Source organism: Rhinolophus ferrumequinum, chromosome 9, assembly GCF_004115265.2.
Source record: "Rhinolophus ferrumequinum isolate MPI-CBG mRhiFer1 chromosome 9, mRhiFer1_v1.p, whole genome shotgun sequence".
NCBI classification, from domain to species: Eukaryota; Metazoa; Chordata; class Mammalia; order Chiroptera; family Rhinolophidae; genus Rhinolophus; species Rhinolophus ferrumequinum.
In genome coordinates, this window is record NC_046292.1 from 43,778,169 (window position 1) to 43,850,257 (window position 72,089).

Genomic DNA, 72,089 nt, shown 5'->3' on the forward strand with positions numbered 1-72,089 from the left:
ATTTCATCTTTCCCACCAAATCATAAAATGGAAATCTCACTCAATGTCCATGTACCTTGTTAAGTTGCCGATAAGTATATTTGGAACAAGATAAAGGATATATAAACCGATACATAAGCAAATACAGAAATTAGAAAAGAAAAAAGGCTAATTTCCTTTTCTCCTATGTCATAAACCAGATTTGTAGTCGGTGACTTACAGCAGTAGTTGCCTTCTGATGAGAACAAAATGGATTCTGTCAGCAGCTATCCCAACCCAGTGGTTGGTTCTACCTGCTCAGTGGTGAGCGCTCCCTTTCTGAGAGTCTGAGAGGGCTGGTGGGCTTCCCACCTGAAGCTGTGGGAGGGGATTCAGGGAGGGACCTGGGAGGGCTCACGTGGCCACAGGGTGTCAGTATTGCTGCACTGGAGCAAGGCCTCTGGAACTCGTCTTTGGCAGCAGAAAATGCTTCCTGCTTTCCTCAACAAAAAAATTCTTAGGTGAACCAGGATGAAATAGCATTCATTCGATTTTTTTTTTCTTTCTTGCACTCCAAAGAGAAGGGATAAGAACTTTCTTTGATATATATGTTCCCAGCTGCCGTGAGGGTTAACTTCAAGGCAATGGAGGAATCAATGATTTTTAAAATTAATTTTCTTTACCGGGAAACTGTCTTGATGGAATTGTCTATCTAGCACCACACCGACAGAGCCTGCTGAGACAGCCAAGGGCTTTGGCCAAACCCTGGGCTTTGGAGCCTGACAGACTTGGGTTTGCATCTGGGTATTGTTACCTCCACCACCTACCCTTACTAGCTGTGTGGCCACAAACAACTTGAAACTTTCTGTGTCTCAGTTTCCTTGACTTCAAAATGCAACTTACAATAACCTATTTCAGCGGAATGTTGTGAGAATTAAATTGGGTAACGCATGTAGAACAGAAGCTCATAATAGTTGCTCAGTAAATGAGGATATTATTGATAAAATGTGAGCTGGGGGTAGTTATTTGGTAATTCAAAATATATCTTGCACATTCTTTCAGTGTCCACCGAAACTAGGCAACTCAGCAGTGGGTGTGTGCGCGTGTGTGTGTGTGTGTGTGGGATGAACTACAGTGTGCTTGTGAGAGACCCTCTCAGGTAACATGCACAGGAAGCACAGTGCTTCTAATATAGCACATGAGACAGTTTCTGAATCTGTATCCTAACATCTCTTTTCCTGCCTGACAGTTCAATAACTGTCGTCTAGTGATAGTCAGCATTCTGAGATGCTCACTCGTGACAAACAGCACAACACAGACCAAGGAGCAGCCTCTCCTTAGGATCAGAGCTCACCAACCCTTTGCTCTAGCATTGTTTGCACCAACTGTCTGATATTCTCAGGCTGGAGATGGCCTAGTCAAAGGGACATGGGCTTTGGAGAAAATGTAGGTAGGAATTCCAGCTCCCAGACTTACTAGCTCTGTGACCTTGGTGATCATTTACCCCTTCAGAGTTTCACTTTTCATCATTTGTCAAAATGGGGATAATAACACTTAATTATGAATGGTTTTGATTAAAGATTAGATAAGACAGTACAAGTGAAAGCATGGAAGACAAAGAAAACTGAAGTCCCTGGTAATTCTCTGTCCTGCCCCCTTAGACATATGCTATTAGGACGGCCCAACCTGAGGCAGACAGTTACCTCCCTAGACCTGTGGGATCTCTTGGAACCATCTTGCTCCAGAGACATGTAGAGGAGGAGAAACACAAGTTCCGTTTTAAACATATTAAATTGGCGGTGTCTTTAAGATAGGTAGGTGGAGCTGTTTACTGGACAGCTGGATATATGGGTGTATAGTTTTGGAAGAACTCTGGGTGGAGATTTGGAAGTCTCCTGAATGGGTCAAATTGCAGTTAAGTGAATAACTTTCTGCCTGGTCATCCCGGTCCCGCTGCCCTCCTTCAACTCAATTTAATACGTGCTAATTGCTAGACCTTGTTTACTTTCAAAGAGCCTTAGGATAGATGGAGATACTGTCTTTCCACTTGGCTCAACCATTCTTTCTGGGAACCCTCATATTACTTCCCAGGTATCACTGAATATGAAATCCACCTGGAACTATGAAATTCTGTGCCCTAAGCTGTGGCTTCCTGCCTCACCAAAGTCAGAGGTTTGAGACTGAATATTCTCTAGGTGGACCTAGGATATGATATTCTTATAGAACTTAGCGGAGTGCTGACAGACGATGCATAACGATGTCCTGTTTTTCAGAATTAAAAACGGAGGCCCAGCACATCTAAGCAATTCTTCCCATCCCTGTAGAGCTCAGAGCCACCACCTCAAGCTGCCTCCTTATTTATAAGGCAATGGGTTATGAACCAGATGGTAGTTCAAATACTTAAGAGACCCAGGACTGAAACCCCGCTCTTCTCCCGAGCCAGCTGTTCTAAGACTTGACGGAAAACTCTTCACACACACAGAGTCCTTCATTACTATGGGTTGTTGTGACACAGGCTATGATTTGTCACAGGATAAAAACAAACAAACAAAAAAAAAACTAAACAAAAATCTGGCTTTCAAATATGAAATGATGAACCAATGAAATATAGTTTTCCTAAAGGTAAGAATCAAATGGATTAAAAATATGGTGGGCATCCTATATGCTCTTCCAGTCTTGGCTAATATTTCCCAGTGTGATTATGGAATATGAGTCCTTTGGGATGCTTAGTTAGGAAAAGAAAAAAGAAAAAAAAATTGGAAAAAGCACAATGTGGGCTCTCTCTTAAAACATTCACAATGGAAATTAGCATATTAAAAGCTCTAGTTCTAAATAAATATGCTCAAAGTTTGTACTTAGTTCAACTCCATATTTCCAAATCATAACTGACCTTGGGATGTAAAATATCTGCTAACATCTCATAAAATAAGAGTTTGATGAATTATCTTACTTTGAATTTCTGACATGAATACTATTCTGGTACTTTACTGGTTTTCATCTTTAATCTTTACAACCAGCCAGTAAAACAGACATTGGTTAAAATCATTTTATGATAAGGAAATCAGGGCTCAGAAAGGTAAAGGAATTTTCCCAGGCTCACGTAGTCAATATGCCCTGCTTTTCACTTTACATTTATAATTTTTTCACACATCTGCCATATGTTCATTCATAATGTTCTCAATGGCTGCAATTGGATTCTCACCGTTCCTGGCTGAGATACCGTCCTTCTCTCTTAAGATATAGGTCAGGAATCATCTCAGTTGTTCTAAGTGTTTCTCTCCCATGCTCCCATATCATTCTCTTTACCTCTATCTTAAAATTGCCCACTTTATTTCACAAGTGTCTATTTATGTACCTCCTCTTCCCAATAATTTATAAACTCCTTCAGAGCAGCTGCTATATGTTCATTCTTCTTGGTACACATATTCACAAGCTCAGTGCTTATCTTACAGTATTTTCTAGTTATTAAAACTCTTGGCATAGAGGTTCAATGTTTCTCTGTTGCACTGAATTGAACTGAACCGAACTGAAGCCAGTTTTCTCCACCTTCAAAGCCTCAAGCATTTTCCATTATACCTCACTGTCTCCCATTCCAGCTGTAAAAGTTCTATTACGTTTTGGTCCAAATAAGCAATGGACTTATTTTTGCTCCCATGGTAATGCCGTGGAGAATTATAGGGAGCAAATTTGGGAGGAGAATAGACACCTGAACTCAAATTTATGTTACATTAAATATTACATTAGCAATCTATATATAAATCCCTTACTACAGGGCCAGGAACAAGAAAAGCTCTCAGCAAATATTAGCTATTATTTAAACTATTACAATTTCAAAGAATGGGTTCAGTCACTGTCGATAATACCTTTGTTTCATGCCTTGAGTTAAAGATTAGAGGGTAAAGGGAGTCAAATACAAGGTGACAGAAGGAGACTAGACTTTAGGTGGTGAGCACACAATAGAATACGCAGATATTGTATTATAAAGTTGTGCACCTGAAATTGATAGAATGTTATTAAACAATGTTACCCAATCAATTTAATTCAAAGATTAGATTCCAGCATTTTTTTGTTGGTGAATACCTTGGCTGGGTAAATCCAACCTGAAAGTTAAGATTCTAGTGCTCAGCAAATAGGTAAGTCAGAAACCACTGGTGTGGCATTCTGACATGAACAGGCTTCTTTTCTCTGTGTGGGCTACTGACCCACACTGGACACTGTAGTTTGCAATGGGAGGGTTATTAGGACTCAGAAGATTCTACCTGGAAGTTAAGCTAAATTTCCTTCTCTTCCTACCTTGCCACCCATGGCCAGCACAATCTTTTCACGAGAAGAACAGGAGTCTGAAGCATAAGCTTGCCCAAATTTTTTGCAGCTTTGCTGTTATAATTCTTTAAGAATAAATGTATAGGGTTTTACTGTTTTGTGCTTTTATGTATCCCTTTTCCTTGTATTGAAGGCTTTGAGTCCTGCTTTTTTCTCCCTCTGCTCCTCTCCATATCTGACCCTAAATCTTGAGGTTATTATTTATAAATAGGCCCCAAGTTCCTCTCTGGCATGTTCACAACCTCACACTCTGTGAGAAATTGGAAGAGGCTTTTGACTTGTCTTCCTGCCCCTGATATTGTTAAAATAAATCATGCCGATCCCATGCCTCAAAATCTCCCATGAGAAATCAGAACTATTCAACTTGACAAGCAAAATTCTTTATACTCTCTCCCAAACATTTCTATAACCAGATCTCCTATCACTTACCTCCTTCTCCCTACCCAGGTACTCAGGTGCTCATCGAATTTCTTACCATTTCCCAATCTGTGCTTCTGCACATTCCCGCTGCAAGGAATTCTCCTCTATACCTTTGGAATTTCCCACTCTTCCCTCAAACATCCCCTCTTCTGTGCAGCCTCTCTATTTTTTTTTTCCTTGTGCATTTGATTATTTTTTTAATTTATTTTTTAAATTTATTGGGGTGACAATTGTTAGTAAAATTACATAGATTTCAGGTGTGCAATTCTGTATCACATCATCTATAAATTACATTGTGTGTTCACCAACCAGAGTCAGTTTTCCTTCCATCACCACATATTTGATCCCCTTTACCCTCATCTCCCACCCCCCAACCCCCTTACCCTCTGGTAACCACTAAATTACGTTCCCCAGATTAATTTTCAAACCCCGTGGCCATCTTGTGGTTACTGATTGTTTTCTAATCCCCTCACCTTCCCCTTTACCCCCACCCTCCCATCCTGTGCAGCCTCTCTTTCTCCTCAAAGGCAGCGTACCTAACTGTTCCTCTGGGCTTCTACTGCACATAGCGTCCTCTCTTTTCTTTAACTGGTGATGTATGAAGGACCTTCTGTTGGAGGAAAAGAGGGGTCAAAATATCTACTTGTCATGTGACACTCTCTGTCCTCCTCTGTGGCTGGAATGTAAAATGTGGGCTGGGTAGACCTTTTGCCAGGGAGTGCCAAAGACTGACAGGGCCAAATGGGACCAGCTGGGTACCCTGACGATGTGAAAAAGGAGAAACTAGTTACTCGGGATTGATTCTGGGCTCAGTCTTAGAGTTCTCCTGTCAAGTTTGCTTTACTTCACTTATTCCACTTGGGATCTATTTCAGCTCTCTAGAGTAGACAGGGATTCAGATGAAAACCATGGCAGAGATAACCAGGGTGCATATGGTTGGTATCTTTTATGCTATATTTTCTCAGGAGCTTTAAGCGACTGAGCAGGGATTTGGGATCCTGGCTCTATCACAACCACACATTACAACACCCAGCATGTTGAATGATATTTGTTTCTGTGTCTTTCTTTCCTGTTAGACTATGAGCTCTTTATATCCAGAATCTGGAGCATATTGGCCCTTGTTCCAGTCCTGTGCTGGGCCTTGTAGCTTTCTCAGCAAACCAGAGCAGAGCTAGAGTGACGGCTCACTGTGTGGACTTTGGAGATAGCTTAGGTTCAAATCTCACTTGTAGCATTGAATGGGATGTACATCAGGCAGGTTATGTAAGCTTTCTATGTCTCAGTCTCTTCACGCATTTAGTGAGAATAACAATAGTCTCTCCTACATTGTTGCTGCAATGATCCAGTGAGCTAATGTGCGTGGAAAATTTACATAATTTTTATTCTCCTAGGGCATAGTAGTATCTTATCAGCATATAGTAGGCATTTAATAAGTGTAAACAAATAGTAAAACATTGCATGGGAAGTTTTTCAAGGCACTGTGAAAATTGGCTTGAGGCAGGGTAGCATTTTATTAAGATAAAGAGCGGGGGTTGGGAGTCAGAATGATGAGTTTGAATGATTGCTCTGCTTTTGTTAACATGGACAAGTCATTTAATGTCTCAGTATCAATAATATCTTATTTAATCCCAGAGGTATGTGTTATTTTCACCTTCCATTTTATTTTACTTGTGTCCCTGAATAGTGCCTGACACCCTGTTCTCCAGTCAGAGAGCCACTTCCTTATGAACTGAAGCTTTGTGACAGGGATGACAAAGCAGGGAGCAGAAGTGAGCCAATGAAAATTTCCAATGACCATGAGCTCTGAGAACTCCTGAATGCTACCTTCTAAGTGGATATACTTCGTGTATTATGACCCATTATTTTTTTAATTTGGTCATTGGTTTTATGAAAATAGAAAACAGGAAAGGCTTATGTATCTTACTTATCTTTGCCATTTCAGGTATTTCGGGCACCGTTTAGCAAAGTTGTTAATTTCAGAATATTTTGAGAAAAGGCCTTTTGATTTAGTTAATACATCTGAATTTTGAGAAATAAAAAAATAAATGTAGTTATTTTAATTTCATCCATATCCAGAAATTTTAACAATCTGAAGTAGAGAATCTGGGATCTATTTTGGTGAAGAGATGAAACAATTAAGACTAATTGGGGCCTGGAGGTGGGGGCAGGCAGTTTTGGCATTAAGGCATTAAGGTTTATTGAGTGCTTATTTTATGCCTGGTCTTTTCATTATCTGTCATCCTAATGACCACCCTGTTAGGCATTGTTAGGTCCATTTTATAGATTAGGAAACTGGCACAAAATCACAGATCTGAAGAGTAGCACTTCCAGAATTTGAAACCCAATTCATGCTTTTTAGAGTATATGTGGGGACAGAGCCAGGAGTGCAGTTTCCAGGTTCTCGGCCTCAGGTGGAAAGGTGCTGGCTCAGGTAGTAAATGGCCATCAACTGTGATTGGATGGCCATCAGCTGTGGTTAGTTGGCCGTCAGCTGTAACCAGTGAGCCATTGGCCACTAATATAACTGCCGCGGCTGCGCTGGGGAGTGGAGTTGAGGAGAGTCGGTTGGTTGACAGAAAAGCGGACAGCAGGTCTCACGTCATGTGAATCCAGACTCCAGTGAGACTATAGTGGTATGGCTCCCCTATCTATGGCTCCGTGGGTGTTCCTTTTTGGCCTAGCCACATCCTGCGTTCTTATGTGGGGAGCGGGAGCAGAGACCCCGCCTGTCACCCTGCATGACAGTATACCACACTGGTTTATGAAGCAGCAACAATGACTCTCAGACAGGGCCTGGCACATAGGAGGGGTTCAATAAACATTTCTGGCATGATGGATGGATGGATGGATGGATGGATGGATGGATGGATGGATACCGCCCGCAAATTCCTTGCAAGGTAAAAATGTGTTAAAAGTCACAGGAAGTGAGATGAGGTTTAGGGAGTTTAGGGAGGCAGAAAGCAGTTCAGCCTGTAGGTTAAGAGCCACGTGACTGAGAGGAAGATGGTACCAAGTTCAGTAAGTGCAGAATGAACCCACAGACATCTATAAAAAAAGGAACAAGCGTTTCAGACACCTCCCCTCCAGCCCCATTTGCTGAGTTGACAAGTTAATTACTCAGCTATCAGGAGATAACTTGGTAGCGGTAACATGTGTAACTATGTAATTATCAGGGGTTCCAGTAGTCGCTGTGTAATTATCAAGTAGTTTTCATGAAACAACATGTGTTTGCTTGTAAATACACAATTAAGCAGTGTCGCCACCATTAACTATAAAACAAAAGCAGCATCTGGCACTTAAGGTACCAGCTGTGGGTCCCTACAATTTAACTTGTCTTTAAATAGGACTAACTTTTAAAAAGGCTCCAAGTCACAGAAACTCACAGAAGCACATTTGATACCACCATTCGATTTCTTTTGCCTGAAATGACACTTTTCTATTTTCCTTTCATACCTTTAAAAATCTACTCTATTCTTTAAGGTCAAGATCAAATGCTCACTCTTTTCTTTGTATTTTGCAGATTTCTTTAAACAAGATGGAATTTCCACCTTCCTAAAGTCCCTAATGTTCTTTGCAACTCTTATGACTTTTAATATATTCTGTCTAGCTGGGAATGGTGGCCATATCCATCCATTAATCATGCCACAAATATACATTGGTCCCCTGTTATGTGGCAGGCCCTGGGTTAGGTAACGGGAATACAGTCATTGACAAAATGGATATGCCTCTGCCACCAAAATTTACAGTATAGGAGGAAAGACATGTATATACAAATAATTGCCAGTATGATAAATCTTGGAAAAAATTAAGTGAAATCTAGTGCTATGGGTGTTAATTCTCATTTAGTTTAAGTTACTTGAGGGTGGTGGTCCTACGTTCTATTTCTGCATTTATTTCATAGTTATTTATTTAGCACATACTTTGTGTTATTTGGTGTGTTGTGTGCAAAGGATTTTACAATAAACAAGACAGACATTATCCATGCTTATACTCTACACTCCCAAGTTATCTAGCTCAGGACCTAGAGCATATCAAGTACTCAGTATAAATGTATTACTGCCAATGATACTAGATAACAGCCCTAATATAAAATAATTATCATCCTTATCTTTATATTGTCCAGGAAAATCTTATGACATGTATTGTATTAATATTATTATAGATAAAAATTAATATAGAGTATAGATATTATTACTGGTCATATAATATATTGACCAGAAGTAAAAACTTAGATTTATAATTTGATGATATATTTTCTTAAAATTCCCTGCTTATTATAAAAGTCAAGGAAACTTGGAAAATCCACAAAAATACAAAATAATCACACAAAGTTCTCTCATTCAGAGGGACCTATTAAGATTTACTTCTTCCCTGATATTTTTAACTCATTTTTACCAATGATGAAAATTTATGTCCTGCTTTTTTCCACTTAGTATTAGAACATAAGAATTTCTGTATATTATTAAAAAATCATTTCAATTTATTTTTAAATTAAAGTTTATCGGGGTGACAATTGTTAGTAAAGTTACATAGATTCAGTGTACAATTCTGTAATACATCATCTATATATCATTTCAATTTTTAATGACTTTTGTATTCTATCATAGATGTACCATAGTTCTTAACATTTTCTTAATGCCTGAATATATCATTCATTCATTCATTCATTCAACCTGTATGTATTTAGTGACTACTTTTTTTTTAGCTCTGTTTTGGGCATTGGAAATATATTAAAAGTTAAAACTGAGAAGAACCCATAAGGAGTTTATATTCTGGAAGATAGGTAATTAAAAAAACAGTAACTATAAACTATGGCAGACAATATGAGAAAAATATAGGGTGAGAGGATCAAGTACTGGGAGAGGTGCTCTTTTCCATAGAGTAGTCAAAGAGACTGTCACTGATTAGGGGAGAGTTGAGTAAGACCTGAAAGAGATGGAGTTCATATGCCAGAGTTTGGGGCAACAGAGCCAAAAGCAAGTGCAAAGGACCTGAGGTAGGAGTGGCTTGTGCAAATGGTAGCAAGGAGGCCAGTGTGTCCGAAAGAGAGTCAGCAAAGGGAAAGAGTAGTAGGTGAGATCAGAAGAGAGAGTGGTGGTGTCTTGTAGGCCACTGAATGTTTGGCTCAAATAGGGAGCCAAAATGCTTACATTTTAACAGATCACCCTGGTTGTCATGTTGAGAATAGAGTGTAGGAAAGAAGAGTGAAAAAGAAGTCCAGTTAGAAGGCTACAGCAATGATGCATAACTATTTTTCTAGCCTTTGAATTAGAAATAACTTTAAAAAAGCTTTATTATAAAAATTTTAGTAAAGAGTTATACAGGAGTAAAAAACAAAAAAAAAAAAAATCAGTGTAATGAACTCCCATATTCAACTTCAACATGAACAATACATGGTTGATTTTGGTTCATCTATATACTTACCCATTACCACCCCACATCTTGGTGGATTTTTTCAAAAACAAATTCCAGACATACACTTTTATCTTTAAATAAGGAAAACTTTCTAGGCTAATAAAAAGCAGTGATGAAATCCCAAAGGAAGATCTTACAGAATTTCCATAGACTAGAATTAAAGATTCTGGACACAAAATACTATAGTTGGAAAGTATTTACGTTAAATATTCACAAAATGTATATTGTCATGTGCAAAGAAGTCACAGAAATGGATAAGAAAAATCACGAATACCTCAGCATACATTTGAGCAAAGCAACTGCAGACCTTTTTTTTTTTTTAAAAAAAAAAAGGATAGAAAAATCACACTCAAATCTTTAATCATGCAAAAAAATCAAACAAAAACAAGCTAAAATAGTAAGATACACTGCCACCACTCCATAACATGCTTTCCTTCCGCAAAATAAAGGGTATACGGTGGGGGTGCATGTATGCACATTCCCAGTGAACAAATTGACTCCATGTAGCAAAGCAAGGCCTTTGGAATTATATTCCCTGTGACGCAGTAATCCTATTCCTTCATTCCAGCATTATTTGAATGCAGAAAAATTGGAACCAACTTTGGTACCCAACCACGAGCTAGAATATTGCTGATTTCACTCAATTGAAAACTACTTTGAGGTCCTTTAGACTTACAGTTGAATCACATACATGAACATGAATTCTGTCCTGTCTAATGTTGTTCTGTGCTTCATCTACACTAGATCTGTCTTCCCCATCAGTCCCATCTCTTGCATGTGATGGTACCTTCCCTGGAGCCAGCTGACTGTTTAATACTTGTCTAGATCTGCCAAAGCCCTGTTTGGAAATTGATCCATGCTTGCTGGTTCCTCTCCTTGTTCTCCAAATATTACCCAGTCAGCAGGTAATCTTTTGTCAGAATTAAAGCAGATAGTCCGTGGGGAATGTGCATATCTGCCCTGACACCTTGCATTAGTGTTCACCATCCATCTAGTCAGGAAAGCCACAAAGCTTGTTACCTCTCAGGGGTCCCCTTCCCCCATCCAATCCATCAACAATTCCTAGTGATTGTGCCTCCTAAAATTTCTCCAATCTGCTTACTTGGAGAAAGTTACTACCTAACTCTATTTCATCGTAATTTTTTTTTCTAGATTACCTTCTAACTGGGTGTACCTACCTGCACACATCTATCTCTTCAATCCATTCTCTATAATACATCTGGGAAAAGCCTTTAAATGTAAATCCAAATTTGTTGTTCCCCTGCTCAAAACTGTTCATTGTCCTTCTGATGCTCTTGGATAAAAGTCCTGGTCTTAACCCAACCTGTGGCATGCCTTCACCTTTCTCTCCCATCCCATCCCCCTTGTAGTCTAAGCTGGCACTAACCATTGTACATTTCTTTCAGTCTCTTTTCCTGGCAAGGTTCCAGTCCACCATAGGAGCCATGCATATATTAAAACACTTTCCGTCATCTAGTGTAAAGGAAAATGCTACTGCTTTCCCTTATCTCCTAGGAGCCTTTTCTGACAATTCTTTCCTCCTTCTCTTCTGTGTGCTTTCGCGCCACATAGCACCTTCAGCTCCTTTGTGGAGGATTGCCCTCTGGTTACTGTGGCCACTTTGTTGGCAGAAAGTGCCTGTGAGTTTAAGCTCCCCTCCCACCAATGGCTCTAAATGTAAGTTTGAAAGACCAGCAAACTTGTCAGAGATCCAGAAAACTGAGGCAGCAGAGCCCCTGAAGGGTCTGGCTGAAGCTACTCTCTGCATAGCTGTGCCAGAGATCACAGTGTTGCTTGACTCTCTCCCTTCTCTGTACTACTGTCCCAGCCCTTACCCATATCTCTGTGATAAATCTTTAGTGCAGGATGTCTCAGATCCTGTCTGTGGGGAGCCCCTTCTAAGACATTGAACAGCTTATACTCCTTCTTTAGAGCTCAGGTCAAATGTCACTTCTTAGGAATTCCTGACTATCCAAAGTTCTCCCTTCCTCCATTCCAACGATGAAAACCTGTTCTTCATAGCATGTCCCAATAAACATTTTATATGTGTTGGTGAGCGTCTTTGACCATCAACCACATAAGGCAAGGACTATGTGTCTTTGCTTATCATTTTGTCCCCAGTATTTGGCATAGTAGCTCAAACCATTCAATAAAGATCTATCGAATGAATAAAAGTTGGCACACTATAAGTGTGATGAAGGTAAGTATAATGACAGATGAAAACATTGCATTATTTAAACTATTTTTAGTGAGTAGCTCCTATATACCAGGCACTGAAGTAGTAAATTAAGTTTTCATATTCTCCTAGCCATTGCAGGCACTCAATAAATATTTATGAAATGAATGAATGAATACATGATGTGTGAATGAGTTGTACAATGGAAAACTACAAGATAGTTGGAAAAGTAAAAACATAGGTATGGAATTTTTTTTTAGAAACCCAGGATTTGTTAACATATCCCAGAGGTTGTTTAGCTGGTCTTAAAGTTACCTTAACAAGGGAAGAGTTTATTCTCTTTGAATTTCATCCAGATGGGCTATTGCCAATGTTATCTGAACATATTTAGCTGAAACTAAGGTAGCTATAAGAAGCTAAAGCTCATTATAGCCCACTATTTTGTACCTTCACCCTTACTTCTGAGGTTTTCCTTGGCACACTCTCCTTTTACAACCACTTAGAATTGAAAACAGCTGAAGTTTCATAATTTTATAGCCAGTTTGTTTTTAAAGGATGGAGGGAGGTCCTCAGTTTGACAAACCTTAACTTGTAAGATCCTACTCCCATATTTTAGGGTGTTCTGATGCTGAGGGTAAAATAAGCATCTTAAAATATAAGGTGAAGTTTTTCCTGAGTACAGACTAGTTTTGCATTTATCGGTTCTTACTCCATTTTCTGCCCCTCTCCCGAAGTTATAAGAATGAGTCTTTACCTTATAACAATAACAATATTATAGCCCCAATTCTAAGAAATTTTCGTTGGTTTTCAATGAAGGGCTTAACACGTTTACTGTACTGAGATGAAACTGGACTGAACTAAAGGTGTCGAGGATAAATTCCAAGGCAACTCTTGTTGAAACTTTTGTCTGGAATGTCAGATATTATGCTGAGAAAAGAAGGCATTCTAGCTGAATAATTAGCAGTTGCTTTGATTTGTGTTCTATTTTGAATTTCTTAATATTACTCAGATTATGTTTCACCATGTATACTTCAATCATAACATCAGCAAAAATTGTTGGGAATATACCAAATGTAACACATCATCGTGTTAACCTACACACAGAAAAAAACCAAAAAAACCTCTAAAATTTCATAGAACACATATTGTATCAAATCCACCATACTCCTGTTTTTAGCCATCCCCTCACTAACTTCAACCAAAGGAGGCTCGACAGAATTGGGTACTTCCTTTGGAATTGTGCGTAGGTTTCTGAGAAGTATTGTACTATAATGGCTACATGCATGGATTCTGTGGGTTCAAATCCTACTTCTTTACTATTTACTGTCTTGAGTTCAGAGGCAAATTGCTTAATCTCTAATTATTTTTGTGTCCTTGGGATAGTCATCTACCTTTTTTGGTCCCACGTTTCCTCATCTGAAAGCTGATGATTATAACAGTAACGACCTCAAAACATTTTTTTGTAAGGATTAAGTAAATTTAATATATGTAAAGAACTTAGAATAGTGCCTGCAATAATAAGCACTATATAAAAATGTTTTAAAACTAATAAAAAATATTTGTTGTCTCTTTTTTTCACTGACCTTTGTGTGACTATAGAGAAATCCCTTAATGTCCTTAAGTTTTACTTTTCTTATCTGTAAAATGGGCCTAATGACAAAGTCTCCCCACAGTGTTTAGTAAAGATTGAATGATGTCTTGCCAACCACAAAGCATGTGGCCTTGTACAGATCAAGCGTTTAAAAATATTTACTGGATAAGTGATTGAGGGAGTTGAGTGAAAGAACAATTAATTTCTATGCCACCCCCATATCATATTCCCTGATTCATTTCACAGAAGTTATTCAGTATTTTTCGAGGTGTCAGATATTGTAGGAGATCCTAGATGATAAACAATTGACAGTCTATCGTGGAGATTTAGAAGCTGATGTGAGAAATAGATGTTAATGAAATAAGTAAGCCATCCATTCTAATTGTGACACGTGATACAAACCCTATAAACTAGGATGTGCAACTATTAGATTCATTAGGTGCATTTCTCTCACTTTACAGATAAAGAAATAGGGACAAAGAGTCGGGACAGTTGGGACTGGATCAAGTTCAGAGTGTTAATTTTTTTTTTAATTAAGACACTATTTTAGAGTAGTTTAAAGTGCACAACAAAATAAAGGTACGTAGATTCCCATGGGCCCCCCGCCCTCACCTGTGCATAGCCTCCCCCATTGCCAACATCCCCCAGCAGAGTGGTGCTTTATATTTATTCCAACTGATGCCTGTACATTGGCATAGCATACTCACCAAAAGTCCATAGTTTACATTAGAGTTCGCCCTTGGTGTTGTATGTTCTATGGATTTGGACAAATGTATCAAGACATATACCCACCATTATAATACCATTCAAATATTTTTACTGCCCGAAAGATCTTCTGTGTTCTACCTATTCATCCATCCCTTCCCCACCCCTGCAACTCCTGGCAACTGCTGATTTTTTTTTTTTTTTACTGTCTTTATAGTGTTGCCTTTTTCAGAATGTCCTATAGTTAGAATCATAAGTATGTGGCCTTTTCAGATTGGCTTCTTTCACTGTAATATGTATTTAAGATTCTTTCATGTCTTTTCGTGGTTTGATAACTCATTTCTTTTTAGTGCTGAGTAATATTCTATTGTCTGGGTATACCACAATTTATCCATTTACCTACTGAAGGACATTGATGAATGTGAATTTTTTACATAGAACTCCATTTTGGATGAAATTGATTGATGGCTACTTGTGATGCCTTCCAAGACAGAATTAAATTCTGTTTTTCAGATCAAAGTGTGGGGCTTAGCAACAGATAAAAAGGTAGGGGGGATCGTACCTCAAATAAAAAATATTTATGGTTTCCATGTGTTGACTACCTTCCACACACCAAACATTTTATATCCATCACTTAACTCAATCCTTACAACTGTGAATGAGTATTATTGCAAACTAAGGCTTAAGGGGACTCTGAGCAAGATTTCTTCAAGATCACATGGCCAGCAAGTGCAGCAGCCTGCTTGATAGAATTCACGCCCTTTCTAACACAGCAAACTATTTCTACTTGAGAATAATTTGGGCTTAAATCTTAGCCTCAGAATGTGCAATCTTGTGGATCTTTAGGTTTCAGAATCAGCTCCTGAATTGTTGGCTGAGGAAGACTGTATATACTTAAATATACATCTTATTGCTTTCTCCCATCGAGCACAGAGCTTATTTTTGTTCCTTCACGTGAAACGTATGCTTGACATGTTGGGATAAAAGGAAAGGGGAGGGGAGAATGAGGATTAGGATATCAGAGAGGTTCATAGAGAAATTGGGATGTGAATAGAGGATCTTTTTGGTTTTTGAAATTCCTTAATTTTTCCAGCCAGTTCCAAATTAGTAGACAATGGGGACTAAACTTGAGGGAAATTCCCAAAATAATCATTAATCAACAGTATCCTCTTGAGGAGGCCATTCTCTTCTAATTTTCAGAGACCATATTTCCAAAGGGATAAACAATAATGTGGGATACTCAGTGTCAGGGAGAGTGTTGTGCTGGTCGCTCAGCTTTGGAAGTCTCCGAAGAAAGCAAAAGAGAAGCTTTATTCTGAAGAGAACCACAGCTCAACAACGTAAAAGGGGCAGAGATAAATAATACCTCTATTTATTGAGTCATCGGCCAAGCACTATGCTAAGTGAGAATTTATATGCGGATTTGCTCACTTTATTTTCTCAATAACTCATTATATACCCATTTATAGATGAGGAAACTGAAGTACAGAGAGGGTAATGTGAATTGTCCAAGAAAGTTGACATTCAGCTCATAAAGGTGGAGCTAAGAGTCAAATCTAGATTTGAGTGACTCCAAATCCAGCCTTTTTTCCATTGGAGCATATTCAGTAAATACTTGGTTAAGACGGAAGGAAGGAAGGAAGGAAGGAAGGAAACAAGGAAGGAAGGAAGGAAGGAAAGAAAGAAGAAGGAAGGATGAAAGGGGGTAAGAAGGAAGGCAGAGAGACAAATTTGACCCTCTTGTAGGTTGTGTTTTATTTGTCCTAAGGTCTGGTTTCATTTTTGCCCTACATTTCATATTGATCAGCTGTTCCATTAACAAACACAAATATAAAATGCTCCTAGAGTGTTTGACTTATTTAGTGACTTCATTGTTAAAAGGACACTGGGGGCAAGGGGAAGCAAGAGTGTAGTTTTCTAAGATCCATTACTATGTGAAACTGTCTTTTCCCACATCTCTCTTGAAATATCACCACCCATTCAGCGTCATGCTATCACAGCAGCAATGGAGCAGCTCTCTACAAGATACATAGAAAATCCATCATTCTCCACTACGGTAGAGGATTTTAAGATACAAAGCCAAAAGGAAGAAGTGTCATTGTGGTAACTTGAAGCTCACGAAAGAAAATGCATATACGTCTAATGATAATATTTACAAACATTTCACACATAAACATTTAAAATGACCATGCCGGCTTTTAAATAGAAGAATGTGGCAGAATTTGTTCTCCCTGTTAATCACACTTGTTTGAGCATGAAAAAGAAAAAAAAAATCCCAGAAGCAATACTCACTATAATTATTTTTGAGAGGCATTCAGATTCTTTCTTCAGCTAACTCTAGGAATGCTAGAATTGACAGAGTACACATAATAGTAATCATTTTCGTACTGTAAATGACTTACCATGTATGCCTCATTCCTACAATACATAATTATCATGCACATCATAATAAAAACTTTCAATTATCTAATTTCAACCTTAAATCTTTCTCATGTATCTGTACTCTGTCAATTCTAGTATTCCCAGAATTAGCTGGAGAAAGAAGTGGTCGTAGGGAGAAGAGCCAGGGAAGGGAGAGGAGGTGGTGGTTTCCATTTCTCTTCCTGTTGCTTTTTCTGCTGTTGGATAGAATCAATCATTTTTCCACTCACTTGTCTCCTAACAGATATGAAGCTGAATTCAGACCCCACCCTCCCCACCAGTGCATGTGCTATCTCACAGAATTCCCATGTGACACTGAGGCTAAAAGACTCTGTTCCATGCCTTGGACAAGAAAATTCTTATTTTAGTGGGTAGGTGGTATCGTGTAGATCAGTGGTTCTCAAACATTAGCATGTATCAGAATCACTTGAAGGGCTTGTTAAAACACAAGCTGATGAACCAGAATTTCTGATTCATTATATCTGGGGTGGGCCCAAGCTGTTATGTTCCTACAAGTTCCTACATGGTGCTCATACTGGTGGTCTGGGGATGTAGAGATTAACTAAAATCACAAGCTGTAATGTTGGCCAGACCTGGGTTACTATCCCAGCATTTCCACTTGCATGGTCCTGGGAAAATGACTCTATGCCTCCACACTGCAGCCTGTTCAGCTATGAAATGGGTCCAGCTCACAGCATTATTGTGTAGATTCAAAAAGACAATGCATGCAAATTTCTCATCACTGTGCTTGGAGTTTGGTAAGCATTTTGTAAATGTTAGCACATTTTTAATAAGATTTTGTTGCCTTTCCTGACAAAAGATTGCGTACAAATTATTTTTGGCAGCTACCAGCTAGAGAGAAAGAACCAAATCTAGGGAGCAACAGGGCTGAGTACCAGATAGGACTTACATTTAGGTCACATTGAGTAATCCGATTTCATTGCACACTGGCGCTATGCAGGCTGAGAATCATCTGAGAGACATGCTAAAAAATATATATTCTGGGTCCTGCTCCCAGAAATTATGATTTGATAGACCCAAGACAGGCTCTGGGACCTGTATTTTTAAAAGAGCTTTCCAGAGCATTCGAATGTACTTTCATACGTGAATATCACTGGTGTTCGTCATGGGATTACTTTCCTGATACTCAGCTTCCAAGGCATTGTTCTCAGCCTTAGAAATACCTGGGGAGCCTTCAGAAATCTCAGTGGCGAGGCTGTACCCCAGAACAATTACATCAGCATCTCTGTGGGTTGGATCTTGGCATCAGGTGTTCTTGTTGTTGTTGTTTATTTGTTTTGCAAGATCCCCAGTTAGTTACTACTAAATTTGAGAATCATTGTCCTAAGGGAAGGAGCATTTTATTGGATGAAGACACATTAAAAAGTGACTTTGAAATACTAGGCATTATTATATTACGCAAAACCTGATTTTGGTCATAGAGAAGGGTTGTCGTCAGAGGGATTATAACGGCATTATTAATAGTCCTTACAAGTGCACTAGGCATTAGAGGTGGGAGAAGGACTCTGAAAGAATAGCCCCTAAATTATCTTTGCCTGTTTGAAATCTTCTTGGGGCTGCCTTTACCTCTTCTGTGTCACCAATAAGATGTTTCCTATTTGTTAGTCACAGTTCCCTCATTGCAAAACGTGAGCAAATATTTTTGTTGTTTTTTTGCCTGTAACGGCAAACAACTGTGCTAAGTGTTTTTTATATGAGTAATCTCATTAGAATATTAAATCATCAGTCTGAAATACGTATTATCTCTCTCCATTACAGATGAAGCCTGGACTTAGTCAGGCAAGTAGTAACTGGCGTGATTGACACAGGCCACACCCACATGTACGACTGAGCAGTAACAACTTCTGCCTCAAATGTTATTCCTCAAATTTGTCTTAAATATTTGCAAAATGTTTTTGAACAACGTGAGATTCAAATTGAATGTCAGCATAAGAGTAGAGAGGACCTATTCTTGATCATAGGCAGGAAATCTAATCTCTTTTCCTAGGAAGGGATTAACAATATGGTATGGTTTCACTTACATGTAGAATCTACAAAACAAAACAAAACAAATGAACAAACCAAACAGACACAGACTCATAAATACAAAGATCAAACTGATGGTTGCCAGAGGAGACAGGAGTGGGGGTATGGGTGAAAATGGTGGAGGGTGAATATCACCAATATATTGTGATAACTTGGTGCAGTGACAGATGGTTACCAGACTTAGTGTGGTGATCACATCATAAGGTATATAAGTGTCAAATGACTCTGAAGCACACCAGAAACTAATATAATATTGAATGCCAACTATATTAAAAACGAAAAAAAAAGGAAGCGTCAACACAAATGTCCTCTGGTAGTTCTGCTCACTGTGTGTCTGAGAAAGAAATAGTTCTAAAAAGAATACAGTTTTTATTAAATTGATTTGCTTACTTTCTTAGATGTTTGATTGTCTTCAAAGTTTTTCCATTCTCTTCTCACCCTTTAAATATTGAACATAAAAGTAAAAAATTTTATTGAACACTAAAAATGCTCTAATAAAAGTAATGGTAGTAAATCCTTCCAAGTGCCAGCACAAGAGGCCATTCCATGAGAGCCAGGAGAAGGGGCCTGCCTTTAGAATGCAGTTATAGTTATGGGATAATATTGAATCTTATTTCTAAAAAACAAAGCCAATGGAAAAACCTGGCATGCTTAGACCAACAGAAGAGACATGAAGTTCTGTCTGTGAGGGATTAATCGAGGCCTTGGATATACAGACCAAGCTGCAATATTCCCACTTATGTGTGTTCTGCACTGACGCTTGACATTCAAAGCTACCTCAAGTCACTTTGCTGGAGGGATTTATGAGGTATTGAATGGCAGGCTGATTTAAATAGGTCTCTGCAAATATGCTTGTTGTAAACTTACCTGTCATAGACAATCGTACCGTTGTAAGAGGGTTTTCAGATTCATCACAGTCTCTATGGTATTTTCCTTTAATAATGTATCTTGAAAAATAAGATGTTTAGCTAAGGCTGCTAATTCTTTGAAGCTCTAATCATTTAAACTGTCTAGCCTTGTTCAGGATAATTATTTCTATCCATTATCCATCATGCTAAGAAATGACAGCTCAGGGACAAGGAGACTTTTCAAGCAAATGCTTTAAGACAGTGTTTTAGTTTGCAGGCACTGGCCAATGTTAATTAAATTATATAAACAATGACTCATGGCATAAATACAGTACAGAGAAGCTTGAAAGAAAAAAAAAAGGCAGTTCAATAACTTTAAAACAATTTATTCTTTCCAAAAAAAAATAAATAAAAGGAGCTCTTTATTCTCTTGGCTTTATGTTTATCTTCCTAAAATTTAGGTGTTGTCAAAATGCAGTGTCTCTGAAGACCTTGCTTCTAAGATTAACAGGAGGATCTTTCTGGATTATATTTCTGGAATATATTCTGGATTGGAAAAAGAAAAAAAGGGAGGAAAGTAAGCTCTTTTAGGAGCCACAGAACCATGAGTCAATCCCCTAGACATTTGTAGAGTGGGAATCAAATCCCAGTGGATGGGAGATTTAAGAGCTATTAGGGTAACTGACAATATTTCTTGAATATGCATCATTATTGAGTATAATTTTTACTATCTCTCTAATACACATCACTTTTTTTCTCGCAAGTTTTACAAGGTTACTGTTTTTCAAGTTTTGTCCTCTAGGATACATAAAAGTCTCAGAACCAGAGGCATATACATATAAAAATGTGGAGTTATCACCCACCATCGATTGCTCACCTTCTCTACCCTGAGAACAAAGATATCTGATAGTCTATCCATGTCCTTTAATTTATTGTAAAATCAACAGCTTACGAACTTCCTAGAAATTCAGAATTTTGGAGTACTGAATTGACACTTACAAAAAGAAAAGAAGCTGCTGGATTACCCTTACTTTCTATTTATTTCCCTTTGTTCTTTCACTGTGCCTAGTAGAGCCACAGGAAGAGTTAAATGATTCACAAACATATCAGTGACTTTTACTCTATGAACATATGTTGCTAACTTAGGGAATTTAGGTAAAGTAACTTGCAAGCTCTTTAAGGTCACATCTTACGTGCCGTTCACCTTTGAATGGCCCACTGAGCCTGCTGGGGTGCCTCATAGGTCGTCAATTGGAATGATGTATGTAGCAGTTGTTGCAGCTTCAGCCTAAGTGGGATCATTACAGAATTCAAGTATGTTTGGAAGTGGTAAGGAAAGTGACCACAAGAATGTATTGTTTGAGGATTCAATAAACTTGAAAAGAACAGGTATTAAAGAAAAAGAAAATCAGGGACCACAAGTTTAGTTCAAACTTAGTATTGGAGAAGGGTGATTAATTTCACATCTTTCAATCAGAATTTTTATTCATCCAATCCACATCAATTAATTATTGAACCCCAGATTTCTAGAACTCCAACAAAATAGTGAGTAATACACAAGTGAACAGACAAATCAATAAACAAATAGTTCTAAACTACAGTGTGAACAGCAACTCCTGCAGCAAGAAGAAATAATACCAGTGGCTATAGCAATAATGGAAGACAGAGCTTTTGATGCAAAATTCAGCACCTTCAGTGGTTAGCAACCTTGACACAGATATCAGTGGCAGAGGCAGCAGGGAGAACACTTTTGTACACAGTAGCAGACTGCATGTTGATGTGATCAACATCAAGTGCTGGAATTGAGCACTGTTCTTAATGACTGTTAAATGAAGTGTTGGCCAGCTCACCAAGGACAACATGACATACTGAAACTATTTTCTTTAGCTCTACCAATTCCTCCCCTGCCTTAAAGAGAACAGTATCTGAAAGGTCAGTTATATCATTTTTTTTAACTTATGATACCATTATTAAATGTTATCGACTGGTATATCTGGATTTTAGCTTGGTATTTGCATATATTTCAAAATCATCTTATTGATAACATGGGAATATCCACCCTGCTTGAACTATTTACTCTAGGTAAAATGTTTGAATTATTTACTCTAGGTAAAAGGCCTCCCATGTTATAGCTATTCATACAAGCGATTGAGGAGACTTGTGGGAGGAAGCTTACCACAAGGGAAGAGGATCGTGTTGTACAAACTGATTTAATGACAGGAAAGCAGGATCAAAGAATGAATGGAGGCTTATCAAATGGGGAGATGACCCAAAGTAGAAAATGGTAGCCATTTTGACAATCAAATCAGATACAAAAAGTTCCCATAGGCTGGACCATTGGGTAAAAGCTACCACGATGAGTGAGGGGTTATAAACAAAAGAGTGCTTTTTAAAATATGCAGGATGGGGTAGTGAGAATTCTATGTACAAATAGAATAATGCAAGTTGCTCTGGTTATTTGTTATATTCTTAAAATTAAGTTAAACTTATTTCTCAAATAAAATAAAGTATATCCAGTTGCCTTTCCAATTCTTAGCAAACTAGTATTTTCTGGGACAATAATGTGAATGGATGAAGTTTTTGAATTCTCTACATATTAAAATCAGCTGTTGCATGCTAAGTGACAGTGGAGAGGAGGGAAAATTCTTAGTTGGGAGTTATTAAGCTATTGAAGGTGAAATTAAAACAAACTATCCCCTTTATTCTTAGGCTTTTATCACAGGCATTTGCCTCAGGCAAATTCCCAAATGTTTGAGAATTTTCCAGATATTGTTCTTATTCTTACTTCCAATTTAATTATGTTGTGGTCAGAGAAGATACTGTGTGTAATAGCAGTCTGTTGAAATTTATTTAGACTTGTTTTATGGCCCAGCATATTATCTATCATAGTGACTGTTTCATGTGCAATCAAAAAGAATGTGTATTCTGCATTATTACGTACAGCATTTTATAAATGTCAATTAGGTGAAATTGGTTGATAGTGTTGTTTAAGACTTCTATATCCTTACCAAATTTCTGTCTGCTTACTCTATCAATTATTGAGAGAAGGCATGTTGAAATCTCCAATTATACTTATGGATATGTTTATCTTTGTAGATTTCAGTTTTTGAAGCTCTGTTATTAGATGCATACACATTAAGACTATTACATCTTCTTGATAAGTTGGTTGTCCATTTATAACTATGAATGACCTTTTTTTATCTCTGGTAATTCTCTTATCCTCAAGGCTACTTTTTTTTATAGTAATATAGCCACTCTAGTTTACTTCTGATGCCTGCATGGTGTATCTTTTACTCTCTTTTAACTTTTAATCTGTGTCTTAATATTTAACACGAATGTCTTGTATAAAACAGAGTCGTCCTGCTTTTTTCAATCTCTGACTTTTTGATTAGAGTTTTTAGACCATTTTCATTTAATGTAAGTATTTGTATGATTGAATTTAAGTATATCATCTTGCTCTTTGTCTTTCTTTGTCCTATTTGCTCTTGTTACATTTTCCTCTTTTCTGAAGAAATTCTTGTATTAGTTCTCATGTATAAAGTGTCTACACCCCACCCCCCAACTCTCTTCCTGGATGTCTTTAATATCTTTCTTAATCACTGATTTTCAGCAATTTGCTTATGATATACCTTCGTGTGATTTCTTTTTTGGGGGGTGGGGGAGGAGGAGTTATCCTGCTTTGTTTTTGTTTTTTAGCTTCTTAGATATGTGGTTTGATAAAATTGATAAAAAATTTAACCATTATTTTTGCAAACGACTTTTCTGACCACCCCCTTTCCTTTCAAGGACTTCAATTAAATATACATTAGCTACTTAATATTGTCCCTTATGTCACTGCAACTGCAGCTTTAATAATGTTTTCAGCCTTTTTGCTTTGTTGTTCAGTTTGGATATATTCTATTGTTATGTCTCTAAGTTCACTTCTCTTTTCTTTTGTTGTGTTTACTCTGTTAATCCCAGCCAGTAATTTTTAAACATTTTCAGATATTTTTTTATTCTAGAGATTCTTTTCTTATACATTCAATTTTGTTCTTTTTTTATCTTCAAATTTTCTTCTAAATCCTTAGTCATATTTGTAATAGCTGTTTTAAAGTCCCTATCTACTAATTTTATCAGTTCTTACATTTCTTGGTTTGTTTCCATTGACTGTTTTTTTCTCCTGGTTATAGGTCAAGTTTTTCTATGCTTCTTCACATGTATTGTAATTTTTATTACATGCTAAATTTGTGGATATAACATTGCCCAGTGTATGGATTTTTTTGTTATCCTTTAAAAATTGTTGAATTTGGTTTTGACAGGTCATTAAGTCCCTTGCAGATCAGCTTAATTCTTTTGCGCTTTATTTTAAAGATTTTTAAAAGATGCCTTTTAAAAAGTAGCCTTTATTCTATGCCTAATTTATACTTACTCCACAGGCGTAAACCGTCTCAGGCCCCTACTGAGTGACCTGGGTGTTCACCAAGGTTTTCCCAGTCTGAATGGTTAGATCTTGAAAGTCTTCCAGCCCTGTGTGTGCTCTGGAAATTGTTCCACTTACAGCCTTGTGGTAATTGTTCTTTCTATGATTGCTATTCTTTGTTTGGCCTCGGGTATCCTCACATTATGCATGTGTGCAGTTGCGTGTCCAGCAAGACTCAGTGGAATCAATGCAGATTTATTAAGCTCTTTTTCTGCATAATTCCTTCTTTTCTATTACTCTACCTTGGAAATTACATGTGCTTTAGCTTTCCAAATTCTGATGTCTATCTCCTTTCAGAGAGACCAGTATTCTCATTGGGCTCCCACTATATCTGTAGTGATACAGAAAATGCCTGTAGGTAGAAAGTTTGGACAATGGTAGGACTTACCTTGTTTTTTGCCCCTTTATCATGGATCACACTTCTGTGCTGCCTGTTGTTTGATGTCAAATAACAGTTATTCATATAGTTTGTCCAGTTTTCTTGTTGTTTGCTATAAAGAGGGCACATCTGCTGTCAGTTACTCCATTATGGTTGAAAGCAAAGTTGATAGTGTAAGTTTTAATCTGTTATCTTGATGTAAGTTTTTCAATTTGTACATTCTCCCGGAACCAAAAGATATAAAAAATCATATATGTAGTTTATTCCATGTACTTTGGACAGTTCTATTATATATGCCACACTTACAAATTATGTGAGCTTCTTTACTTATAATACTGAGAGTTTCTTTACTTATAGCATGGGAATAATATTATTATATTAATCTCATGAGGCTGTAGGACTAGAAGTAATCAGATATATAAAGCCTGGCCCTTAAAAGAAGATTGATAAATGGTTCTGTGATATAATTACCAGTCCCAGAATCTGTAGTTTTGAAAGAGGCAAAATTTTATAGCTACTTATGTTTGTCTCCAGTCAATTGTAAAATAATCTTATCTCTCCTAGATATCAAACAACCAATTAGATGCAAGCTAAAAACAGTAATTTCATATTACAGCATTTAAATTATTCCCCCATATCACCAAAGAATAAACTGGTGTTCCATCTCTGCCAAAATTTAATTGACTACTCAGGTCAATAATAATTTTACATAGCACCTTTCAGAAACCACAAGGAATTAAAAACTACACATATAGGATCACTTAAATTTTTTCTACCTCTGGCACTTGGCCACCACTATATGCCTTGATCCCACACAGGATTCTAAAATGATATTCCAATTTCAAAGCCAAGATACACATGCCATTCTTTTTCTTCATTAGTAAGATAGAATACAGACCCCAATAAACCAGCCAACAAATATTCTAAATGCCAAAACAAAGCTTATTGACTTCCAGAATAACTTGACTTCCTTACTCTTTTAGTCTAACAAAAATAAAACCCAGTGAGGACAGAGATATACTCCAGGGCCTGGGAAAGTGGTACAGCAGTGAGAAAGAGGTCAGTTCAATTCACTGCATAAATAATCCCAGAGTGTTTGGGATGGTTGGAATCTTACAGATCACCTAGTTCTGTGGTTTTCAAACTGTCTTCCAAGAATGGAGTGGATGGGGGTGGGGCAATGGGAAAGAGGAGGTTAAATTGACAGGGCTCTAGGGTCTCCTTTTTTCATGCTGAATAGCTCCTGTGTTTTATTTGAGCTTTACAGTATGATTTCCTTGAAAAAAAGAGTGTTGCTGGTAACCAAAAATGTGGACCAATCATGATTTAGCCACATAACCTCATTTTACAGATAGAGAGTGACAACCAAAGAATGACTTCATGCAAGTTTACACAGCTAATTAGTAGTATCGCTATGACTAGAATTCAATTTTGTGGCCTCCCAGGCTGCTGTTTCTTACAGCGAAAAAGGATATATTTAAAGGGTAGGTTTTCCAAATCTTTCTTACCTGTTGTCCCATTGTGTTCCAGTTCAAATGTTAGGATCTAGGGAAACAAAAATAAGGTTAATGTCTAGTGGGAAAATAGAGTGTTATAAGTACATGTTGAAGATAAGCACAGGTGCTACCAGAATGCAAAGGAGGGACACATAAATTTGACTGTGGGTAAGGCAGTAGGTGATGTCAGAGCAGAGTCTTGAAGGATATTTAGACATTTTGCAGAAACAGAGGAGAGAATTTCCTTCCCAAAAGAGGGAACAATATGTGCAGCAGCACTGAAGTGAGAGAAAGGATTGTGTTCTAGGCTTGTGCTGTCAGTAAGAAGGAGGAATAAGAAGCCCTGAACCCTCCTTCTTCCCATGGACACACCCGCTGAACAACACTATAAGGACAAATTTCCTTTTGGGCAAATCCCGAAACCAATTGAGAGGCTCCTGCACACCAGGTGAGGATGAAACAAACCACACAGAGCTGGTAGGACAAGCTCTCTCACCATACTCCCTCCTTCTAGAACAGCATCATATGATTCTCCCTGGGAAGGGAATAAAAGAACTGGACCAGACATCCAATGTTCTGATTTTTGTGTAGACTTCCTGACTGGTTTCTGTCTTGCCTGCATCTGAGTGCTGCCAGGAAATGATCCCAGGTTGGGGACCTCTGAGAACAAAGATGGTGGTTCGAATAGCATGTAAGTACTTGCTGTTAGCCCCTCCACCCAGCACAGCCCAGAGCGAGAGCGTGAAAAATCCCAGACCTCATCTTCTCCCTGGGGAGGGAAAGAGTTGGTACATGTCTCCAATGCTCCAGCTTTTCCAGAGACTGTCCAAGGGATTGGCTCTCTCTTGACTGTCTCAGAGCTCTGACAGGACCTGGTAGACTCTAGGTGGCTAGAAGATGCTGACAACATATACGCAGTTTGGATTAGCATGCAAACATTCACTGTAGCCCTTCCCACTGTCTCAGCACCAAACAACAGAGTTAAAAACCCCAGCTCCCAGATTGTCCCTGCGGAGAGAAAGCATCGGACCATATATCAAATGTTCCCCCATTTCACGGTGCTTCCCAAAGAACTGGCTTCTGTCTCACCTGTCTCAGAGTGCTCACTGGGTCTGTCTTTCCTTAGATGATGAAGGACCACTGAAAATAAAGGTGAAGATTTGGACTAGCACAAAATTACACAAAGTTACACTCACTGGAGCTCCTCTCCCCAGCTTAGTGTAACATGTTTGCCAAGATAACCAGCCTCTGGCTTATCCCTGGGGAGGAAAAGAAAAGACTGAAACATGTCAATATTCAGACTTTTTAGGTGGCTGCCCAAGGGACACTCTTCAGTCTCACCAGTCTCAGAGTGTGGATGGACCCAGCATACTCTAGATGCCTGGATGCAACTGAGGACACAGAAAGAGTTTGGGGCATGCTGTTGCTCCAGAAAACCCATGGTACAGTAGACAGACACCAGAGGGAGCAAGAAGTTATGAACTTCTGGATAAAAGAGGAAAAAAATGAAACAAGCAAACCCCTCTGATTGGGAATTTACACACATAAGTCCAGAGAAGAGGCATATGCAGAGAAGGTTGAGAGGCCTCCAAAAACTCTGGTCAAGTGGTGCAGTGAGAGCTTCTCCTAGATAAGGCCAGTCCATGAAGAGTGAGAGAGGTGGCTGTTCTCTCCAATGCGTAGATACCAACACAAAGCATAGAATGAATGAGTGAAACATGAATAGAATGAAATTGGATCCTTATCTTACACCATGTACAAAAATTGATTAAAGATTTCAATGTGAGATACGAAACTGTAAAATACTAGAAGAAACATAGGGAAAAAGCTTCACAATGTTGGTCTTGGCAATGATTTCTTGCACATGACAACAAAATCATGGGTAATGAAAGCAAAAAATAGGAAAAGGGACTACATCAAACTAAAAAATTTCTACACAGAAAAAATAAAAACAAAACAGTCAACAAGAGTTAAATGGCAACCTATAGAATGGGAAAAAATATTTGATCAGGGGTTAATATCCAAAATATATAATGAATTCCTACAACTCTATAGCAATAAAAACAACTTGATTAAAAATGGGCAAAAAATTTGAATAGATATTCTTCCAAAGAAGACACACAAATGGCCAACAAGTATATGAAAAGATGTTCAACGTCACTAGTCATCAAGGAAATGCAAATCAAAACCACAGTTAAATATCACCTCACACCTATTAGGATAGCTAATATAAAAATAAGTTTTGGCGAGGATGTGGAAAAATTGGAATCCTTATCCAGTTGATGGGAATGAAAAAATGGCACAGCTATTAAGAAAAACAGTTTGGAAGTTTCCATACAATTAAAATAGAACGGCCATATTACCTAGTAATCACTTTTGTGTATTTATCCAAAGTAATTGAAATCAGGATCTCAAAGAGATATTTCCACTCCCATGTTCATTGCAGCATTATTCACAATAGCCAAGATGTGGACACAACCTAAATGTCCATTAAAGGATGGATGAATAGATGAAGGAAACGTGGTATATACATAAAATGGAATACTATTCAGCCTTAAAAAAGAAGGAAATCCTGTCACATGCAACAATGTGGATGATCCTTGGGGACATTATGCTAGGTGGAATAAGCCATTGACAGAAGAGCAAAGTGCCTTTCCACTTCTGTGAGCTATCTAAAATAGTCAAACTCAAAGAAGCAGACAGAAGAATGGTGGTTGCCAGGGTCTGGGAGGAGTGAGAAATGGGAGGTGCTATTCAAAGGGTATAATTTCAGTTATGTGAGATGAATAAGTTCTAGAGATCTGCTGTACAACATTACACCTATAGTTAAGAATACTGTATTGTATACTTAAAATTTTATTAGGAGGGTTAAGTGTTCTTAACGTTAAAGAAGTTATGTTCCAGGAATGGCAAGCGGATTAATGTAGCAGGATAGTAAGCTACAAGGGAGGGAGTAGCATGAAAGATGAGAGGGAAGCAAAGGTCAGGTCAAAGAGGCCTCGGAACTCTTAGCCCAAAGAAGCTGAGGAAGCAGCCACTGTCACCACCACTGTGCTGCTCAATCCCTCTGGACTCCAGACTGATGGCCTCACTTCCCTCACAGGTTCCGATCTCTTGCTTCATAAGGAGCACACCCTATTTCCAACCCCCGGCCTAATTACCTGCAACACTGCCTCTGCTCTGCCATTCTTAAGGGACATTTCTCCAGCTGTCATCTATAACAATTGATTAGTGAACTACGGAAAGAGGTTAAGAAATGTGTAATTCAGATATTGGTTTCCATTAACTCTTTCACTGCCGAACTGTAATAATAGTTCAACGAAGAGAAAACTAATTAAAGCATTTATACTTGGAGACAGTTCATATCAGCTGAACATGGGTTCAAATCTGTTGTTATACCATCCACAAAGGAAATGTTCTGAATCAGAGCTCTGCTTTTACACTAGTCTCAATATGCAAAACAAAATCAACAGCAATAAAAACACAGGTGCTGAAGGTAAAAGTATTAATATAACCTGAAATAGAATCCGTTCATAATAAAATGTATGTCACAGCAGTAATGTTATTGCTCCCAGTGGAAAAACATTCACAGGCATATCTACACACACAAGTAGTTATGCCTGTAGTGCCAAAGGCAAATCATGATGAGTTGAAAAGTTTTGTTTCTTTTTTACTCTTGCCTCACCATAATTCTAGAACTCCATGGTCTCCAGGGGGCAATGTGCTTTGGGTTAGACATAGCAGGGCTCATATTTCAGCTTTGCTTTTTGTTAACGTGTTCAGAGACAGGTTATGTAACCCTTTGAATTTCAGTGTTCATATGTACAAAGTGGATATATAGTTAATTCTTTTTATTCCTGAGAAGTAAATTAAATTTACTTAATTTCAAATACATCTTATTTTATTTTGAGTTGTATTTGAATGTAGGCTACACATCAGAAGGTATGGGGTTAAGATTTGAGTATGTTTGTTCTGGGACTTGTAACTGAGAGCAGGTCAAAACTAATCTTTCTACAAGACTGACTCTTAAACCAATACCCAAGTCTCTCTCTCTGGTGGTTGTGCACTGATTTAACTGACACATTAAATCTGGCAGGTTGGAAGAGACAGCTGAAGGAATACTACAACCATCAGTACCGTTAAAGGCAAAGCTGTAATTTAAGTGAGAATCCCATGACTTGGCCTGGTACCAGAGGCAAACAATGGATATATTACAGAATCTGAATCCTTTGCCTAAGAGAGAGAGAGAGAGAGAGAGAGAGAGAGAGAGAGAAATTAGCTGTTCGCTCCTGTATAAACCCGAGGTAACCACAGATTCTGGAATCTGAAAAATTAAACCTCAGTAAAAATAGGGGGAACGTAATAAGGGCTATTTGTAGGGCCCCTGAAGTGCAGTCCAGTCTAGTCTGCTGGACTGTCAAGATCATCTCTCAAATCATGTTAATGTGAACATTTATCACTTAAACCTCATCCCTACATTAGCTAATTGAAGCCATTTAAGTTAAGCAACAGGATAATTTAGGCTAGACATAGGGCTTAAGACTTGTCAGTGAAGTTCGAAATAATGTATGTAACTCCTTGCGCCCATAAGATCATAGAATCTTTGTGTTGGAAGGGATATTAGGGTGTCAGATAGCTTTATCTCAAACTCATACAGGACACCCCACTATAACATACATCTCTGTGCTTTGCCAGAATTTTCTTGAGCACTTTCGCAGATGTAAAACTCACCAATTCAAAAGACATTTTTGTCAGTTCTAATTGTTCCAAAGATTTTTCTGTACTTTGTATGAAATCTCATTCTTTTTCATTTCCTTTCATTTGTTTAGTTTTGGCTCAGGACCATAAAACACTCCCCTTCTAGGCAAGAACTTTTCAGCTGTTTGAAGACATTGCTCATGTCTTCCTTGGAGCTTCTCTTTTCCCAGTTAAGCATCCCAGTTTCCTTTGATGTGCTTCATAAGATATAGTTTGCATGTTAACATTCTAGTTGTCCTCTGCTCAGTGTAATTCAGTTTCTCCGTGTTTTTTCTTAGAAAATGACTTTGCGTAATTTAACAGGTCTTTTTGACATATGAACTCATCAATACACTTTTATTTTTGTTTTGTATTTTGTTTGTCTTTAGTTCTGATAGTGACGTGTTGGATTGCCCAAATTTCTGGAAAAATAAAAATCATCTCTGGAGTAAGTGAACAGTTCTGGTGCAAATCCTAGATAAACACTCTTTTAAAACCAATGCAGAATTTTTCTGAGTTAACAATATAGTTGCTAGAAAACAAACAAACAAATATCAGAAGAAATTAGGATAGTTTAGTATGATTAATTTTTGAGTATTGAACCAAATTTGCATCCCTGGAATAAACCCCACTTGGTCATGGTATGTAATTGTTTTTATAGATTGGTGATTTCTATTTGCTATCATTTTGTTAAGGATTTTTTATCTATATTCTTGTGAAATATTGTTTTGTAGTTTTCCTTTTTTTTTGTACTTTCTTTATTTGGTTTTGGTATCAAGGAAATACGAACTTTATAAAATGAAGTAAGGAGTGTTTCTAGTTTATGGAAGAGATTATGTAGACTTAGAGTTAAAAGTTTGATAGAATTTTCTTGTGAAACTATCTAATACTTATCTCAGACTATACTCATAAATTAACTCAAAATGAATCACAGACCTAAATGTAAAAGGTAAAACTATAAACCTGCTAAAAGAAAACACAGGAGAAAAAAATCTTCATGACTTTGAGGCAGGCAAAAATTCCCTGGGAAAGATACAAAAAATACAACTTACGCTCCCTTGTGTGTGTCTGACAGTGATCACTAATATTGGATTGAACCAATTTTTATTGGAATATTTGGTGGATAAACTGACAGATTAATTATCTGATGTACTTATATTGAAATAAGTATCATACTTTTGATGCAGATTTAGGTCGGATTTCAGGACTGATCATCAGAAAAATCAAGAAAATAAAATCTAAGTCAACCATTAACTTCAAGAAAAAAATTTCTGCAATATAGGAAATGTAATTTTAATATCTAAGTGGCTTCAATACGAGCAATAGTTTATGGTCCTAAACATTGACTCTTAGTTAAACAAAACGATTGATAGTTGTGCATCTGAGGAGAGTGCAAATAGAGGAAGAATAGGATTTGTTGTAAAAGAGTTAAAATGTTATCTTCAGTAGTAGGAAGTCAATAAATAATATCTAAAGTTGAAAAAAATATCAAAGACGCAAAGCAATATAATCATGTTATTAGAAGTTAGAAGCTAAGCACCAGAGTGGGAACGAAACTGCCAAATGAATTAAGTGAGGAGTTAATCTAGAAAGTAGATTGAAGGTATATGTGGCCTCGGAGGGGCTATGGAAGAGCAAAGAGGAGTAAATCATGGGACTTCTACTCAAACACACACACATATTAGTAATATTTACCGTTAGATATAATAAACAGTTTCTTAAGAAAAATAAGCATTACGTTAAAAAAATGAAAAGCAGTGGGGAAGGGACGGATAAAGGGAGAAGGAAAAAGAAAAGAGTAAGTTGCTTTCTTGTGCAGATAATGAATGTAAACTTGCAGGATAAAAGAACTTAAACTAGCTGAATATTATGCAAATGGGTATTTATTGCTTGTAATAAAAATTCAAGTGGCAGCATGTTATAATGGTAAAAGAATCTCACATAAGGTAGGCAAAAATGGGGATACTTGTTAGATAATTTCATATGTCACTACTGATAACCAAGATATTAGAGAGTAAGATGCACAGACAGAAACTAATAGTAATAGTGAACACTTATTGGCACTTACTATATGTCAGGCGGTTGTCCTAGATACTTATTTTTTAAAAGTTAAAGCTTCACACAGCCTTAGAGGTAGTAACTGTTATTATCACCATTTTACAGGTGACAAAATTTGTCCAAGGTCACAACTATTCAGTGATAGAGCCAGGATTCAATCCCAGGCAACCTGACTTGATATTCCATGAATATAAACTGGAACAAAGCAATATGTCTCATGTAGTTTATTAATTTATGTACCTTATAACATGCATGATTAAGTAAATTATTACATGAAATATTAAAAGTAAACATTTGATTATTTTATCACTATCATTAGAAGTTTATCCAAGTAAGTTAAAAGCATTTTGGTTAGTGGTAGGTAGGAAATATTATTGGGAAAATCAGATCATTTTTATCTATCATTGCTGTGTTTAAGGCATATTTGTTAATATAGGAAGCATTTCTTGACTAACAGCTTAGTTTATATATTTCCTATTACATGCTTTCATAGCATCCCATGTTTTTCCTTTAAGACAACTTATTATAATTCAAATTTTTATTTATTTATTTATTTATATTAAATTTATTGTGGTGAAATTTTTAAATAACATTACAAATTTCAAGTGTACAACTCTATAATTCATCATCTGTATATTGCATTGTGTACTGACCCCCCAAAGTATAGTCTCCTTCTATCACCTTATATTTGACCCCCTTTACCCTCTTCATCTTTCTCCCACTCCCTTCTCCTCTGGTAACTACCATACTGCTGCCTGTGCCTATGATTTTTAAAAAATTTGTCTTGTTTATTCTTTTGTTGCTTTTTGTTTTATGTCCCACATATGACTGAAATGATATGGTCCTTCCATCTGATTTATTTTGCTTAGTATGACATTCTCAAATAGGAAGTTGTCGCAAATGGAAATACTTCATCTTTACTTATGGCTGAGTAGTATTTCATTACATATACGTACCACATTTTCTTTATCCAATCATCCACTGAAGGACATTTAGGTTGTTAGCATATCTTGACTACTGTGTATAATGTTGCAATGAACACAATGGTAAATACATCTTTATGAATAAACATTATCAAAATTTAGGGATAATACCCAGAAGAGGGATTGCTGGGTCATATGGTAGCTCTATTCTTAAAATTTTGAGGACCGCCCCCACCCCCCATACTGTTTTCCATAGTGGCGGTACAAATTTTAAAATTACTTTGTAAATGTCTGTCTAATTTTCTAAACTAGAAGTTTCACGATGGCTGGTACCTTATTTTTCCCCCCACTATTTTGCCTAGTATCTATCACAGCAGGTATCACATGGCATATACTGAAACTTTGCTAAGTAAATGAATGAAGACATATCCATTATGTGAATGCTTTGATTTATTTAGTGGTGGATTTCATAGTGGGAGTCCACATTGAAAACCAGATTGTCATTGAAAACCAGGTTGATGGAGTCTGCCAATTTCCATATATGGCTACCAAAGTCTCCCTGAAGTTCTAAATCCAAGCAGCAGTTAGGGAAGTAAAAAAGTGGGTATATATTACGTATGTGTGTTAGGAGTGGGAGTGAAGAGGACAGGGGATATTATTGGTCTGACCTAGAATTGGCATATATCACTTTTGCCATATGTCATTATCCAGAAGTTAGTCAAATGACACCTATATGCAAACACAAAAACATAACCCAGCTGTCTACATCGGAGGAAAGAACTACCTGCAATGAATAGCTAGTTGCTACCTGCTAGTGTATGAGAGTGCTTATTTCATGCTTTGTCAAAACAGAGTAAAAGCAATTTTTTTAACCTTTGCCAGTTTGAGGATAAAAGATAGCCTGCCATATTTTAATTTGTGGTTTTAAAAATCTCTAAAGAGGTTGAACATTTTTTATATATATACTTTGGCCCTTTGTATGTCTTCTTGTGTAATGACCTGTTAATATCTTTTTTTCCATATCTATGTTGAATACCCTTTATTCTTAACCTCTTAACATATGCCTTATGTCTGTCTTTGGATACAAACTTAAATTAGTCTGATTCTAAAGCTTATTCCTTTCAGTGCCATCATGATCCAATAGATACTGAATACTTACTTCCAAGTCCTATAAACCTTGAGTGTTGTTGGCTTAGAGCTTGAAATTTAGAAACAAATATAAAACAGTAGATCTTGACCAATAGAGGGGGATCTGTAGACCTGACTGCAAATCTGAGTCTTCAACATGCCAAGAGTCAATCTGAAAGAACTCAGATTAGTCAACAAGTTCAAAATTAAGTCAAAATCAGGTATGAAAATAAGTAAGGAGGTAAAGGTTAACGATGGTAATGGAAAAAGAATGAGTTCAGAAGATAAATGAACAGGGTCTTGAACTACAATAACAAGTGGGGCTGACTTGGCTTTGGTGTATTTTTATTGGCAGAATATCATATTTAATTTATAAATTTAATTACACACATATTTTAAAATCATATATTGTATAAAATAATAGCATAATATAAATATATTGCTTTTTCCATGCTTACATTTCATAAAACAATTTTATTAGCACTCTTTACATGCATATTTAACCTAAATGTCTTTATAATTACTAGGGCAATTTTTTTTCTCTTTTCCTAATTATTCTTCAAATAAACACATATTTAAATATTTCAAGCAGCCCTAACCAACATTTTTATATCAGTTCTCCTGATTTGGAACTTTTGCATATTATTTCTACTATTTTAGTGGTTTCTTGTTAACATGTATATTTAAAATTCAAAAGTTAATTTATGTCTTTTCCTTCTCTCTTATTCAGGTAAGTGTATGTTTTGGGTGCATTTAAGAGAAAAATTCCAAATAACAGCAGCTTAAACAACAGAAGACTTTATCACATAAAGTAATTTCACAAATCGGTGTTAAATACCTGATGTGTCAGATTCAAGGTCATCGGGTACCCAGACAATTTCTATTTTTCTGATCTGTATTCCTAGGGTGTGATTTCCATCTTCAAATTCAGTTTATTATCCAATATGGCTGTGGGAACTTGAGCTATTCCATGATTTAAGGATTAATCATATTCCATGATTAAGGAGGAGGAGGTAAAGGCAAAAGTGATTTTCCACCTAGTTAAATCAAATCTCCTTAAGAAATCTTCCTGAACATTTCACACACAATATGTACTTTTCATTGACAGGATATTAATTTGTAAGTGTACCTAGCCTGAAGAGGCAGCTAGGAAATATGAAACTAGGTAGTCACTTTGCCAAACTCAATATATATATTATTAGTTAATAAAAAGGAAATGGATATGATATAGGCAATTATTTGTTTCAACAACCACATAACCAAATAAGAAACTTACGACTAGCTTCTATTCAAATTTTCCTCTCCCGTTTTATATGTTATAACCAGTGTTTTGTTTTGCCTTTTTAAAAATTATTCAGATTTACAAACATGTTTGAGGGATTTCTTTTGCTCATCACTGTTTCTTGAATCTGTCTATTACCTTCTAACTAAAATTTCTTCTATAGGAATTACCACTTTCAGTAGTTCTTTAAAAGAGATATGTAGATAGAAAACATTTTTAGACTTTATATTTCTGAAAATCTTTATTTCATTCTCATTCTTCAACAGTGTTTAGTTGGTCTTATCAAAATTCATACATTGAAGACCTAACCTTCTATGTTACTGTTTGGAGATAGGGCCTTTAAAGAGGTAATTAAGATTAAAGAAGGTCATAAAAGTTGGGGCTCTAATCTAATATGACAGGTGTCGTTATAAGAATAGGAAGAGGCAACAAGAATGTATATGCAGAGAGGAAAGGTCATGTGAGAGCACAGCAAAAAGGCAGCCATTTGCAATCCAAAGAAAGAAGGCTCAGGAGAAACCAAACCTGATGACACTTTGATCTTAGAATTCCACCGTCCAGAACTTGAGAAAATAAAGTCACTCATTTTGTGGTATTTGTCATGGCAGCCCTAGCAGACTAATACAGTTGGGTATAGATTTCTAGGTTTTTGTTGTGGTTCCTCAGCACTAAATCTGTTATCTTCTAGCATCTATTATTGCTAATTGAAAATCTTAAGTTTTGTTATGGACAATCTGCCTTTTCACTTTCGTAGATTTTATTTCCTCTTTTTTCATGATATTTTGTAGTCTTCTGTGTAATATCTAATGAAGAAGCATGTAGTTCTTAAATTATTAAAAACTTTCAGCCATTGACTATGGATCTATGACTTTTCATCATTCTCTTTTTCTGGAATTCTTAATTAATTAGTGAGTATATGTTTCAGCTTCTCTTTCTTAGTTCTATATTTCTTAATATCTCCTTCATATTTTCTGTATTTTATTTTACAAGCCTTCTGGATAATTTTTTGATCTCTACCTTCAGGTTGACTAGTTGTCTCAACTGTCTAATCTATAGTTTAACAATTTTAATTTTTTTTTATTTCAATTACTTTATTTCTAGAATTTTAGTTGTTTTATTAATTTACTTCTACTTTTGTTTCATTGTATTATTCTTGTTTTAGGGACTCTGCTTATTCTTTTTATAGAATAGTTCTATTTTAGTATAGTTCTAGATTTGTAGAAAAGTTGCAAAGATAGTACAAAGAGTTCCTCTATATCTCTCAGACAGTTTTCCCTATTATTAACAGCATTCCTTATTAATATATTTGAACATAATTGAAATATTTACTTTAAAGCCCCTTTTAATTTATTTTATTACTTTCATATTCTTGGGCTAGAATTCTTCCCACAGATTGGATCTACTTATTCTCTTTTATGATAGTATATTTCCTCATATTCTTTACCGTGTTTATAAACCATAAACTAATTTTCAATGAGAATTATCTTGCTTAGTTTTCCCAGTTGTGCTCTGGGTGTGGAAAAATAACTGTGGGTAGATTTTTACTTGCTTTTATCTGGTCTCATAGGTTTTCCAGATTTTACACTTATCCCTATTATTTTTCATGTGAGATTTTGCTTAGTATATAAAGCATGCACATTCAGATTTTTTACTCACACTCTGCTTAAGTGTGGGGTTCTGACATTTTTTTCTGACTTACACATCAAAGATGATAAATTACAGGATGCCTGGACAAATAAGTGGAAATTTTATAGTTATAATCACTCAAATGGGATAATCCATTACTTGCACATAGCAAAGAGCCTATTTCCAACTTCACCCTGTTCATGAAGTCCTCTAATCTCATGAAGGCATTAAAATCCCAGCTCCTATTTTGATATTCCTGAGCTCATCTATATATTTTAAGTTTATTATCTATAGTTTATTCATCCTTTCTACTTTTTGTATTCGGGAGTTGGAAAGTAGTTGAAAGTGATTAGCCTACCTTTGTCTGCTCAATTCATCACATTAACTGGCTTTTGAATTTACTTATTGTTTTAGAAATAAGTCTCTTATCTATTTAAGAGTGTAACTTGTACAGCATGATGGGAGAAAAAATCAGAAAAACAGTACATCTTGATCTTAGTGTAAAGATCAAGTGAACATGTAAATGAAGACAAATGAAGTGTGGTTCAAGATGGCAAATTCAGGACATGGAAATAGTAGAGTGGGTGATTAGCATGTGACTAAAAAGATCCTGAAAGCTTAGTGACTAATTTAGCTATTACAAATAAGCTGCATATTGCTAGGCTGTTTATTCACAAGACCAATGAGCAAGTTTGCATCTTTCACTGCTTTATCCCCAGCACCTAGAATGTTGTGCAATGAGTGCTCAATAAATATTTTTGACATTTCTGAGCAATTACCTTAAATCATTCTTCATCCTCATCTTATTTGGTAGTTGGCTATCCCATTTAACAATTTTATTCCTCGTTTTCTCATTTCCACATTTACTTCATTCTATTCTAGGTCATTTTTAAGCTGTAGTCTTTCTGGCTAAAGTTTTTTCTCCTCTCTACAGATAATTCTTTACTTTCCTACCAGTTGTGATATTACATATAGCCATAACTAATAGTTCTAGGTCTTCATATTGGCCTCAGGGATCCTTTTCCCTGGTTCTGCCCCTTTGGACCATTATCTTACCATTCCTACGGTATTGTGTTTATGATTGAGACTCAAACACCTAGACTTAAAACTGCAAAAGTCAGGCGGTCTTCCTTTCATATTCAAATTGAATGAGACCCAGAGCATAAAACAGTGCTCTAATTTTACTAATGTGGGAAGATTAAAGCTTTTTGGAGGCCTAGGTATTATGTATGAAAACAATATTAGATCTTTTAGCCTCTGGGGTTCAGTTGCAGATAACAGACACCACTCTATTTTAAATAAAAAGTGATTCAATACTCAAAAGTAGAAGCTTTTAACATTGTTGAAGAGGCAGATCTATAGGAACAACTCCTGCAAACCACCATAAAAATGGCCTTCCCTGAGAACCGTTACCTCTGCTGTCAAGAAGCTGGTGTATCAGGAATTCACTGGGCCAACTGTTACTTCCAGGAATTCACTCCTTATCCTTCTTTATCATATCTGCCATAGCCATCTACTGATTCCAAAATCACATCACCTTAGCTACAATCTGGAGATCAGGAAGCTGCTGCCCCAACTGTTGGCTGCTAGGTCAGAATGAGACTGTTGGTCCCATACCTTGCAGTCAGATAAACCTGGGTTGGAATGCTGGTTCTCTTATATTTGAATTATGTAAATATGGGAATATCGTTTTACATTTTTGAACCTCAGTTTCCTCATCTATAAAATAGAGACGAATAATTCATTAGATTTTTTTGTGACAATGAATGAAATCCTGAGAAAATTGTCTTATATATATAACTGATAGGTCAAACTTGTTAGTTAGCTTCCTAAATAAGGCTATGCCCTAAGCTTACTTTCCGAGTAAGTCAGTGTACATGTGTTTATATTAACTTCCTCATCCAGAAAATACAATTGATGATACATTTCTTGTTTACCCTATAGGTTTATTGCAAAAACCTGGTGAGATGGTGTATACAAAAAAATACAAAAGGTTGTGAACTGTTAGGGGAAATTATTTCTTTTATAGGCTGATTAGACTGCTGTGATTGATTTGACCAACTAGGTCAGTCTGAGGAAATAGTCAAGTCCTTTACAAAATCATTTCCTGTATATTTGCTCTTTTTCACTGACAATATATCAAGTCCGTCAAAATTGTTAATGAATTTACATATATGGGTTTGCATCTAGAAAGACAGATGATAAAATAGTGAGAAAATGAAATCTATGAGGAAGGCTTAAATGAACAGAGATTATTCAGCCTATAAAGATGATTTATAATGGTACTTCAAGCACAGAGACAAGAAAACCCAATATCTGAATACTGATGTTTACAAAACCCAAATGAGGGCATAATCAATCACTCCACAAGAGGATTTCTCACCCTCCAAACAGATTCTCTTTTACACAGGGGATATCACAAATAGAAATCAATTAATTTTATAAAATTTAATTTGCCCAAAACATTTCAGAAAAAGGAGGTCCATCTGTCTAAATGCCTCTCACACTAAGGATGGTCACCATCTGTTTTCTAATCCCCTTAGGGAAGCAAAGAAGACATTGAATTCTAAAATGTGAGATTTAGGTTGATCAAAGGAAGAATTTCATATTTATGTAGGCTTGTTAATCATAAGCGCAGGTTAATGAAGGCAAGTTATGGACTTTACCACATGTCTTCAAAACAAGACGTTCTTTCCTGCTTTCTCCAGGAAACTGGCTTAAGAGTGGGTCTATCTAAAGACTGAGATGGTTGAGATGACCTTTCAGGCCTCACAGCCTCTAGGCGTCCATGGCTTTTCAGGTGCAGATAGTATTCTGAGCTATTTGTGAAAAGCATTAGGAAAGATCTTGCCATATGGAAGACAGTCACAATTTGAGACTGTGTTTAGAAGACACTATAAATATAAAGGCAACTGAGAGGCTGGAAGATATCTCTTTAGCAATATGGTTTCTGAAACCCAGGATACTTGTTTTACAAAATTGGGTAGGAAACCTGGAGAAAATATACCTTCTTGTAAAGATTTTCCTGGAGATTTCCAAGACTTCCATCTTCGTGATTAGTACAGTGCTTTAAACACACAAAGGTACAGAAAAAACAGAATAGAAGAAGAAAAAATTAAAGACAATTTTATGAATTTTAATGTTTAATACCAGGAACTCATTTCAAATCTGACTTTATTCATTTTTGTTTGGTGATTGGTTTAGTCTGCTGAAATTATAAGTGTAAGATAGTTGATCTTTACCTCCACAAAAACATTCTGTTGGCACTCTATCTATACCCTAGTGGTATGCTGGTATAAATATGTAATGACTGATTCTCTGAGGGAAAACAAAATAACGACAACAACAAAAAAATTAAAAAGCTCTGATTTGTAATGTTTGCCAATTTCCTTGGTGTAAATTGTTCCACCATGGATAATTTCAAACTACTAACAGAATGGCAGTAAATACAGAGCTGTAAAGAGTGGCACATAATCAGTTCTCATGAATAGGTTCCAGCATACAACTGTATCTTCTTTATGACATTTGCAACTCTCATTATTGCATTATAGCCTCACACATGCCCCATTTTCTCTCTTTTATTGTAAACAGAAGTCTCTGGCTCTTCTACCTAAGTGCTTTTTTCTTTCTCTGATTCATCTCTGTGTTCTACTACTCCTACTATAATGCCTGGCATTTTCCCAGTGCTTGAATAATATGTATTAAAAGAATTGACTGAATGAATGAATGAGATTTTAAATTCTAAATTGCACTGAGTCTAATTAAAAAGAGTAAAATCTTATTTTATTCTCATTTTTTAAAAATTTGAAGTTTCGAAATATGGCAGATGGCACTTAGATAATTCTCCTTCTTTCTTGGTATACCAACCACAATTTTGTCCAGGTATTGGGCAATAGTTTACTCAAGAAATGTGGACATTCCCCAAGCCAATATGATAATAAAAATACTTCTAAGATTATTTGTTTACAGAGGGCATGGGGCTCATGCCCTCTGTAAACAAAAGCCTCCTGCTGCGAGGCTTTTGACAAAGATTCTCTTCTACAGTAAACGGATGCACTACAGGGAAGACTATCTTCCTGTCTTTTGATAGCACGTGGTCATCTGATCCTTAGATCTAAGTAGCTCCTGGTGTTCTTTAGTGAAATCTGAGCGAATCACAGAGAAACTGACCGAGAACCTTGCCACTATTGACCTGCTGAATTAATCAACCTCAAACTGCCCCCTGACTCCTTGTTATAGGAGATAATAAATCCATATTATTTAATTGGGTATTCCATTGTATACAATCTGAAAGCCTCCTAACCTATCCAGTGTATTATAAGTTCCATAGATTCTTTTCTAATTTTCTCATAATATGCAAATTCTCTATTGGCTGGTTTCTATTACACCTGCCTTTGCTTCTCTCCACTTCATCATTCTAAGCCACTAAATATGTGATGTGCCTCCTTGTCTTTGCTCAGGCATTTTCAAGTTTTTGGAATATATACCCTAAATTATCTCTTACTTTCAACCCTCCAGTCCCCTTATTACATCTTGTCTACTTGGAAAATCCCTGCTAACCCTTTAAAACACATATTCTCAATTTACTTCATGAAAAAGGGTTCTTTTAATCTAGTTCTGATAATTAATTATTCCATTATCTATCTCCATTCCTTTCTCTCTCTCTCTCTCTCTCTCTCTCTCTCCCTCTCTCTCTCTCTCTTGCAGGCACCCCCTCTCCCCCCGTGGATAAATTTTGTTTTCACTTTATATCTAGTGTCTACATTGGTGCCTGACACATAGAAAGTGCTCTATCAATGCTGGTAGTTTAAAATGAATTGACATAAATACTGTATTTCATGTAAGATGTTAACTTAAGATGCACTTAAGTTATGGATTCATAAAAAAAATCATTCAAATGAACAATGAATTACCATCAGTTGCAAGATATATCAACTTGAGAAACAATGAAGAAAAAAGAGTGTCTTAGAATCAAGGAAAACCCTACACTGAAAATGTTCATAGAGTGAGAATAATATTATTTATTTTCAAAGTGTGATGCAGATAACAATAGGTTAGGTACCCAAGACATTTTTTCACCTCTTTTCAACAAAGTTAAACTTGTTTAATGTATTAGTTTGTTAGGGCTACTGTAACTAACGATCACAAACTGAGTGGCTTAAACAACAGAAATTTATGTCATGGTTCTGCAGGCTAGAAATCCAAAACTGAGGTGTTGGCAGTGTTGGTTCTTTCGGTGGGCTGCGAGGGAAGGATGTTTCAGGTCTCTCTTCTTGGCTTATATGTAGGTGGCCATCTTTTCCCTATGTCTCTTTACATCATCTTCCCTCTATGTGTGTCTCCAACTTTCTCCTTTTTCATAAGGACACTGGTCACATTGGATTAGGACCCACTTTAAGTAACCTCATTTTAACTTGATTACCTCTGTAACGACTCTATCTCCAAATAATGTCTCATTCTGAGATACTGGGTGTTAGGACTTCAACATACGAATTTTAGGGGGACACAATTCAATCCATAAGTTTGTTAAATGCTTTTACTTAAGAACATTTTTTCTCACTGTGCCAGATATGCTTTTTCATAGAAATATTTTAACACATTGGATGATGTTTAATGTTGTGAAGAGGGTCCCCTGGTCCCCTAGAAAAAAAAGAGTTGAGAACTAGCCTCCAGATTGTTATTTATGAAGGAAAAGAAATCTTATCATTGTAGATTGACTAGAAGCTCATATTTTCATGGCTTGCCTCCTAATAGTGTCTGAGAACAAAACACAAGGAAGAGAGACAATTGACATAATGCTATTTTAAACATTACAAACACATCATAATTTGTGTTTTGTATATGAGTAAAATAGGGGCATATACTCATATACTGCTGAAGTGAGTATAAATTAATACACTTTTCTGAAGGCAAGACTTTAGAAAAATCTTTAAAAATTACCCATACTCCTTACCTAGAAATTCTACTCCTGGTCCCAGTGAAGCAGAGAGTGACATGGGTGAGGGCTGGGAGGGGGAGAGCAGGCCTGATCCAGAGTGCCAAGGGAGTGGATAACATGTGACTAAGAATCCATCTGAAGGAGGTGGTTGTATGTGAGGCCACATGTGATCTGATACTCTAAGCTCAGGACACTTGCTCCCTTATCCCATCAAATTTCACTTAAACACAAATTCAAGGATAAATTTCTAAGGATTCCAAGAAGGTGGTCCCAGTGTATTAAACCCCAAGCACACACCTTCTGAGTGTGGTACCATGTATGACTGCACTGGTCACATGCCCACCAAGCAAGCTCTGCTGGAATTGTCAGGGCACGAACTCCAATTTGGGTCTTTCAATTCAACATCCATGCTAGCTACATTGTTGACTCTCACCCTGTGCTTTACTAGTATTCAGGGCAGATGTAAGACACTTCATTATTAATATTATTTTTAACTAAGGCATAGGGTCCTGTGTTAAAAAATTCATGGGTATAGAATGAGGAGGAGCTTCGGAGCTCCAAATTCCAAAGCGTTGGATGAGGTTTAGGTTTGGGTTCCCCAGAGAACAAGAATTTAGGATCAGCATTTCTCACTATGACACCCTGGAGATATGCAGATCTCCAGAAGGAAGTGGGTACCAGACAGCTTGGTACTCACCTTCAGCCAAGCTCCCTGTGACCAACTTTGGGATGACAGTAACAGAGTTCTGTGACTGTATAGGACCATGTAGTCTTGGGCATTGAGCATTCAAGTTGATGGTGTAGATTGAAGACCAGGTTGCTTGTCCTGAATATTCCAGATGGTGTTAGGCTCTTAGGGGACCAGCTTGAGGGAAGAGGAGAACACCCATGACTGAGACTGAAGTAGGAGGTATGTTCACAGAAGATTAAATGGTAATACAGAAATTGAAAATATGCTCATTTTTTATACCCCAAGTTCCTTAGTACACTAGTGATCAGAGGGCGGGGGGCGGAGGGGTGGAGTGGGGAATCAGGTCAACAGCATTGTATGCAAGCTCACATTGTCTTTTCTCTTCAAGTTGGCATTGACTTATTGGTGCATCCTCTCAGGGATAAACTACCAGGCTGTGATTCCCACCTGGAAGAAGTGAAGGATGACTTCCCTTTCTCTTCAAAGCATTTCATTCCTCTCTGCATTTCTTTATCCACAAGGGAAAACAAACATAAAAAAAAAAAAACACACAGAATTGTGTAAAAGCATCAGCAAAATGAGAGGAGAGGGGTGGGGCAAATTTGTATTCATGATGCACTAACTATATACCAGACACTTGAGATGCATTGTCTTATTTAATTCTCAAAAGATTTATGAAATGTAGCTATTTGTTGTTATACCCGCGTATTAAAAACCTGAGGTTCAGAAAGATACTAGAGTTTGCCTGAGGGGATTGACCTAGGAGATGGTCATGATATATTTCTATCAGAGGCTGGTGGATTTCAAAGACCATGTGCTTTCTTCTGTTACAAAAAAGAAAATAAAAATGAAAACAAAAAGAAGGAAAAGCTCTCTTATAAAGAGTCTGACATTCAGAGAAAGGCTTCTGTGAGGGATTTAGTGGGATTCTGTTAGGGAGGGAAGTTGCAGTTCTTTGAACTTGACTTAGCATTCTAGCATCTTACATCATTCCTGAGATGCAATCTCTGACTGATTGACCATGTACATGTCAAATAATCCTCCAAATCTATTGTGCATAGAGTCTTTAAAAGGCAATTTCTAATTTCTCCCCTGAAAAATGTGAATGTATGCACTTCTTACATGTAATGTTAACAAAGAAATAGGGTAAAATTCGGCTCACCTCAGAAATTTAATTCTGATCCAACTCAACCTATTGTAAACCAATTCAAGAGTATTTAAAGACTACCTACAAGATGCCCTTAAAGACACAAGGCAATAACTGACTTAAAAATATTTTCAAAAAATTAAGGAAACGTACATGTAGGAGAGTAATAACCTTCTTTTTCAAGTCATTTCAATAATTCTCTAAAAGAGCAGACAGCTCCCAACTCAAAAGGCCCATATATAAAATGGTGAACCCTTCCCAAGTGACTAACAAATGTGCATGTAAAAGAATTTTATGCAATTATGTTCAGGGAATATTAAGCCTTAATTAATGTATTGGTGATTTCAATAATAAAATGCCCAGTGTTGTCTAAGAACAAATGGAAGGCATTAAACCAATGGTTAGATTTATGGCTGAATAAATCAAGCACGTTGTCAAATTCATCAGGGAAATATCTCCACCTATATGTGTCCTTGGTTCTATAGAGCTCCCTCCCACAACGCAGACGTTCTGTCAATGACACTCTGCACTCATGAATTGTGACTATTGCCATACATTTAAATTATGGATGGGGCGTTTTCCGGTGAGCTGTGTGCCTGTAAAGTGACCCGAGGTACCATACAGAATCCCCAGGTTTGCCTCATTTACTCGCTTGTGTGTATATGTGTGCGTGTGCTTCAGGGGTATTAGACTGGAAATGGGGTGGGAATACGGAGGCTGGAGTGCTGGGTCTAGTGGAGGGGAGAAGCAGCTGCATTGAAACATATAAAAAACAAAGAGCCAAAAAAAAAAAAAAACCTTTTTTTTCTTATGAATATATTTAACGTGTTAAACAGATTCTGGCAATTTCCTGATGGCTCCAAAAGAAGCCTGAGCTGAGATTTTCACAGAGTGTTCCAGGCTCTGAATCCTGTACCTCGTGTATTGAATCACATCTGCTACAGAGAGGGAGCAATGAATAATTAACTCGGCCTCCACATCACCGCCATAGATTACAGTCGTCTTGACTGCTGGACTGCTTTGCACAACATAAACCATGTAGAAATCTCAGTTACTCTCTTTCCCTTTAAATTTGTCTTGCTATCACTTACCGTTTAAAAGGGTAAATCTTTCTCTAGTTTTAATTAAAGCATTTAAAATAATTTACATTGAAATCATATGTGCTCGGGTCTGTCAGAATTGATGCTTTAATAACATGCCATCCCTTTCTCCATTGCCCTGAAATCTGTTAAAATTACCACTAATCTAATTGGGAACAAAGTTGTCAAATGCACGCAGCTCTGACAGTTTGTCTTTCTGCAAACTGCCGACAGATTGCAAGTTACGCATGTGTTGAGCAGATGGGTAAGTTAAAAGGAACACCAAAAAAAAAAAAAAAAAAAGCAATTTATTAAATCACCTGGAACCAGCAGCTCCAGTCCAAAAATAGTGAGAATGAAATATAGCAGGAGCCGGGAGTGCTGGCACTAGAATATACCAGAAGGTACCGGTTACAAAACAAGATAAACATTTGGAGATGCCTCAGCTGTGTTACAGAATAATGAGGAGTTATTTAACCCGATATAGATTACCAGCCAAAATTAATTTAGGGTGCAGCTTTTTTGGAAAATGGTTTCCAACGTGATTGCTTTAACCCTTTACTGTCTTCTTGTTAGCGTGGGAGGACAGGAGTGTTTTTCTTCTGTTCTTGTAGGCATCAACACACGTTCACATACATAGATGCACCCTCACACACAACACAGGCATACATATACACGTATACATTCATATTCATATTCATAGGCATACATACACAACTGTGCACCCCCATGATCTTGTGTGTATATATATATATGATATATATTTACATATACATCAATCTGTAACTCTGTCATCTATCTATCTAGCTAGCTAGCTATCTAGCTATCATCTATCTATCTAATCTTTCTATGTTTGTATCCATGAGAGCTTGTTTGCTTCCCATAAATTGAAGCAAGCTTCTGAGTAAGCCTTGCAGGCACAGGTTACCCAACCCTATAGCCGGTGTTACTATAATTGCTTTCATGTGTTCCATGGGGAAACTATCCAGGCTGGGAGGAGCTGAGGTAAGCATGGGAGAGATGGAAGCAGGGAGAGGAAGAGGAGCCCCCATGGCCTCTTTTCAGTGGGGCTCCATACAGCAATTCTGAAAGATCAAAATTTTGAGAGGTCTTCTCTGAAGACTTATGTGGCTTAGGAACCAACAAATAAAGCAGACATGTTTTAACTTATATTTGTCTCATTTAAGCAACCTGGGCCTGTACGAAATCATCAGTTCGGTTTTTAAATGGCAATAAATCTAAAATAAAGATATATTCTGGGCAGTAGTTTCCAGCCGACTCTGCCCAGCCAACCCTCCTCTTACTTTAATAAATGTTCCTTCTATATTTCTAAAAAAAGTTATTCTGTCTCAATAGGAGATTTGACAGGCTGAGAGGCACAGAAAATGAACTCTCTTTTCCTGGAGCAGACCAATACAATTACTTTAGGGAGAATTCCTTGCTGGAAATTTAGGTGATCAGCAGGGAAGAGTCAAGAACTGAGAGGATGCCCAGGTCCCTGAGCGCCATGCGTTGGAATTCAGATATTAAATATTGTTGTTCTCCTTAGCTCACTCCTCGTATCACTTTGCTCCTTGGGGGCATCATCCACTTTCATACTTTGGGACATCATGTAGTCTGATGACTTGCAAATCTGTATCTCGAGCCCTGGTTCTTCTCACTTGGTATTAGAATCCTATATTGGACTACCTGTGTCAAATCACTACATGAATGTTCCTCAGGTCTCTCAAACTCCCTAGAATTCAAAATGGCATTTTCAGTTCTCCACACAAAGTCACTTCTTTTCCTGTATTCACTATTTGGATTGTTCATATGACTTTTCCCTTTATCGTCCAAGCTAGAAACCTGTGAAAAATCCTTAAATCTTTTAACTTCTTCACCAGCCAAAGCCAGTCACTAAATCTCACCTATTTTGCATCTCAGTGTTCCTATAAAACTGTCCTTTCCATTCTATCTCTAATAGAATGTCTCCCTTTTAGGCCTTCTTCATCTCTTCCATGGATATGAACTAGGTCTTCCTTTCTAAAGTTTATATCTTCTCCAGTTCATTTTTCAGAGAGTTGCTGCAATGACATCTAAGATTCAAATAAGACCATGTGACTTTCCTTTGTGCGGTGGGGACATCTTAGAGCAGGTCTGTTCTCTACCCTTCTTCACTGTTGCTGGAGGCCGAGAGAGAGGTAAACCACTTTTTCTGTTCCCTCTTTGCCAGGTCACAGATTGGCAGGGGCTGTATTTCTTTCCCGGCAGTAGCAGCTCCTGTTGAGTTGCCTTATCCTTCATCTTCAGCTTCAGCTAGAGCTCGCTCCAGGATCTGGAAGTCCTTCTACCCTTTCTCCTTTAAATCCTGGGGTGCTATTGTCTCCTCTCTGTTGCGAACCCCATGATGCTTTACTGTGGCTTGTTAGTATCTCTTTAACCCTGGCCATACCTCTGTAACCAGTCCTTTCATTGTATTTTCCTCAATTACGTCTTTGCAGGTGCCATCTATTCCTCCTAGGGTTCCAACTGGTACATCTCCCATTGCCAACAAAACTTACAAATTCATAACATGGCAAACAAGGCTCTTTAAAATCCAGTCCTTGACAATCTTTCCACTCTCTTGGCATGTGCCCACACCTGCTCAAGTATCTGGGCTCTTTGCATACACCATACTGTTTCACACGGTTGTGCTTCTGACCTTGCCCACCCCTTGCATGAAATGTCATCTCAAGCACCCAGACCCTGCCTTACTTTCACCTCCGTACTCTCTCTGGTCATTGCTGCTTTTTTGCCTTAAAGATGCAACTCAGGTATCACCTCCTCCAGAGTTTCCCTGAGCCTTTGGTGTTCCCACCCCCAGCTGTGGCAAAAAGATTTTATAGACTCACAATGAATATTACATATTGAAGGCTCTGGGAAATTGCTTGCTAAGGAGACTTGTTAATCTATTTTAACCCAGTTTTCTCCAAAGTTAATGACTCCCTAAATTAATTTTCAAATCATCGTTTCTTCCTTCTTTCTTTTCATCCTTCCTTCCTTCCTTCCTTCCTTCCTTCCTTCCTTCCTTCCTTCCTTCCTTCCTTCCTTCCTTCGTTCCTTCCTTCCTTCCTTTCTTCTTTCCTTCTTCCTTCCTTCTTCTTTCCTTCCTTCCTTTTTCCCTCCCTCCCGCCATTCCTCTGTTTTTTTCTCTCTCCCCACCTTCTTCTTCTTTCTTTTCTAAACAGTTTATTGAATAATATCATTTAATTTTGACAATTTTATTAGGTAGTTCCTATTGTTATTACCATTTTTAACTGAGGAAAGTAAGAAGTAAGGAAATAGAATTTTCTATTCAATGGTAAATCAGCTAGCAAGTGAAGGAGCTGAAATGTCAATGTAGTTTCACTCTAGAATCTACCCATAGGAATAATATTAACGGCAGGATGTGGGTTATGTCTAGGCATTATTATAGTATATGTGTGAATAAGTATATGTAATCCTCACATATAAATAGTAATAAATATATAAGAATATATCCAAAGTAAAGAGCCAGATATTGTGTTGTACTTTAATATATTAGATTAAACTTAGTAGTCTTTTGCAAGCCAGTATAAAACTCAGGAGCTTTCAGTGTGGTATTTAAGATCAAACAAGTTAATATTTGCTTAATAGTTCAGTTTTCCATATGACACTTTCTCACACACAACTTGGGAGTAAAAGAAATATTAAGGTTCCCAAAACAAGTATAGAAAAAGTCAGAAATAGTACCTACATATTTTCCAACCAAACTCAAATATTTTGAACAGTGTAGTCCTAGCCAGGAAGCTTCAATTGTCCGTGAGGGCAAGGCAAATTCACAGAGAGAAAAATACAGCTATTCTGAGACCCTTGGAGAACAAAGATTTTCTGTTATTGTGAAAATCACCATCATCAACTAAACTGATGATTTTTAGCAGAACGCACAATGGGTAGTGAGAAAGAAAGGGGAACCTATTCAGCAAATCACATTAATGGTTCAGATCCTCAATACACTGATAGATGTTATGGCCGCGCATTTATAATCCACTAACGTTTTAACTACCAAATAAGATAAACAGTACAAAAGTGCTTGTGTAAACTGAAATGCAACATGCAATTGTAAGATTTTATTATACTTATTTATCCATTAGGGTAATATGCAGTTAGAAGTCTCTGTCAAAGCTATTTTGTTAACTCCTGTGCCCACTTACTGGTGGACTCTCCAGTGTTTCCTAATCAAGCATGTACATCAGAATCACCAGGAAAGCATTTTAAAAACACATAAATCTGAAGTTCTCACCAGAAGATTCTTATTCAATAGTTCTGGAATGAGCGCTAGCTTATATTTACTGGGAAGTCTACCTACATGAATCTGATATCCACTCAGTTCGTCCTATATTGGATGAGATAGGTTATGCTGCAGTAACAAAAGCCCCTACCAATATAAAGATTCATGCCATCTGCAAAAAGTGATAATTTGACTTCTTCATTCCCAATTTGGATGCTTCTTATTTCTTTCTCTTGACTGACTGCTCTGGCTAGGACTTCAAATACTATGTTGAATAACAGTGGTGGGAGGGGGCATACCTGTCTTATTTCTGATCATAGAGGAAAAGCTTTCAGGTTTTAACCATTAACTATGATATTAACTGAGGTTTTGTCATATATAACTTTTATTATGTTGAGGTACTTTCTTTCTACACCCATTTTATTGTTTTAAGCATAAATGGGTGTTATATCTTGTCAAGTGCTTTTTCTGCATCTATTGATATGATCATATAGTTTTTATTATTTATTTTGTTTATGTGATATATCACATTGCTCAATTGGCATATGTTGAACCATCTTTGCACCCCTGAAATGAACCCCACTTGATTGTGAGGTATAATCTTTTTAATGCATTGTTGTATTCAATTTGCTAGTATATTGTTCAGGGTTTTGCATCTGTATTCATCAGAGATATTGGGAAGCAGTTTTCTTTTTTGTGTGTTAACCTTACCTTTTGGTATCAGGATAATGTTGGCCTCATAAAATGAGTTAGGAAGTATTGCCTCTTCTTTAATTTTTTGGAGTAATTTGAAGGAGACAGGTATTAAATCATCTTTGAATGCTTAGTAGAATTCACTAGTGACGATACCTGGTCCTGGACTTTTGGGGAGGTTTTGGACGATTGTTTTAGTATCCTTACTGTTGATCAGCCTATTTAGTTTTTCTAGTTTTTCACTGGTAGAAATGTAAATTGGTACAGCCACTATGGAAAACAGTATGGAGGTTCCTCAAAAAATTATGAATAGCATTACCATATTACCCAGCAATCCCTCTTCTGGGTATTTACCCCAAAAACCTGAAAGCATTGATCTGTAATGATATATGTACTCCTATGTTCATTGCAGCATCACTCACGGTGGCCAAGACATGGAAACAACCAAAGTGTCCTTCGATAGATGATTAGATAAAGAAAATGTGGTATGTCTATACAATGGAATATTACTCAGCCATAAGAAAAAATGAAATAGTGCCATTTGCCATAACATGGATGGTTTTTGAGGTTATCATTCTAAGCGAAATAAGTCAGAGAGCAAAAGCTGAGAACCACATGGCTTCACTCATATGTAGGATATATAACTGAAAACAACAAACAAACAAGACAAACAAACAAACAAAAACTCATAGACACACACAACGATTTAGTGGTTACCAGAGGGTAAAGGGGAAAGGTAGCAGAAGGTAAAGGGGGTCAAATATGGTGATAGAAGGAGAACTGACCTGGAGTAGTGAACACACAATGCAATACATAGGTGATGTATTATAGAATTGTACGCTTGAAACCTATATAACTTTACTAACCAATATCACCCCAATAAATTTAATTAAAATTAAAAAAAATTAAAAAACAATTTTAAAATGAAAAGAAAAACACACCAAAATCTCAATGGTTTAACATTATAAAAGTTTGTTTTTTCCTCATGTCACATGGAAAGTGTAGGTTATCAGGGAAATTAATCATCCTCGTTACTCAGGAATCCACATTAACTGAGACTTTCTCTAGATACATCCTACTATGTCCATGACAGCAGTGGGAAGAGAATGGGACAAATTGTGCACTGGCTCTGAAAGCTTCTACCTGCAAGTAGCACGTCTCACATGCCATGATTGAAGCAAGTCACGTGTCCATATTTAACTTCAAAGTAGTGGGAGATTGTATTTCCACTGTGGGCCTGAAGTGGGGGAGACCTGAAAATATTTGTGCCAACATCTCTGATTACGAATGATTGAGTTCAGTATCTTTAGTTTACAATGAAAGACATAAGCACAGAGAAATTAATTAATTTCTAAAATTACATAGCTAATCTTGAATTAACATGAAGGTCTCCATACTGCGACTATTTCCTTAAAGTATTGCCACTAATTTAATCTGCTTCTCTTGCCACCCATTCTTCTCTTCTTTCCTTCTTTTTTTCAGAAATTTTCAAAATCAGAAAAATTTCTTCCTTTAACACATAACTTAGGGTTTGTGATTTATTTGATGGCAGTTTTAAATAAGATGTTTTTAACCCCACTTAGAAACAGTCCACTTTCATGATTTATGACAACTTTCTTTCCCTGGTTAATTAAACTCATTTCTTAGGAAATGACTCATGGCTAATCACACTAAGAATAAAATTAGTTATATTGCCCTCTTTGTTATAAAATGAGTGTAAATAACTTTTAAGGCAATTTTTCTAAAATCAAAAAAGCATGTAATAGACCCCAATTCAGCAACATTATGTAAAATAGCAGACTCAGGGAGTAGTAAATCCAGATGTTGTCCTATTATTGCATAAAACAAGGCAGAAATTTACATTCCTTTATTATTAAACTAAGCTCTATCAATTGAATTTCTTTGTGGAAATACTCTATTTTGGAGGGCTAAAGTACCATTAAAAAATTCCTAGACTAAAACCTGTTATACAGTTTCTTTGCCCACTGGAGAGATATAAAACCATTACATTTAAGTATCATAATAGCTAGCATATGCTATTTCTTAGAAATGACACCACCATCTGGATTAAGGTCCACTGATGATTTCATACAATACTCCAGCTTTCTTCGAGTAGAGGGAGGCCAAACTGTTCCAACTCTAACTACCCTATTGTACTAATGAAAAATAATAAAAGGTTACACTTATGTTTGACCTACTTACTGGAGATCATATACTGCTTTATTAATAAATGATATAATTATCATAGTAGCTGGGAACACAGAAGGCAAGACAGATGCCCGTGTTAAGAAAGTGAGTTGGGGCCCAAACCCATCTCCCAATATTATCTGTTTCTAGCCAAGCAGATCATGGATTTTCCTGGTGGCTAGAAGCACTATTCTGTGGTGGAAAGCCCACCCGTCTTGCGTTCATCTTGGCTCTCCTAATTGCTAATTATGAGACCTTAGGCATATCCCTGGATCTTTCTGAGCCTCTATTTCCTCAGCTATAAAATGGGAATAATTCTATCTGTGGTAAATTTGTTAAGAACCTTAAAGATTGTAATGGTAGAGTCTCTACCAAGGTACCTCTTTCAGAGTAGGAAATATACTAACAGAGTAGGAAATCATGGCCACTAATAATAGTGTTACTAATACTATAGTATTAGTATATAGTATTAGTATATAGTATTAGTAATAGTAATAGTAATTAGTAATAGTATTAGTATATAGTATTACTAATACTATTATTTACTTTTCCTCTCTCTAGTCATCTTTATTTCCTTCAGCCTGGACACACAGAACCAAAACAAGAGATTAAGAGCAGGGTTTGGATCACGATGGGGAAGGAGAAGTCAAACTGAAAGTATAAGAAAAAACATATTACATATTATGTATCTATTCCTAGAATGGCTTTCTAATGTGGCAGAATCACTGGACAATAAAAATATACTGCTGTGAATAAAACAGTAGCAGTACTGGTTTGTTTTCATGTAAGGAACCTCATGGCTGGTTATCTTTAAAGGCCATGTGGTGAGCTCTAACTGATAAAACCAGTTTAATCCCCTGGACTCACTGAACTCATTAAATAGATGAGTGAGTGAGGGTGGGGAGTAGAGGTGGGGTAGGTAGGAGCGTAGAGAAGGGGACCCTCTCACCTGACTGCTTCCTCACTGGTCCCTTGCCTATTGTCATGCATACAGCAAACCTTCTGGGCCAATCCATCTGACTGTCTGTTCAGGGAATGGGGCAGCCTGGATAATTGATGGACTCAATCTGACCAGGCACAGGTGGCATGGAGACGGCGTACAGCAGCTTCTCGGGTTTGCCAGTGCCATCTGTTGCCATAAGAACATCTGTCGTCAAGGTCATCCTGTCACCCTCTGTTAAAGTTACAGGTTTGGTGAGTAGAATAATGTCACCTAAGAAGAAGGAGTATGTATGTTGGGGGCTGGAAGGGAAGAGAAAGGGAGACCAAGATACACAAAGACAATAGAAAATCTCTCTCTTTTTTTTTAAGTTATGAAAGACAAATAATAATAGGAAGAATTACTGGTAAGAAAAATTACGAAAAGTGCACATGATTTTAAAGAATTTCCTGGCAAAAGGTTTGCCAAAAGATTATTGCCATTGTTCCCTCTAGCTAAAATATTAGCTCATTTTATAGAGTAAGAACGTTTTTACCAGAGGCATGAAACACATTTGTAAAAAAAAAAAAAATGTGAAATGTAATTATAGTAGGATTTACTTGTAAAGACAAGCACTTTTCTCTCAGCTTGATAACTCTAAAAACCAATTTTTGATATGATCCTTTTGTACAAGTACATTTGGTTAAGCACGTGTGTGTGTGTATGTGTTTGTGTGTGTGTGTGTGTGTGTGAATATTCACAGCATGTTCAGCATGTTCAGGGAGGTAGCAGAGTGAAAGGGGGTGTTGCATTTATCAAAGTATTTAACTGACATTGGAGCTTTGCTCTGCTGCCAGAGAGAATGACCCATTTGTTAATAAAGAACAATTAAGTTAATAGACTCAAATGAGCTGATGCACAAAGTGCTGTAATGAAGCAAATGCAATATTGGATTTTCAAGTGGCAAGTATTCCATGTGGCTAGACTTCCAGCAGCAATGGTTCAGCTTTCCTTCCCTATGTTTGCTGCTGATGCATTTTAAAGCAATTTCACCCAGTGGCAAAGAAACATCATTCCCATCTGTTTAGGAAGTGCGGCTTTCCTTATTGGACCGATATTGCTGGCACCGTGGACTTTCGGGGACTTAATGATTATCACTGAATGGAGAGATGAGGAGGGAGATAATCTCCTTGATTTTATGAAATATACTCACATCTGCCCTGCCAAACCTAAAGGGCAGTGGATGAAAACAAAATAGTTTTTCAGCCAAAAGGAGGCTCAGGGAAGGAGCAGCAGACAGAGCAGACGAATGAACACTCTAAGTTTTATCCATACCTTTTAGCACAGTGACTACACACCATCCAGAACATTAAAATGGAGATCTTGGAAAGAAGCAAAATGTTTATGGCCAGCTGCAATTTTAGTTGTTGAATGTGAGGGTGGTATATGGAATTCAGTTTGTTCCCTGACTCAGTTGTTTCATGTTTTCATAGTAGAAATGGGATGTCTGCTTGGCAGCAATTAAGGGTAGCTCTTTCCTCTAGTTTGGGCCACTGGGAGGATGTCTGTCTCATCATCTCTTCCTGATTCTCTGTTCCAAACCTAATGTAAGTAATCCACACAAAGAAGTCATGAACATTGATTTGTATGCTTTGGATTTCAAAATTATTTAGCGACATCCATTTGAATCTAAGTTCCAAATTAGAGCAAAGGATTTTTTCAATTGTCTAGTTTCAAAGTTTCACAAAAATTTATTTTCCTTATTAGTAAAGTTATGTCTTTATGGCGCACATTTGACATGGCACATTATTTTCTAACAAATAAACACATATATACCTAGTTGATGGTTATCCACCTATTACTAGACGTGGTTTCAGCATGTAACTTCTAATGATCTTATCAGTACAGTACATGAAAAATACCATATATAAGTAGTGGTTTTTTTTTGGCAAAGTAGAAGAGAGATGTAAATATTCAAAACTTTCTTCACTTTTTTATTGAATTTACAGTCTCAGTTAGTATGCAAGTTACACAGCATGCCATCTTAAGTCAATGGATATGACTGTGAAAAATAAAAACCAAAGAGAAATGAAAGTCTGATCATTTTCATTAATGTTTGTTAAATCAAAAGCACCATAATAGAATATTGGTCTACAAATTATATGTCAGTGACTATTACATAGCCACATAATTTAAGCAACCATAAATGCACTGTCACATTATAGAGGACTTCTAATTTAATTGAGTTTAAAGTAGGCCAAAGTCAGTCATTTATACCTCTCTGCATAAATTATACTTACAATTACTTCCTACAAAATGGAAACAAAACTTTGTACTCAGAATGATGGCCAGTCCTTTCAATGTGAATCCACTGGAATGAAAACCAATGGAACTAAATATTACTTTTATTATCAGTAGATATGGATGAGTCTAAGTTGATATTCAACAAATCAATTCCCTTCAAAGGTGGCTCAGCAAAATGTTTAACTTTTGCTTGACACAACTCTTCTTATTTGTAATGATTATCAATAACCTGCTTTTCCCACGTGTAAAGGAAACAAGCAAAACTGGGTTAGATTGGATCTTTTCTGTGTGTACCACTCATTTTAAAATAAAATCAGCTGTGTGTGTGTATGCGTATGTGTGTGTGTGTAGGTGCATGTGTAGGAGTATGTGTGTGTATGTGTACTGGAATCACTTTTGCCAAAATAAGAGAACTCTAACCTCAGAAGCACACACCATTTAGCAGGGTCTATGAAAGTTCAGGTGGTGAGGGAATACACCTTTTTTCTCTTATGCTCCCAGTTCCAATTAAAAACAAGTAACCCTATAATCTGCTTCTGGTAGTCTCAAGCTAATTAGATTTTGACAAGAACGTAAGCAACGCTCAGTTGCAGAAAATTAACATACACATTTCTCTACATGTACTTGGAGATAAGGAAGAAATAAAGCTACATGTAAAATCTTTCCAAATACTAAGCCAGACCTCATTCATATCCACATACTTCATGTCATATTAACTCACCCAGTCTGACATCCAGAGCTACACCCTCCAGATGACTGGCAAGGTTAGGCTTTAGCTTTTTAATAAACTTCTTATACATATAGACCTATATATCCAGGATCTATGAAGTATACAGATGATTATTTTGGATTAATGGATCATCCAAAATGCCAGTTGGCGCATTTTGAGTAAAAAGTGTAACAAATGCAGCTGTTTACTAATAAATAAAGCCTCAGCTGTAAGAGAAATAAATTAGAGGCATTTAATTGGTAGGCTGAAAACCTCCCCTCTTTATTACAATGCCTCTTCTTGTTATTTTATGATGTCAGGGTAGATGGCAGACTGACAGAGTGTTTATGAATCGCAGTTTGCAGATGGCACTCTTGGTTCTCGGCAGCCATGAGCAAAAGTAGCATGAGGCCTCAATAGTGGATTTTGCCAAAGAAGACCCCCTGAGAATTAGCTGTCTCCATTTCTCTTGTGCCAATCTCTCCCTGGCAGAACTCTGCTTCACAAACCCACCTTCAATAAATTTTGGCTGCCTGGCAGGGAATTAAAGATAGATCACACCCAAGAATGCCCTCTTCTCTAGGTGATCTCTTTATCGTTGCAGAGAAGGCCTGTGTGAGGATTCTCAGAGCAGGCGTCCCCCACAGTTTCTTACAGGGGAAGAAGATCAAGGATCCGACAGGATAAAAACCCCTCCCCTTCCCACTCACTTGGCTCTCCAAGCCTTCCCTCCCTCCCGCTGACAGGAGTGATTTCCCAAGCACAGCATAAGGTCCTTGCACTTGGGATTCAGAGCTCCACTCACTAATGACAGTGTTGTCATCATACAGCTGGGGATGGAGGGGGAGGGGTCACCCAAGCCCACGGAGCTGAGGCTTCATAGTTTCTGTATTCCCCTCATCCCCTTGGGTCAACTAGTCACCTCTATGGCTGGGGAACAGCACACAGGAGACATGCAGTTATAATTGTCAACAGATATGAACATTTTTGTCACTGGTTATACTCATAATGGATTTTTATGCTAATGGGTTTTTTCATTAGGAAAATAGGAATGATCAAACCCCTTTAGAGAGAACAGAGGATAGTCTGAACACATAATAATAGTAAAGATAGGTTAATGATCATAACAGTAATAATATTAATATTTGGAGCTATCATTCATTGAGTACTTACTATGAGATAGGCAAAAATCACTTCCCTCGGGATTATGAGAGTTATGACAGTTTAAAACACAGTGGCACCATTCCCTGTTTATCTTTTTGTTTCCCTTTTCTTACCCTACACTCTCAGTCACGTGACCCCTGGTCCTGCGTCCGGGAGGACCTTGAGAGAAATCCTGAGATCACTGTCATCTCGCTTCCTCTTTTCCACTCTGTCTGGTGGGGAGCCGTTGGAGGGGTCTGATCTCTCCAGCTGTCTCCTGAAGCTTGAACTAAAATAGTTTCTAGAAGTCAAGCTTGACTAGATAAAGTATACAAACAAAAATAAGTTTTGCTAGTTCATTGGTTTCAAAAACATTTGAAAACCATAGTCGAGAAAGGAATGAAACTCAGATTTTTCACTTTAGATGAGACCTCCTGTGTCTCCTAAGGGATTTCTTTAAAACAAAGGAAAAGTCATTTATATTATATAAAATATGTGTGCATTCCTCTAAAGATCAAGTACAAGGCAAGAATTTCTGCTCTCAGCGCTTTAACATTGTACTGGAGTTTCTAACCAGCACATCAAGGCAATACATGAATACATACATACATACATACATAATAGATGAATAAAATCTAAGGCATCCAGATTGGGAGAGAAGTCATAATACTGTCTTTATTTGCGAATGACATGATCCTATATTTAGCAATTCTAAGGAAAAACTAATAAATGAGTTTAGCATTATCACAAGATACTAGATCAATATGCAAAACATTTATGATGCTAGCAACAAACAATTTGAAAATAAAATTCAGAAAACAATTACTTTTGTAATGCTATCACAAAGGACAAAATACTTAGGAATATATGTAGCAAAAGAAGTGTCATATTTGTACAATGCAAATATAACACATTGTTGGAAAAAATACTAAAAAATATCTAACTAAAGTGAGAGATATTTCATGTTCCTCGACTGGCAGACTCAATATTGTTAAGATAGCAATTCTCCTCAAATTGATCTACAAGTTTAATTCAATCTATACCGAAATCTTTAAGTTGGCGTTTTTTTTCCCAGAACTTGACAAGCTGATTTCAAAATTGATATGGAAATGAAAAGGATCCAGAATAACCAAAACAATATTGAACAAGAAGAACAAAGTTGGAGGGCTCATAATTTCCAATTACAAAATTTACTATAAAGCTACAGCAATCAAGAGAATGTGGTATTGGAGTAATGTTATACATATAGATCAATGAAATAAAATTTAGAGTTTAGAACTATAACCATCTATCTATCTATCTATCTATCTATCTATCTATCTATCTATCTATCTATCTATATCTATCTATCTATCTATATGGAGTTAATTAATTTTTGATAAAGATGGAAAGGCAATTCTGTAATCTTTTCAGCAAATGGTGCTGAGACACTTGGATATACACATGCAAAAAATGAATTTAGATACTTACCTCATACTACATAAGAAAATTAACTCAAAATGGATCATCAACCTAAATGGAAGAGCTAAAATAATAAAACTTTTGAAGTAAACATAGAAAAAATGGAGTAACTTAGGAGGGAGAGAATTTTCCTGAGGAAGTGACGTTGAACAGAAAGTTGATTGAAATGAGGGAATAAACTACACAAAGATCTGGGAGAAAAGTATGCCATGCTCCAAGTAGATGGAAAAGCAGTTGCAGATGCCCAGAGGTGAGAGAAAATTATGCGTTTTTAAGGGGTAAGAAGACCAGTGTGGTAGGTGCCATTGTGACACTGAGCTAGACAAAGATCTCTTAGGATATTACAAGTGCTACATATTAAGAAAAGATTAAAAAATTAGACTTAAAATGAAAGGTTTCTAATCTTAGAAAGATACAATTAGGAAAATAAAGTATTAAGCTGCAGACTGGGAAAAATATTTGCACATCTTATATTTGGCAAAGACTTTGTATCCAGAATAGTAAAAGAACTCCTATAACTTAATAATCAAAAGACAAATAGCCCAAATCAAAAATGGGCAAAAGATAAACAGACATATCATAAAAGAAGATATGTGGGAGACCAATAGTATATGTAAGATGCTCAAAGTCATTAGTTATCAGGGAAATGAAAATTAAAGGCACAGTTGAGTACCATTACCCATACATTAAAATGATCAAAATTAAATAGGATAACAAAAGTAAAGTTTATCAAGGATTTAAAGCAATTGGAACTTTCATGGATTTGTATTGAGAGTGTAAAATGTTTTAAGTACTTGGGAAAAACATTCAGCGTTTTTTTTTCTTATAAAGTTAAACATACACCACCACTTGTCTCAGTAATTGTATAAGTAACTGGTTTCTAAAGAGAAATAAAAACATTTTGCTCACAAAACACTTGTATACAACTGTTTGTAGCAATTTTGTTCATAATAACTGCAAACTGAAAATATTCCAAATATCTTCATCAGACAAATGGATAAAAAAAATGTGTTGTCAGTTCATACACTGGAATATTACTCAGCAATTAAAAGGAACTTGCAATTCATGCAATAGAATGAATGATTCTCCAAAAATTTAGGCTGAGCAAAAGAATCCAGAGTACATACATTGTGCTTCTATTTATATGAAATGCTAGAATAAGCAAAACTAATTTATAGTGACAGAAAGCAGATTAATGGTTGGCTAGGGTTTCAAGTGGAGGAGTTGAATGCAAAGTGTCTTGAGGGCACTAGTTGAGATGATGTAAATGTCCTGCATCTTAATGAGCAAATGGTTACATGGGATTTTTCTTTTGTCAAATCTCACACTTAAAGTGATTGTACCCATAATGTACTGCACATTTAAAGTGGTTACAATTTATTGTATTTAAATTATACCGCAATAAAGTTGATTTAGAAGTTAAATTAAAAAATACATTGACAAAAGAAGTGATAAACCTGAAATGATGAGAAATCTTAAAATAAACTTACTTCTAAACCAGGCACTAAACATAAAATTTTTTATTACAATTCCTAATAAACACTTAATGATTAAATATTTCCTATAGGACATAAAATTTCAAGATCGTATATAAAGACATAAAACTTACCAACTTGTTTTATGAGCCTAGTAAAATCCTGATACCAAAAAATGAACAAAAGTGGGTAAAAGGAAAAAGAAAAAAATAGGTCAAATTCTTTTACGAACATAGGTAGAATAATTCTGAACAAAACTTAAGGGAATTAAATCAAATAGTTTAATAATACTAACGACATCAACAATTAGGGTTTATCACAGAAATGGAAGGATATTTCACAGAAAAAAATTTTTTAAATGTATCTCTCTCCATTAAACAATTAAAAAAACAACCAATTTATCTTAAAGAATAACTGAAAAACTCTTGATAAAATTAAACACAGTCCTTATAAATTATTTTATCAAGCTCTCCCTTTAATTCCTGAGATAATGTAATAAGATAAGAAAAAAATAAAAAAGATGTTTCACTGTAAATAAGACTTTTATTAATTGCAGATATGATTATTTGCATGTATAAATTTAAGGAAACTAACTGTGAAAATCTATTTTAACTAATAAAGGTGTTTGGTAAATTATCTTTTTTGTGATTAATAAATAAAAGTCATAGCTTTCCTGTTATTAGCAAAACAAAAACAATTTAAGGGGAAAAATTACATTAAAAATCTAAAAGCTAATAAAAATCTAGAATACCTAGGAATTAACCTAGCAAAAAAATATGTGAGAACCATATGAAGAAAATTATAAAATTTTAATAGAAATATTTAAGCAGAACTGAATAGAGGTACTTATTCTGCTTTATAAAGCTATTAATTATAGCTAAATTAATTAATCTCTGAATTTAAAGTTTATTCTGAAGAAATGTTTCTCAAAATGCCAGAATAAATTTTGAAAAGGATGCACAAAATTAGAATTTGCTCATATATATATATATATATATATACACACACACACACATATATACATATATATACACATATATATGTGTGTGTATATGTATATGTATATACATATACATGTATACACACACACACACACACACACACACACACATATAGAGAGAAGCAAATCTAGTTAGTTGCCTAATCAGCATCAAATTTTTCTCTTAATTTTACTAAAGTTAACCTCTGCCTTAATCAAGGCAGTATACTTAGACTATAAAACACATTTCCCAACCTCTTTTGCAGTTAGGAGTGACCACGTGTTACTGTTCATACTAATATCACTAGGCGGGACTTCTGGGACATCTTAAAAGAAGGCACCCTCAGCTCCCATACACGTGCTCTTTGCTTTCCTTCCTATTCTTGCCTGGAACACAAATGTGATGCTAAAGGTAAAGCAATCATCTTGCAACCATGAAGCAAGAACATGAGGATGAAAACCGCAATCAGGATCGTTGAGAAAAACGTGAGATGCCTCTGTTCCTGATGTCAACAAGGGCTTTATCAGCCTTGGACTCTATCTTTCAGTTTCCTGTTATGTGAGAATGATAAATTTCTCATCTCACTGAGCTACTGGTGACAGTTTTTTGTTATTCTATGACACAAAGAAGAATGCAATCCCTAATTATAAAATGCTTCAAAGCTATAGCAATTAAAATATCATACATTGTGATATTAGTGCTAGAATAGACAAATATGACTAGACAGTCTAGAGTTTACATTTGTGTGTATACAGACAATTAAGTTCACAAACTCATCCTAGAAAAAGTACTACACGTCTCATTGCTGAATATCACTATGGTCACCTTCGAAGTACTCCTCTTGGGAAGCTATGCACTGATGCCAGCACCTAGTTCACCCTTCAAGCAATTTTGGAACTCTTTCTCTGGAATGGCCATCAGAGCTGTTGTCAAATTACCCTTGATGTCCTGAATGTCATCAAAATGTTTTCCTTTCAATAGTTCCTTTATTTTCAAGTAAAGAAAGAAGCCATTGGGGGCTAGATCAGGTGAGTAGGGAGGGTGTTCCAATACAGTTATTTGTTTACTGGCTAAACACTCCCTCACAGACAGTGCCGTGTGAACTGGTGCATTGTCGTGATGCGAGAGGCATGAATTGTTGGCGAAAAGTTCAGGTTGTCTAACTTTTTCATGCAGCCTTTTCAGCACTTCCAAATAGTAAACTTGGTTAACTGTTTGTCCAGTTGGTACAAATTCATAATGAATAATCCCTCTGACATCAAAAAAGGTTAGCAACATCATTGCAACAAAGTCACGAACTTAATTGTCAGGCCTTGTCTATATGTGTGTGTATATAGATCTATATGTAAATATATAGATATATGTATTTCTTTGATAAATAGGCTTTAAAATCAGCATCACATGTGGGGCGGCTCATTTAAAGCAGCCAACAGATAAGGAAAGATTTCACCAGGACAGATCGGACCATTGTTGAAATTGTTCCCATATTCTAACAGCTGACTTCTCTCCATCAGCACAGCCACACAGTGTTCTCTTTTTTTTGGACTAGGGCTGCTCTCATGTCACAGAGTATCCCCAGCTCATTGCTTTTCATTACTGAATTTGCTCATCCTTGGTTTTCATCACTCTCTGCCCACAGGAGTCTTTGTTCTGCCCTGACTCAAGCTGGTACCATGTGATCCCTAACATTGGACCTTTCACAATTGGTAAATTCTTGCTGATTGACTCCTTAACTCAAAAGTCAATTTTCCTGATAATGTTCAGGATTCCATCCTGTGCACTTTTTTCTGCCATCCATTTATGTTGATTGATTAGGTCAGAAAGCCCAAGCTTTTCATTTAGTTCTTCTTAACACCCTTGTCATTTAAGTCCATTAGTATTTGAATAGTGGATTTTAAAATATTATATTAAATTTTATTGCTTTTTGGCAAAGACAGTTCAAGAATAATTTCTGAATATCTTATGGAAACCATAAAATGTCAGAGTTACAAGGCCCCTTGGAGATATCTGCTATTACCTCTTATTTTACAGATGAAGAATCTAAAGTCCAGAGAGGGGAGTGATTTGTCCATTGTTGCACATCTCATTAGTGAAGGTGCTGAAATAAAATGCTAGAACTTTCTTGATGTTCAAATTAATCTCCAGATTTTGGGGTTTTCTTCATTCAAAGGAGGGTGAACCCTTATTTATTTATCTTCCTGTTATCCTTAGAGGATTACTATTCTCTACCGTCAAGAGGAAATGGGCTAATAAAGAATAATTTCAGTTTCTTTCCCATCCTTTCACTTGCTCTCCCTAGGATACTAGGAACAATTTATCTAATTGGAGAAGTGGTAAGAACCTGACAGTTCTGTTAGCTAGGAGCAAAGTCATTGGAATGGCACTTCAGTAGTTTTGGTCCATCTCTCTCATTCTTGTGGACTACCTGGTCATCATACCTGTAGTACGCTTCCATGCTTTATTTAGTCTCCATGCTATACAGGGATTAGAGACGGGTCTTTGCTTCATCACTGCCAGCTACAGGTAGGTTGGAAAGTCAGCCTCAAGTGGCTTCTTATTCGTGTGTTCAGTGTGGAGGTAGGAGACCTTACCATATTCTTCAATCCCACTTTACTAGGAATGAAGCTGGTATTATATTTTAATGCCTATTTTATTTCTTGTATCTGTTCACAAAAGACTAAAAGCCTGGAGGGGAGAAAAAGTGATCCATTAGGTTTGCCCTAATAGCTAATATTTGCTTCTATATTTTGAGTACTTAGGTATTAGGTTACATATGCATATCAGAGCCAGGCGCCAGAAAGAACTGCAGTAGGCTGAATCACCTGGTTAATCACAACAATATTCTAAAATGTAAATTTGGATATATATTATTCTGCTTGAAATGCTTCTATGACTTCCCATAGAAGCCTAGTGTTTTCTAAATGGATGTCAGTCCCCTGGGGATGTATAATATAGTGAGTGCCAAGAGACAAGAAGAACATGTTAGAATATCTATTTCTGTTTATTTTTTATAATAAGCTTTCTAATTTTATTTTGGCATATTTTATAATGTACATAAAATATACAGGTAAGTTTACTTATGTACATTAATGGATGTGCATATGTTGGGAATACGTGCCCCAGCTCATTGACCCACTAGGGTAAGTCATAAGATGAATTTTGGAGACCACTAATTCTGGATTTCAAGTTCTTAGTGTGAAATAAGACCTGCTTGTTATCAAGTGCCTGTTTCTCTCTGCCCTAGTCTCTTTCCAATCTTCTTTGCAATAATCCTTTTAGTCAATATTTATTTAAGGCTTATTCTGTGGAGTTTACTTTCCACCTGGGGCTGCAGGAGAAAAATTGGATTTTGCCTGGGGCACAAGGAAGACCTTCTTAAAATAGTGGTATTTGAGTTCAGAAGGATGAGTTTTTTCTAGCCATAACAATTCACTGCAAGTTCCTAGAATTTGCCAAAATGTTCCACCTAACACTTCTTGTATGGATTAGTGCTGCTGTTTTGGTATCTCTCCCTCCAGCTCCCACACCCACTCTTATCTACCTTCTCATTCTTATCTTACATTCTGCTAGAACCCTGCTCCTTCTATGTGCTACTTGCATCCAGGCACTTCCTCTATGTATTAACATTTTCTGTGTGTTTATCGGCCTTTGGCGCTAACCTGTACCTTGTTCTGATTTCCCATTGGCAGCACATTGCTTGGAGTATATGTTAAATTGAATAGAAGCTCCCTAGTGTTCAGTCATATCAAATGATTTTCTGTTACTTATTTGTACAAAATATTTTCTGTTCCTGGGAAGTTCTTCCTTATTCATACACCTGTTTAAATTTGAGTTACTCCACACAATTTCACCAGCTTGGGGAAGCTTGGCTTAGGCCACAGGAGGTGGTATTCTTTGCTTTTTTTCCCCAGACTTTCTAAATTGCTGGAGTATTTGAACACTCCATAGAATAAGTAATAAATAATATTGTAATTGTGTGTTGAGTGGTATGTTTCTATGGCAATATCACAAGCAAGTCGTTGGGAGGCACATGTCTCCTTACCTTATATTTCTTCCTAACGTCTAGAATTGTACGTAGCACATAGTGTGCCCTCAAAAACTATTGTTTGAGTGAAAGAGCTAAAGAACGTGTGGTACTATCATAACCTATAAAGCAACTCTAACACCGAGTTCCATGTATGAGGGAGCGACAAGAGGATGGAGGGAAGTGGGTTCTGTGGGTGTGCAGGCTACGTGCGTACGTGAACACGTGGTACCTTCATTTTAGTGCATGGCTAAGGGTTAATGAAAGGGAGAGTAACAACTAATGTATATAATCTGTATTTAGTTTTTGCTCATTGTCTGTCTTCCTTTCTATAATTTAAAGCCCCCTGAGAAAAAGGCCGTGTCTTATTTACTATTGTGTTTTTAGCTCCCGGTGATACCTGGCTCATCGTAGGCTATAGATAAAAGTGAGTTAAATGAATCATAATTACTGCTTATTTAAGACCTGATATGTGCAAATAGTTTGTTAGGCATCCTGCATATACTTCCTCATTAAGTCCTCACCATCCCATGTCGGAGATGAGTAACTTGAGGTTGGGGAGTTGAAGTGATGCCCAAAGTCCCCTAGCCAGTCAATGCCAGGACTCTCTGCCTCCAAAGTCTATATTTAAAAGTGAAGCCAAATAATCCTTACATTTAAAAAAATTGCCCTTGGGTACATTTGTTCATTAACCCCACCCCTGTTTTTAGAGGAAAGAAAGCTGTGAACCAAGAATAAATTATATTGTCTTGTAAACTGTGAACTGCAAACTTGTGAAGTGAGGGTAAATTAGTTGTGACCAGAACATGGACACAGCCCAGCCATGGATGGGTCTCACAACAACTGGGAGATGCCAGAGAAGGAGAAATGAGGCCACACTGAGCCTTATGTGTCTATACTTCACTTCTATACAGCAAAGAAGCCTTTCTTATGCATGTGGCTAGGCTGGGGTCTTGTCCAAACGTTTGAAGGTGACTTTGATTCTTAGTTTGGGGCTTCTGCTGGGGGGAGGGGAGGACACAGGCAGAGGAAGCTCCTTTGACATTGCCTTGCAACACATGGCCCAGCCCCTGACTAACTGGCACGTTATCCAAGAAACTTTGCTTTCCAAACAACTATCCTCCTTTTGACCTCACATCCAGAGAATCAGTTTTGTTTCAGAGCAATAACAAGTACCCCATGCTCCCATGGCTGCCGACTGTAATCAAAGACAAACGTGAGAGGCAAATGGATCCCTTAGACTAGAAGGTAGAGATAGAGGTGGATGGTGAAAAGTGGTAGGGTTCAGGAATACAGTTTGAAGATGGAGCCTGAAGGATTGACTAACATACTGAATAGAGAATGGGAGAGGAAAAGAGAAGCTGATGACAAGATTTTGGCTTCAGCTGAGTATACAAGTATTCAAGTGGGAAAGGGGTGAAGCTGGTTTGAAGTGAGAAATCAAGAGCTCTCTTTCAACACAGTAGGTTGTAGATGTCTATTAACCATTCCAGAGAGATATTAAGTGGGCAGTTAAATATATAAGTCCAGATGTTAGTTAGGGCTAGAGATAAAAATTTAGTAGTTAGCATCATCTATTAAAAGCAGTGGAATTAGATGATATCTCCTAGGAAGTACATGCAGGTAAAGAAGAGAAATCCTAGAAAGAAGGAATGACCCCTAGGGAACTCTAATAATTTATTAACAAAGGCATTATTGAACCCCAAATCATTCAAGCTATCCTTTGGTGGGCCCGATTCTGTGGCATCAAAAGGATTTCAAAATGAATGAATGCCCTTGCCCTCAAGAAAAAGAGGTTGGTGTATTGCAAAGAACACTGCCCAACGAGTACTCAAGCCACTCTATCTCTTACCCGATGTGTGATGTTGGACAAACTACTTAATCCTTTTGACTTTCAGTATTTCTTACAAGTGAGGTACTAAGTACCTGTGACATAGAAGTTTTACGAGAATTAAGTTACATATCAAGTGTATGATAGTCTATAAATTCTAGCTTCTTTCTCTTCAAACAATGCTCATTTGGGGACACTATTCCCCCATACATCTTCCACCTAGTCCAGAATATAAGCTGCATAAGGGCAGGGAACACTTGTATCTTGTTTTAGTTACATAGACAAATTGTAACCTCAGAGGTTCTCAATAATTATCTATAGAATAAATTAAGTGTGAAATTAGTAAGTGCATTTGGTGAGCTATATACCGATTTCGGTGCCTGGATACGGAGATCAATCAAAGTAAATGCAGTCCCCTCCTCACAAAATTTACATGCAGCCCAGGTATTTTAATACAGTGATTCTCGGAAGGAAAAGACAACCAGGTAAAATACTCGATCCCACATGAATGACATAGAATTTGTTTTCAGCATTGTATTTGTATGTAATACAAATATGCTGGATTACCTTTAGGCCATTTAGAGCAAAGGAATGCATCAAAATGAAACAAATATCTGATTAAAAAATATTGTAGAAATTTGTTGAAGTTTAAAAAAAAAATTCAGTGATGAGAAGCGTACAGCAACACTCAATGGATTCTCTGAAAGGTCTTTATCGTCTGCAATATCAAAGCCCAAGGCAGTGGCTCACTTTTTTATTTTTTTTTATTTTTGAAGATGTGATATATATATACACAATATTCTGCCACAAGAAAAGATGAAATAGTGCCATTTGCAACAACATGGACGGATCTTGAGATTATTATGCTAAGCAAAATAAGTCAGACAGAAAAAGTCGAGAACCATGTGATTTCACTGATATGTGGTATATAAAACTGAAAACAACAAAAGAACAAGACAAACAAATGAAGTGGCTCACTTTTTATCATCTTTCTTCTCAAGCCTGAAACTCTTCTCTCTAGACAAATGACTCTTGTCATTTCTGGTAACTCCTTGTTTTGTTTGTTTATTTAAATGCAAACCAATTTAGTTGCTCTCAGTTTCTCTGATTTCTTGACTCTCAGATCACATCTCATCCCTTATTCTCTCTCATGATAGAGACCTTCTTTCTAGAAGTTAGAGCAGTGGGAGGATTTGAATGGCTTGAGATTTTTTTGTAATCCTGATAAAATATATTAAAATTATTGATTACAGAAGGAAACTCATGCTTCTTAAAGGAGTAGGGTCTGAATGAAACTTAGGGCAGTGTCATGATCTTTGAAGGAAAATTAAAAGGGCAGAGTATGTGTGAATGGCCTTTTCTCACTGATGAACTCTATCTCCTCACCTGTGTCCATTTCCTCACTGTATTAGTTTCCTAAGTCTGCGGTAATAAATACCACAGACTGGGTGGCTTACACAACAGAAATTTATTTTTCACAATTCTGGAGGTCAGAAGTCTAGGATCAAGGGAATGGGAGGGTTGGTTTCTGTTGAAGGCTCTCTCCTTGGCTTGTAGATAAGCAGATAACTGGCTTCTCTTTGTGTTTTCACGGGGTCTTCCCTCTATGTGTGTCTGTGTTCTAATCTCCTTTTATAAGGACACCTGTCATATCGAATTATAGCCCACCCTAGTGATATCATTTCAACTTAATTGCCTCTTCAAAGAGGTACTGGGGATTAGGACTTCAACAAATGAATTGAGGCACAGTTCATCCCATACGACTTAAGTAGGAGACTTTTCCCACTGCTGTTTCCCTATGCTCTTCCATCTTGGAAGATCTCAGAACCCCTAAGAGCACAGTGAATAAAACACAGAATTTGAGTAGACAGTCCAGGGCACTGTAGTAGATGGCGGTTGAAAAGAACCTTAACTATACTTCTTACCAAACTCTAAGCTCCAGAATTTATGCTTCTTATTTACAATTTATGAATGGATGAATAAAGAAATATGAGCTTCTAATCATCTTGGCACATATTTCTAAAACAGCTCATATTTTACCCTTAGATGTCAGGAATCTCGATTTCTTTCAAGAATCTGACAAAAACTTCTCTGTTGAGTTGGGAAAATCTTAAATTTAAGCAGCCAGGTCCTTCCTTTTGCCCTGAGAAGTTCTGAGGGAAAAAATAGGTCAGCATAAACTAAGGTAATATTTTCAACTTGACAAATTGGTCTCTGTGTTCTTTGGCTATACTCAATGACAGAAATTTAAGAGTGGTGTTCAAATGAGGGAGGTAATAATCTGCCTGTGTCAAGTTTGGGGCTTGGCTTGATTCTGTGTCATATTTAAAAAGTGACATTGGCATAGCAAGGCAATTTCAAAGGTCAATTGACTAAAATAGGAAAGGGCTGGAAACCAGGAGATATTTAGAATGGTGGAAGACATTAAAAATGTTTCACCTGTTAAAAAAGGGGGAGGAGGGTGGACAAAAAAATCAAACTATCTCATTTTACATATTTAAAAGGGTGTCACATGGAGAAAGAAGGAGACTGAGTCTCTGTCTGCAGAAGGCAGTTCTAGGACCAGTGCATGAAAATATCAGGGGGCAGACTTGGTTTCACAAAGAGGAACGATTTCCTATGTGAGCTGCTCAACAGTGCTTCTAAAGGTAGGAGGAGGGTTCTGATTGATGTTCACTGTGCACTTCATATTTTGCTGTATTTCCCACTTTATTTTTCTCTAAATAATTAATTTATGTTATAATCAGAGAAAAAAACAAATACATGCTCTAATGCAAAGAAAAAAGAGAACTAACATTTATTGCGGAAATATTATTTGCCCGGTATTAGATATTCGTTACTGGATAAATCAGTAATAGTCTGAAGTTGGTTGGGTATGCACATATATATATATATATATATATATATATATATATATTATTTTACATAATATTATATATATATATTTTTTTTTCCAATCACTGCCCCCAGATGTGCCACTTTTATCATCTTTTATTAACTTTTGCTACGAGTGCTATAATTTTCTGATCACTTTAAATTATTAAAAATTCAGTCCAGTACAGCATTAAATTCCAAACTCATTAACCACCCCTATTCAACTCCCATTTCAAGCCTGACCCATGGCTGTAGAACTGCAGCCATGTAGTCTATGTGTGTGTGTGTGTGTGTGTGTGTGTGTGTTTATGGGGGTGTTTTGATCCCTGTTTCCATGCTTTCCTTCTTCATCCTTCTTCTTCCTCTCCTTCTTATT